The sequence below is a fragment of the Eretmochelys imbricata genome, chromosome 17 (assembly GCF_965152235.1).
Source record: "Eretmochelys imbricata isolate rEreImb1 chromosome 17, rEreImb1.hap1, whole genome shotgun sequence".
NCBI lineage: Eukaryota > Metazoa > Chordata > Testudines > Cheloniidae > Eretmochelys > Eretmochelys imbricata.
In genome coordinates, this window is record NC_135588.1 from 17,790,346 (window position 1) to 17,851,293 (window position 60,948).

At 42.9% G+C, this 60,948-nt stretch overlaps 3 protein-coding genes across 6 annotated transcripts; 2 read left to right on the plus strand and 1 right to left on the minus strand.

Moving 5' to 3' along the window:
* Positions 1–11,257: 11,257 nt before the first annotated feature.
* MIS12 (MIS12 kinetochore complex component) lies at positions 11,258–15,103 on the minus strand. Its single transcript, XM_077836828.1, has 2 exons — positions 15,022–15,103; positions 11,258–13,861 (listed from the first exon to the last, which is right to left on the minus strand). The coding sequence occupies exon 2, from the start codon at positions 13,821–13,823 to the stop codon at positions 13,188–13,190; it is 636 nt and encodes a 211-aa protein (XP_077692954.1). The 5' UTR covers positions 13,824–13,861; positions 15,022–15,103; the 3' UTR covers positions 11,258–13,187.
* A 287-nt stretch (positions 15,104–15,390) lies between these two features.
* DERL2 (derlin 2) lies at positions 15,391–31,536 on the plus strand. 4 transcript variants are annotated; one of them, XM_077836347.1, is made up of 9 exons: positions 15,391–15,514; positions 17,939–18,004; positions 18,127–18,150; positions 20,655–20,728; positions 21,267–21,360; positions 22,444–22,639; positions 24,170–24,260; positions 29,190–29,251; positions 30,528–30,651. In XM_077836347.1, exons 1-8 carry the CDS (start codon positions 15,422–15,424, stop codon positions 29,212–29,214), a joined length of 663 nt encoding a protein of 220 aa, XP_077692473.1. In that variant the 5' UTR covers positions 15,391–15,421; the 3' UTR covers positions 29,215–29,251; positions 30,528–30,651. The 4 variants fall into 4 exon arrangements, with proteins under 4 accessions (XP_077692473.1, XP_077692470.1, XP_077692471.1 ...); XM_077836344.1 differs by lacking the exon at positions 29,190–29,251 and having other exon boundaries at positions 30,528–31,536; XM_077836345.1 differs by lacking the exons at positions 18,127–18,150; positions 29,190–29,251 and having other exon boundaries at positions 30,528–31,536.
* Positions 31,537–37,189: 5,653 nt separating this feature from the next.
* DHX33 (DEAH-box helicase 33) lies at positions 37,190–60,226 on the plus strand. Its single transcript, XM_077836953.1, has 12 exons — positions 37,190–37,404; positions 44,457–44,617; positions 46,158–46,385; positions 47,196–47,366; positions 48,618–48,803; positions 49,847–49,958; positions 50,707–50,866; positions 51,802–51,890; positions 52,518–52,645; positions 54,881–55,084; positions 55,920–56,006; positions 56,671–60,226. Exons 1-12 carry the CDS (start codon positions 37,197–37,199, stop codon positions 56,977–56,979), a joined length of 2,043 nt encoding a protein of 680 aa, XP_077693079.1. The 5' UTR covers positions 37,190–37,196; the 3' UTR covers positions 56,980–60,226.
* Positions 60,227–60,948: the final 722 nt, after the last annotated feature.

Genomic DNA, 60,948 nt, shown 5'->3' on the forward strand with positions numbered 1-60,948 from the left:
GCAAGATTGAAAAAATTGGGTTTGTTTAGTCTGGAGAAGAGAAGACTGAGGGGGGACATAACAAGTAAATAAAAGGTTGTTGCAAGGAGGAGGGAGAAAAAAATTTCTCATTAATCTCTCAAGATAGGCCAAGAAGCAATGGGATTAAATTTCAGGAAGGGCAGTTTAGGTTGGACATTAGGAAAAACTTCCTAATTGTCAGGGTAATTAAGCACTGGAATAAATTGCCTAGGGAGGTTGTAAAATATCCATCTTTGGAGATTTTTAAGAGCAGGTTAGACAAACACCTGTAATCCTGCCTTAAGTGCAGGGGACTGGACTAGAAGACCTCTCAAGGTCTCTTCCTGATTAGGATTCCATGAAAGTGTTTCCTTCTGTTATAATATGGTATATAGTGTGATATTCTGTACCTTGGGGGAACATCCTGTAATCCCCATATCCCTCATTTATATATAATTGTGATATGGCATATAAAGCAGGTCATATTAGGTATCATTGGAAAGGTTATGATCTGCTGAAAGTCACTGTTCTATCTAAATATGTATATCATTAATACATATGAAGTTATGAGAATTGTGTTGTATGGCTGACACTAAAATATGCTGTGGGTTTGGGAAGTGCCCAAATACTAGCTCTCCAGAGACAATGCAGAGGAAAGTAACCAATGCCCAGGTGGGTGTCAAACAACTATTAACAGCCATTGTCCAGCAAGGGAGCTACAATTCAATGACTCACCTGCATAAGGCCCCACCAGGGGAATTGCTCAACCTTGCCTGGGGACTCAGCAATTCCCACCAGACATGCCTGGACTTATGTTCTCCAAGCACATGGGACTGAGGATATAAAACAGAACACAGGGGCCCCAAGCTTGGCCTTTCTCCTGCCCCGACCTATGCTGCAAGCAACAAAGACATTCAGAAAACTGAAGGCTCCAACAGAGGAGACTGGCCTACGCTTAAGGGACAAACCTGTATATTAAAGACTGCAATATCCAGTGGGGTGAGAAAAACTGCTTAAGTTAGATGTTGCCCAGTCTAATAGGGTTGAGAGTTTAGACTGCATGCTTATATTTTATTCCATTTTGGTAACGAACTCTGACTTTTTGCTTATCACTTATAATCATTTAAAATATATCTTTTATAGTCAATACATTTATTTAACTGTTTATCTTTACCAGTCAGTTTGCCTGAAGTGCCTGGTGAATCTGCTCAGGTTTGCAAAGGCTGGTGTATATCCACTTTCTATTGATGAAGTGGGGAACCAATTAATAAATTTGTACTGCTCATCTTGAGCAGTGCAAGATGGTATATTCCTGAGGTATGAGGCTGGGAGCATTTGGCCGGTGCCTTTCTCTGTGTGTTTCATGAGTGGCTCTGGGGGCATTCATGCAATCTAGCCGGGTGTGAGGCTCCACGTGAGGTTGTGCTGAGTGATAACAGCGCCCGGAGGGGCTTGCTGCTTGTCAGTAGAAAAGCACTGCGAGAGACTGGAGAGTTAAGGGGGCACAGTGGTCCCACAGTCCCAGGCTGCACCCCAGGGATCCCATCACATATAGTTCAACTCTTGTCCTGATAATCCCATGTTTGTTTTATGCACGCCTCACCTGTAGGCACTCAGCTAGTGGTGGATCCCATAGAAAATAGGTAGGAGCTAAAGGGTTAACCTTATTTAATAAAGCCCAAGTATTGAATACCAATTACCATGGTAACAACAGCTGTTGAGGTTTAGAAGTGCAGTTTCCCCAAGGCTCTCATTTACACAGAGGTCTTATTTGACTGAATATATTAGTATCAGCTGAAGCATGGTGATGAAATCATATTTTTGAAGGTATTGCTTTATAATTGGTCTCAACAAAGTGCTTCAGCAACTCAAAAGTTGGAGCTGGGGGTCTGAATTGAACTTGGGATTGTGAGTCACTTACTGGCCTGCCACTTGCCCCAATATACAGTGACTTAATTGTGTCACCGATAGAGACTGGGTCTCTTTTCTTGATTCACTGTTATCGTGACAACTGGGTTATGTGATCTGAATGGAAAAGAAACTTCCCATGATCACCACGAACCTCAAGGATACAAGAATTTGTGATCTATGATTTGGTTTCTTATAGCTGAGCTGACAGAGCAATCCTAAATAAAGATACTTTAAAAAAAATTGTATTTAGCTCTGGAGAAAGCATCCTCTGGCAACCACTCTTTTCCTCCTACTCCACACTGAACCCCATTTTCTTCAAGACAGGCCCTCAGTACCTTGCACCAAGGATACTGCTCTGCAGTGTTATTGGAACCATAGTTACTGAGTGTACTATGCAGATCAAATATGATATACTTTTTGAGTTGCTCTTCTGTCCATCAGTGATGTTCCAGATAGGGGTCAGAGGTCAATCTCTCCTAAGAGACGACAGATATTGTAACTGGAGGTTGTGGAACCTGCTTCTGGTGAATCCTAGAACAGATCATACAAATGAGTGATGTTCCCTTAACATTTATTGCCTCCATCAGTAAAACTAATAAAGGGGGATTCAGATAATCCACAGATGTTCACTTTGGTGCTGACATAACTGCATTAGTTGACAAAACATACCAGAGCAATATTCTTTCTGCAAACCTTCTCTGAATTGTTTTGCTGCCATTGGTTAAACTTTCATTTTAATCTTAACCTCTTGGTCTCAGCCTTTTGCTCTTCTAACTTACATCCCAGCTCCTACATGATCACTTTGAGGAGCTAAGCTTTTAAAATGAAGGTTAGATCACTGATGGATTCTCCCTTCCATTCCTTTAAAGCCATATACAATTCAAAGTGAGGGCCAATCCTGCTCCCATTGAAGTCTGGAGCAAATCTACCATTCCATTCACTGGAAGCCAGAATGGGGCCTCACACTTTGAAATGCATTGTATTAAGAAGAGACACTACATTTGTTCAAACCCTTTACTGTTATTTATACAAATACCATAGACATGCATGATGCTTTTGCAGGCAAATAAGGCAACAAGGTCCCTGACCCCAACAATCTTGGAGTCTGAATTATCACATAGCAAGAGACGAGAAAACACCGTTTGGTGGGAGGAAGTAACTAAGATGGCAATAGAAACAAGCTTAAAGCTAACCTGAGGATTTTTCTTCATTGTATTTGGCTGGTATAGGAACTCTTGCAATCCTGATTCAGGAATGTGTTGCACTTTGTGTAGCACAGGAGGACAGGACAGGACAGGCTGCTTAATTGCAGGCTAGGAGGTAGAAGATTATTCTTTTTTTCATTTTCTTTTTCTTTTAGTTTTGACACAGGAAAGACCTGGCACATAACCATAGCATTTCGGAAAACTAGTCAGTTATACTTAAAGGTTTTGTTGCTAAAAGAGACAAACTGGACACACGTGTCTTGGTGTTAGCTGGAAGCCTTAGTTAGTATAATTTCAGTATACAGACTTTTGGAAAGGGGCTGAGCTTTATATATATTGCTCCATTACTTCTGATTTAAGTTAGCTGATGGTTGACAGCATCTCTGGCATTTACTATAGTTTGCTAAACCTTCTTTATATAGGTGCCCAGTAAAGTCTGTTTAATATTTTGTTCTGGAGTAGTCAAAGACCATTAATTGGATTGTACCATTTGAGATATGGATGTACATTTTCAGAAAGGAAGGCTTTCATATGGAAGAAACTTTCTGGCATAGTTCTTAAGGAACAGCTGTTTAATTATATAGAGTTTTGGCCTTTTAAAGAGAGAAAGATTCTATTTCTGCGGTAGACTTTGGGGCAAGTGGCACAAACCACTCTCATACATTCCAGTTAAGATGCAGATAAGTTAGGAAAAATCACCTACTTCTGGGCTCATTTTGTCAGTGAATAGGTCACAGCATTTAACAGACCTACTACAGACCTGGAATAGCTGTGTAAATTGCATTCGTAAGGATGTGCTTAATACATCCTTTTGGGCAGGTCACAGTTGCAAAACTTTAATTCAGCTGAGGGGTTCTGATAATGTAATCAGATATTACTGCAAAGTTTCAGTGGAGTGGTTATGTTCTCAGAACTCTGAGAATGAATTACATTTTAGAAGCCTATGTGTTAAATATAATATACCCGACCTAATCTAGGTAGCAGAGAATGGGTTCTTATGAGTAGTTTCAATAATTGAAGAACAGGTATCAAAGTAAATCAGTCTTAATAGTCTCTAGTTGTCATAACAAGCTTTTCCCCAGGGGATTCTTTCCACAACTAGGCAAGTGAGAGGTGACTTCTTTCCAGAGGAACACTGCTCTGCCTTTTACTTGTAAGATGCATGCAAACATCATTTCAAATCTTTCTAACTCTGTCTAAAGATTAGAGTAAGCAAGTTTTGGAATCCATGTAAATGCGCTTTTCCCCACCCCCTGTAAAGCTTTTTCAACCTTTTTGGTGACCTGTGACCAATACAATTGTTCTCTTAAGGCAGAAACATATTGGGGTCAGTTTGTATAAGCTGTTAGGTTCTTGTCCAATAGACCTCTAGCAACAGAATTTGATAGCTATGCCAATTTACACCAGCTGGGGATCTGGGCCAATATGTTTATATTTTCAAATACAAACATCTTGGTCACAAGAGGATGAAATAATATAAAAAGGCATTCCCATGGCCTCCAAAATTTGTCGATGCCAAGGGGTCTGCATCTAGCTGGCAGATTAATTTCTTTGTGTTTATCAGCCACATAGGCTTCAGAGAAGTTAAATTTGAGATTAGCTAGTCAAAACCCCATATAGAAGCCCTACGAGTCTTGACTTAGGTTACAACTAGCAAGAAACACCACTGATTTAAGACGGACTTCGTTATTGTGATTAGAAGCAGCGCTATTCACCACCTGGAAATGATCCACAGGCCCCAGTTTGAAAACCACATCTCAAATGGTAGAATTTCAACCATAGCTTAGAAACAGATTTTAGTTGAACCTAAAATAGCAGCTATCTTAGATGACAGCTGTGATACTAGCAGGATGTCCTGATTTGATAGCTATAGAAGAAAAAGTTAAATATAGATTTTACTTTTTTATTTTTGTATTCCCTATATTAAAATCTCAGATGGTTTGGTGACACTAGGGATTTGCAGGACACAACCCAGTTTGATCCCTGGCAAGAGAACACTTTTAGAAGTTGAAAGTTTCCTTTTAGTCTTTTGTAAACAAATTAATCTATCCTGCTGTTAACTCCTTCAATTATAAGAGTTTTAAGAAACCAATTTACTTGCAGCTATTTACATTCTGCTGCCTTTTAAAATTTCTCTGCTCAAACAATGCAACTTGTAGTATTTCCCTTTGATTTTATGAAGTTTTTTTGGCAGCGATACAGTGTTTGGGTTTCAAACACTGCTAGGCAATGTTTTGTTTTAAAAAAAAAAAATCTTTTAAATTAAAAATAAGTGTGTGGAAACATGGCTATTGATCTTTAAAATTTTATAAAAGCTTGTATTTATAAAATAATTGAGCCACCTATGATTTGGCACATCCTTTTAGGGCAAAAGGAGTATTTTATACACTTTTAGAATAATTTGCACACTACCAACCTTAATAAAGAACTGGCATGTGCACATAGAAGTCAAGTGGACATTTCATTACCTGCTTCTTAATTAGGAGAGGCCGTTACAAAAGGGGTCATACTCAATAGGCTCCTGGTAATAGCTTGCTACAAGGTCTGGGGCAGCTGAAGAGTGTCCACCTCCCAGGATTTGCTGAATAGGTGATAATGGTGTGGGAGCTGATTGTTGGAAGGTATAGCTCAGCATTCCATTGCAAGTGGATGACTGCCATGCTGCAACCACCTGTCTTGTGGTGCAACTGAATGCAAGGAGAAGTCACAGAATCATTCTTTACACACAAATAGTCTCAAGAAGCTAGTTTGCCATCAGTACTTAATGATCAAAGTTTTTTTACTTTAAGAACCAATAGGCTTTTTCAGACAGGAAAGCCCCTACCGGTATGTCTGTCAGAGACAATAGGGTACCATCCCAGTTCCTCCTTTCCTGCAGTCATTCTTCAGTACTGAGAGAAAGATGATTCCCCAGGCACTACCCTTTCCCAATATGCCCTCCTAAAAGGAAATTAAGAGATGACATTCCCAAACCTTCCCGTGAGACAGGTCTGTTTGTTCCATTGCCTGAAGCTATCTCTGAGAGACACTTTTAGGGCCTATGTCCTTGTTTTTCCTGACAGAAAAGTCAGGTAATGTTGAAGGGGGATGGGGGAAACTGCGGATGTCTTCTTTCTCTCTGCTCCCACAGTCCTTTCCTCTGAGCTCTAGCCTTTACTATATTTGAGAAGAATAAGTACTGCTTCTTAGAGTACGGGTGTTTCCCCCCTCAATAAAAATTTACTCCGTCAGAGTCCTTTGCCTACTTTAATAAGGTAAACCAGAGATTCCCAAATAGAGGTCCACACAGCATTTCTGTTGGGGAGTGGAGAGTTGGGTGGCCATGTCAATACCTGTGACTCATTTCCAACTGCTTAATAGTATTAAAAGCAACTAACACATCAACTATGTTCTTAATGCTAATTTTCCATGTAAGCAATTACTGTAGCTGCCACCAACATGTTATATGATTGTGGATGGGACAATAGGTGCCCATGAGATGAACTCTGTGTGATGTCCATGCTGTGAAAAAGTTTAAGAGCTCCTGCGAGAAGCCTCCCACCACCTATGAATTGGGTGTTTATTGTCCTTGTTTTACAAATAGGGAAACTGAGGGAGCAGAGGGTTAAGTAACATTCCCAAAGTGCTACCATGAATCAGTCAGTGCCAGAACTGGAACTAGAACCCAGGTGTCTGTGCTCCTAGACCCATGCTGCAAGAACTACACCACACACTCTAGTGTGCACCTGAGTTGTTCAGTTAGACTAATGTGTATTCTGAGCACAAGTCCTGGGGTTCAAAAATAGCACTTTGAATGATTAAGTTAATGTTGTCAACCTTTTCCTAGCATTTTATGTAGTGAGACCACTCAGCCAGAGGCCAGCAAATGGAACGTTGCAGCATGCCCATGCCTGAGAAGAATGCTACACCATATTGTCTCATAATAGCTCCAGAGGAAGAGCTCTGATGGCTCCAGTTACATTATTCTCTCTTGCTCTCTCTTTCATAGATTGCTGAAATTAAATAAAGGAAGAAAAACTATATTGTTAAGGATTTAAATTGACAGAAATACAAAACTGTGAAAAGCTAAATATTCCATCTTTTTAGCACAAGTTATTCTTTTAGCCTCACCATGTGTTTGTAGAAGGTCAAATAAATGAGGCTTCATGCTTATTGTTCATGTACATAATGATGTAGACTGTACAAATACCAGATCACTACCCCTAAGGGCTTACAGTCTAAAAGCCCATCTATTATTTATATTGTATATAGAATCAGAAATGTGTATGGTATTTTATAGACACATTAAAGACCCAAAGAATTTAAAAGCTGGTCCTTCAAAGGGATCCACAGGGATGGAGCCTTATGCCCAACACAGATTTCCCCCTTGATTACAAGAGAACTCTATGCAGGCATAAGAGTCTGCCCATGTATATCCCTTTACCGGATTTGGACTTAGCTTACACTTTGTAGGATAAGTGGTTAATATATGTTGTTGGTGGATGGAGAATGAAGGGCAAGAGTAGCAGCAATAAGATCACGCAGGAGTTTTATTTGGTGATGCATTTGCCATGTGACAATGGTAAAGAATAATTTTCTTCTAATGTTGAACAAAGAACTTTATTAAGGTATGGGCAACATTTACCCCCTACAGCTACTATCTCATTGTGTACTTTACTGCAGAGTTTCCGTGTGGTACTTTTCCTCAGCTGTTCCTCCTGCCTGGGTCCCTGCTGCACAGAAACCATGTACACATCCTCAGAGCACATGTTGTAGGTGTTATATTTGTTTTTATTACACAGAAATACTGTGTCTATATGAAATGGGAAGACTAAGGTTTGTAGATATAATGAAGAAAGGGTGTTTTTCAGAAGTGGTACATGGTAGGTCATGCCAAAAAGTAGTTAATGTGTAATTACATGCAAGTGTGAGGTTTTGGTACATGCACATTTTAGCTGTGGTGATGCTACTTAGAAAACTTGGCCCAAAATAGGTTTTGCAAGAAACTTACTCCACACAAGTGATGGAGAATCACTTAGCACTTCAAAAGATAATGAAAAGCTACATCATGGTTTGGGCAGAAATGAGTCAAAAGTGGAACCATTTTTCATAAAGAAAGAAAATGCACTATAAGGCTTATACACAGTGCACTTGTTGATCAGTCTACTGCATTCCTGGACATTTTCTCATTACATACAGTAAAACCTCAGAGATATGAACACCTCAGGAATGGAAGTTGTTCATAACTCTGAACAAAGTGCTATGGTTCTTTCAAAAGTTTACAACTGGAAATTGACTTAATACACCTTTGAAACTTTCTATGCAGAAGAGAAATGCTTTTAACCATCTTAATTTAAATGAAACAAGCACAGAAAAAGTTTCCTTGTCAAATCTTTTTTTTTAAATTCCCTTTTCTTTAATAGTTTGTGTTTAACACAGTACTGTACTGTACTGCCTTTTTTGTGCATGTCTCTGCTGCTGCCTGGTTGCGTACTTTCAGTTCCAAACGAGGTGTGTTGTTGACTGGTCAGTTCGTAACTCTGGTGTTTGTAACTCTGGGGTTCTACTGTAGATTTCTGCTTAAAAAGCCCATACAGCCAAAGGAAAATATTCATCTACTGATTACAAAAGAACTGATTTGTCTTGGGAGATATTCAGCAATTCTTGGTGTATATGAAAACAAATTAAATACTCAGCCTGTGGATGTCAAAATACCATCAAAGTCCCTTGATGCCCTCTACTGGCCAAAATGCTGTATAAATGAAAGAACAGGTGTAGTGGTTTGTTGTGCTTCTTGTTCTGCAGGCCAGGCAAAAGGGAACCATCCCAGTTTGTCCCCCTCTTCAATGACTAGACACAATTATAACTGCACATTACTGGTCTAATGTGACAATAGCAGCATATTAAACCCACATTCCATTGATTCACACCACATATTAGATAAACTGTAGTTTAGAACATGGCAATTTAGCAGGGAAAATTCCAAAAAAGGACGTGATGGTTTTGAAAGAATGTATAGTACTCTGCTTGAAATGACAGCCAAAAATCCTAGCACCCTATCTTAGTGCAGAACAGTGCAAAACCAAGGTAATTAGCATGCCCTGATCCCCATTAGTTACCTCTGTTAACTCACCCAAGGACATAACAGTTGCATAAAACAGCTTGACCGCAAATGGACATTACTTATCCTATATCAAAACTTCTCCTGAACATACATTTGGCTCCCAAGAATAGTCTTATAAAAATAGCTTTTTTAAAAGTGTGTTTTAATAATTTACTGATGCACACAAAAACATTAATTGTTCCTGTATTATTTTTCCACTGAGAATATTACTAAAATATGAAGGCACCCCACAAAGGGATTAATCACTTCTTCGAAAGGGATTAGCCTTGGCAAGTGCTGCCAGAAAATATTCAACCCCTCACAGATAAATGCTTCTATCCTTAAAATTGATTTAATAAAGAAAAATGTAGACAAGAAATCAGGTTATATAATTTAATAGCAGTTGAATCTAAGGAGCTGACAGCTCCAGGGGGCTTATGGCAGAAGTTACTTTTTGTTTCGTAGGTAAGACCACCTCCATATGCCATTCAGTTGTGCTAACAATTTGTGTCAGCAGCCAGCAGTCATCTAATCACAATTAGACAGTGAGAAGCCTAAACAAAGGAAAAATTTCTCAGTGTATTGAACCTCTTGGTGGTTGTGAGAACCCTACCAGTTCAAAATGGCTGTTTATCCTTGTCCAAGCTAGTGAATTATTAATGCAAAAAAGAAATACAATTTGTCTATCGTGTAATATCATACAAGACTTACCTCTATACAAGGAACCTATATCAACCCAATTTTATTAATAATGGCAATAAAGCTGTAGGCTTTGATGCATTTGGTGAGCATACGATGGTCCTCGGTACTTTGCATATTGATGCCTACATGTACAACACTCCTTCTGCATACTGTGCCTATTGTAGTCTGAGAATCCACATTGCCTATTACAACTGATACTAAGTAGTGAAGTGTTTCAAATGTATCTTTATTGCTGAGAAAGGTAAAATATATACAGTCTGCATAAGGGTGCATGTAGAAATGTGTCTCCTGCAAACTTCCCAAAAGCTGGAACATTCTGCCTGGGTTTTTTAACATTGTTTCACTTAAAATAAGAGAATATTCTATATCCTTATAAAATAGATGGACAACAAACTTCTCGGGTCTATCTGAGGACACAACCATATATTAGTAAGGAGTTTGGATGACCCAGTAAACCAACCACCTTTAGCAGGGTTAAACCCAATGATTTTTTTTTAAAAAAAATCTATTTGAATCTGTGTTTGTGCCCAAAATTCAAAGTACCCGTTGTTCGTGATCTTAAAATCATAGTAAAGTGCAGTTAAAATGAGAGTGTTTTGCTTTTGTTATCCAGCTTGGAGAATATGTATGTGGTGAATAGATTTAAAATCCACCATTATAGAGTCTACACAGGTACCCATTTTATCCCAAGCCAGTCCCTATCCTCAGCACTATTCATCATCATTATAATATTATTCAAAACATCATCCTTTTTTGTTGTTTTAAAAGTAATCCCTCCTTAGTCCATGGGATATTTAAGGAAGGATCCACTCCTTGGGGAAATGCTGACATCACTAGCAATGAATGATAAACACTATCAGTATCATCGGGGGAGGGGGTGTGTCTTCACCTACCACTCCCTGTCCCCACATGGAGTTTCTTTTTATTGTTTACTATAAAAAAATCAACATAATTCCTGTGCTATAGCTCTTTTTTTATTGACCTATTTAAATAAGAACACAGTAGATTTGTAAGGCTCAGACAGGAGCTCTTAATTGTACTCTGAAGAAAAGATGGTATCTGTATTCTTCATCTCCTGCCTTGCCAAATGTCTGTATTACTGAACTCTTACTATTGACATCCAAATGTTTACTTCATTTTACATTTAAATTACCAATTTAATTTTTTTGTCCTGAGGTAGATTTCCAATTAATATTCCCTGTTGTTCAGAATGAAAACTAAACTCCCTTGTGGCTGTCTGACAAAACAATATCCACAGACTTGTTGTTGTCATATTGCAGAAAAAAATCGCATTAGCAATGAAGATTTTTGAATGAGATTTTTCTAGCGCAGTAACCGAAAAATGCATCACACTATCTTACACGTTACTGGAATGTTTATTTACTTTTCACTTAAATCACACTCTTAATAGAAGAATATGGTAAAAGGATGCAAGTTCTACAAAGTGACAGACAAATGACTTTTCATAAAAGTGTTTAGTTCAAAGTATGGGCAACAGCCTTTGCGATTTGGGGGATGAAAAAGTTAAACACAACTATTTATTTATAAAAGACAGGCTAAGCTGCATCTTAAAAATTAATCTTCTTATTCAGCATCTGTTCCTAATCCTCTAACTATAGTTTTAGCTGGAGCCATACAGTAGCACAGAAGCTTACTAAATATAAGAATGAGTGGTGGGGAAATAAACACTTAGATTTTACTGATCAAAAAATGTAGAAAAATAAACACTGTTTTAAGTGATACATACAAAATGAGTCTCTAAATAATACTTCAGAATGATTTCCATTAGAAAATCTTTAGGCATTATTAAATGCATGTTAGTTCACGCAAAGACTAGTGTTAAACATTAAAAATTAACGTCTTTGGCCAAACTTTCAGATGTGGACACTGACTTCGGGTGCCCAAGGTGAGTCACAAAATGTCACACTAGGCACCCAAAATCAGTGGACACTTGAAATTTGTTGACCTGTTCTTTGAGCATATTGAGCTGATCCAGAATCTTCAGGTATTTGACAAATTTCATAGAACGTATAGTTTCAGAATGCATTGAAAAAATAATTTTGTCACTTTATGTATCATTTTTATTTAAGTGGTTCTCAAGTTATACAGAAGTTTAACATCTTTCAAGCAAGTATCTTTTAAAAAGTAAGGAAGTTTTGCCCCTGTAAAAGTTAAGCTTCTTTTTACTATACTAATATGGACATAAGGGCTGATCCAAAAGCCACTGAAGTCAATGGAAAGATTCATATTTACTTTGATGGATTGTGGAACAAGTCCATATAAAGTAAGCTTAATTCAAGGACCTCAAAGGACTTCATAAATATTAATCAGTCCTCACAACACCCATGTAAGGTTGGTGAATACACCCATTGTATACATGGGCAAATTAAGTTTTTTGCTTTTAGCAAGAGTTGCACAATGTATAATGCTGTGCTGACACTACGATATATACTATGGTGCAAGAAAACTTTCAAAGCAGTCCAGAGTCTGAGTTATTCCACTGTAGCTCATATCTGTCCCTTATCACACACAGCACTGTACAGTGTGTGCCTCTTGCTCAAAGCAAAACTAACTCTATCCATTTGCAAACTTGGTATGACTACTGATTAATATTTGTGAAATGCTCCCACTAGAAACAGAAAAGATCCAGGCCCTCTGTCCTATCTTTGTTAACGCCTTCAGAATATCAAACTTTTTCTTTTTTTTTAAATACTGGAAGTAATAACTTACCCCTCCGTTTTAGAAACCACTCACCGTTGTCTAGATTAATTCCAACTCCAAAATTTATTAAATATATTTCTCCTCAAGGCTTAAGTTTTACTATGATGTCACATTCTTACATTTCTAAATGGAATATTTCAATACTGACAAGTCTTGACTTCCAAAAAAATAGTTTAATGTTAGAAGCATCTTACCCTTAAAGAAAAAGCTTCCTATCTACTAAGGTAGCTTAAATGAATTATGCAGAGAACTGAAGTCTTCATTACAATACACTTATTTTGCGTCTGCACTTCTACCATTTAGACAACTCATTTAGACACTCTTGGGGGGTATGTTTATCTATTTAAAGAAATGTCTAAGCAGTATATATAGAATTCAGGAGGGGAAAATGATGGTTTGCCAGAATATTGCACTCACCAGCTTTCAGTCAAAAACTGGTATGGCAAGGAAGAGGGGGCAACCCCCCCAAAACCTTATATACAAATGCTTCTGGAGAGATCTCAAAAAATGTATTGTAACACAAGTACTGTCTTATTGGTTTCTCTGCTGCCCTTTCAGTACTTCCTTTACACTACATGGAGATTACTTTTTTGCAATCTTTTGTTTTTCTTTTCAACTTCCTTTAGTATATCTTGCAGTTTCTTAGAAGTTTGTGTCAAGAATGCAAAGCTTTCTTTTAAATTGCTAGTCCCGTGCTCTCTGCATATGTTCTCAAGCCCATCAAACCACTGGAGGGTCTTCTCAAGCTCTGCCTGAACCATTTTCTGTTCTTCTAATTCTGCTAAAAGGGCCCGTCCAGCAGACACTTCAACCTTGTATTGTTTCTGTAGCTGATCAATTTCACCTTGAAGAGTTTGAAATTGTTCCTTACTATAGGGGTACTGCTCGTGGACCTTGTCTTCAGGAAGTAAAACATTTTTAGGGATGTTTAACACCAACTGCAAAAGCATTTGTTCCATTTTGCTGAAGAGGTGATCAAAGCGCTCCTTCATGAAGAGAAGAAATTTCTCTGTGCTCTTACGGATTTGGAATGGACTGATCTTAGAGTCAGGAAAGCCTTCTAGTTTCTTCAGAATGACTCTTTCCACAACCAGCATCATTTCAAACAAGTAGTCTTGAAATGCAATGTAGACCCTAAGCATACATGTTTGAGGGGTAAAACCAAAGAACTGGGCTTCATATGCCATAGGATTCACTGACATCTTGGCTAAAAGAAACCAACCATAGACAGCGTGGAAATCTGTAAAGGAAAAAAGGAACATAAGTACAAATCTGTATTTTGGAAAGGGTGAGTTGTATTAGCAGTATATTACAGCATTAACCTCACTTATGAAGAACAAAGTTCAAGTTTCAAATTTAGGGGAATTTAAAGAATTTGGTTTTTAATCTAGTCCTGTCTCTGCCCAGCATGACATAATTTGCCAGTCTTTGGCTCAGAGGAAACTACATCCTATTCTATTACTAGTGCTAACCATGACTAGAACCTTACATTAAAATCAAAATTCTATCATTGGCTGTGAGGAGGGATTCTGTAGAATGTAAATGGAAGCTCCTTTTGTAGTGTTTGAATGCACAAGTGATGTGTTGTGTCAACAGCTGTAGACCTCTCTGAACATATTACATTGTGCTATAGATAAATATGTCAGTATCGGAACTGTTTGGAAAAGCCCTGCAGACATGATTGTCAATACAACTGTCACACTGTATATAAAAGCTGTTTCCCTGTCACACTGGAGGTGAAGGCTTTGTGCTGTAAGTGTTCCAACAGAAGTCTTCTCAGGCATTTGTGTTGACAGGACCAAGACCCCAGTTAGTCCATTATAATAGGATGAGCTCTGCCTTTAAGCAGTGTACCAGCCTCTATCCCACTAACAGTCACAGACCCCTACTGTCCACAAGCCTTTTCAAATCAGACCAAGGACCAGACCGACACCTTGGGAAGGTTTTTAAGTGCCTGACATCGGTCATACTTAAGGGGGAGGGGAGATTCCCCCCTAGATAATTAGCCACAGCATTAGGCTCTCAGAAAATTCAATACAGGGCAAGAGAAGACAGCAGCAGGCAGCTCTCATAGAGAGCTTTTCCTCAGCAGATCTCGAAGCGCTTTACAAAGCAGGTCAGGATCTCTAGCCCCCTTGTACACATGGGGAAACTGAGGCACGGGGAAGGGGAATGACGTGCCCTAGATCCCAGTCGAAACAGCACCAAGCCCCCTCTGGTGCTCTATCCCCACGGCCCGACCACTCCCCAGGCCCAAGGGGTGAGGGCTGCTTGGGCCCTCAGGCCGCGGCAGGAACCGTCGCTTGATCCCCGGCTCCCGAGCCCTTTGGCTCGGCTCCCAAGCGAGAGGGGGCCGCAGGCGTGGGGAAGCCTCCCCGTCCGCGCCCCCTGGCCTCTCACCGGGCGGACGGCGGCTCTCGAGCTACCCCAGGACCCGCGCAGACCCCGCGATCCCAGCCGCCGCTTCCCGCCTCATTCGAAGCCCCGCCCCCGGGAGGAGCGCCACCACTCAGCGCCTCCAGCCGCGCCCGCGCTCTCGACTCCCACCTCCCAAACCAATCGGAGCGCTGGGGGTGGGGAGAAAATATCCCGCCCAATCACAAAGCACGTCTGACAAGGGACGCGGGAGCATCCGTGAAGAAGCGCTTTTTCCGCTTCAAAATCGCTGAGATAAAAGAAAGCGAAGGATTGGCTGGCTTTGGATGCCGGTCGGCAGCGCCGATTGGTTGTGTAGCGTGCGGGGCGGGGCGGGAAATGAGGTGAGCCGTCGCGCAGGCGGAAGCGGAAGCGGAGCCGTAAGATGGCGTACCAGACCTTCCGGCAGGAGTACCTGCAGGTGCCGCCCGTTACCCGGGCCTACACCACCGCCTGCGTCCTCACCACCGCCGCCGTGGTGAGCCAGGAGGGTGCGGGACGGCGGGGTGGGCCCGAGGGCAGGGCCGGCAGCCTCATTCTTCCCCCTTCGCTGTCTATGAGCTGGAGCGCCCGCCCCTGGGGGGAGGGATGAGGGCTACGTCCTGGTTCGCCCGCGCTTGTGAGGCGTGGCCGAGCGGAGCAAGGGGCAGGCTCGGTTCCGGTTTGGTCTCCGAGTCTGGCCTCGCTCTCCCCTGACCCTCCCGCCCTATCGCGTTTCTGCCGGTTCTGAATCCGGGCGGCTGGGTCGGTCCATTGCGGAGACGCCGAACAGCGATCCTGGTTGAAACGACCCTGCAGACTGGGCGTTACGTTGCCTACTGGATTGGGACCGGGTGGTTCTGTCACTCCCTTATCCCAGAGGACCGTGGTGCTCCACCTTTCCAGACTGTTGTACTCCTTTCCGTACTCTGATTTGTCTTGCATACCTCCAAGTTTCTCTTCACTTAAACTACTTGCTTACAAAATCAGACATAAAAATACAAAAATGTCACTGCACGCTACCACAGAAAAAAGGCTGACTTTCTCATGTTGTCTTTATGACATTTACTTTGTACTACTTCTATTGTACTTTTTATGTAGCCTGGTGTAAAACTAGGCAAATACCTAGATGAATTGATGTACCCCCTGGAAGATCTCTGCATACCCCCCAGGGGTACATATGCCCCTAATTGAGAACCACTTTTGTAGGAGTCTCCGGAGGTGTACATGGAGCCTGTGCTGAATGCACAAACAAAATCAAACCCACCAGCACTGAAATGGGTGAGGGTAGCAAGACATTTAACAGTTACACCACAGATAAGGACAGGGACTGAAAAGGAATCAGGTACCCACATGAGATACTGTGTATGTGGTTTTTTTGAGGGGGGGTCCTGGATTAGACCGTTCTCCGAGACTCATTCTCTGGTAGCTATAATACAGAGCCACTGTACTGTGAGGTGTAGAGTGTTTCACTATTGTTCTGTGCCTCTGCAGAATCGTTAAGCACCCAGCACAATGGTGTCCCATCCATTCCTGGCATTTTGCTAGAGTTATAAAATTTCTTATTAATGAAGTCGCTGGAGAAGTGTGGAAAATATGACAGAGCCCTTTCATAAAATGGTTATTATAGTAATGGCAGCTGCTAAAGTGATGCCCAAGCAAATACATGAAAAATTGGTTGCTGGTTGCTAATGTTTCCCACATTCATTGAATCCTAAAAATATCAGGGTTGGAAGGGACCTCAGGAGGTCATCTAGTCCAACCGCCTGCTCAAAGCAGGACCGGTCCCCAACTAAATCAAATTCAACATTCAAGTGACTGGACACAAATAATCTAAAAACATGCTCATTTAAGATTAACATGTCAGTTAAAAAAATATAATGTAATATCACTTTTTGAAGCCACCTGAGCTCTTGGGGTACATAAAAGTAGATAAATTCATGGAGGATAGGGCCATCGATGGCTATTAGCCAAGATGGCAGGGATGGTGTCCCTAGCCTCTGTTTGCCAGAAGCTGGGAATGGGCGACAGGGGTGGGATCACTTGATGATTACCTGTTCTGCTCATTCCTTCTGAGGCACCTGCTGTTGGCCACTGAAGACAGGAGACTGGGCTAGATGGACCCTTGGTTAGACCCAGTGTGGCCGTTCTTATGTTCTAGACACATATGCATAATGTGCAGCATAAACATATCATTAGTGGCACCGTACATATATGTTGGATGTAGTCTTTGAAGAAGTTTTTGTGTCCTGGGAAGGCTGTGAAACAGCTATTATTTTGAAAGGAGTGTTGAGAAGGAAAAACTTTGCCAAGAAATTCTTCTGAAAACTCAGTGGTTTTCGGTGAAACTAGGGTGAGCGTCCAGTAGTTATTTCTCAGAGTAAAGGGGGGAATATGCTTTTATACGGTGGAAAAAATATAAGATGTTGACATTCCTTAAAGCAGAAAGATTATTAATTTTTGCCTTATATAATGAATAATGATATAGTCATAGTAGTGCTCAGAGGCCCCATCCAGACTATTCTGTTTCATGACTCTGCAGAGCCCTGCATACGAAATGAAACTTTTTCAGATGTGAAATGAGCCAAATCCAGATCTCTGGACCAAAGCCTCGCTGTCTTTTGTACTTTACAAACATAAAATGGAAGATAGCCACTAAACCAAAGAGCTTGAAATCTAAACAGGACTAAGATGTGATAGGTAGGCACAGGACAAAATGGGGGAGGCAGAGGAAGAGGGCAGGCATGACTGTAAAAGGAACATAGGGTTGTATATGTTGGCTGAATTTAGGCTTTGCACATAATTTTTAAAATAAGAGAACATGAGATATTAATGTACCAATGACAGGTTATTTGTATCTCTACAGTAAATGAAGTGGACTTTAATGGATTGATCCTGTCACATATTTTCTCTTGTATTTCAGCAATTAGAACTAATCACACCATTTCAACTGTATTTTAACCCTGAATTAATATTTAAACACTTTCAAGTAAGTATTTTTTCTGAATGTTAAATGTGTCATCCTTGTAAGAAAATTATTAAGCTTGCAACACATTTGTTTTTCACAACTGCACATTGAGTATATTGGAATATCTTTTTTTCCTCTGCAAGGTTTCTAATAACATTCAGGTGAAGGTAAGTAGTGGTAAAAACTCATTGCTTTGATAGTTCACATTGTTCGAACAGTAGCTAAGAAACTGTATTTGCTTACACACACATTTGTGGAGCTATCTTTTACTCCTGAGGTCATTCTCCTCCAAAAAAATTAAAATTCTGCACTCAATATTTTAAAATTCTGCAAATTTTATTTGTGAAATAAATATGAAGGCTCCTGCATGGCATTGGGGAGCACAGGCCACTGGGTTGCGCAGAGGTGGGAGATCACTGTGCAGCTCCCTGCTGGGACACGGACTCATTGGTGAGGCTGCACCCAGCAATGACACAGCACAAGGACCCAGCCTGCCCCCAGAAATACCTTAGGGCCTTGCCCCTCGTTGTGGGCAGGCAGGCTCAGCAAGGCAGGATCCAAGTGGGGAAGGATCCAGGTGTGGGTTGAGAAGGTTCTGTGTGGGGCAATCTCGGTGCGGGCAGCTCAGTGGGAGATCCGGGCGTGGAGGGGATCTGGATGCACAAGGGCTTGTTGGGGGGCTCTGGGTACAATAGTAATGGGACTCTGCAGGGGGGTCCAGGTGAAGGTGGTTGGGGATCAACAGTGGGGGGTCTGGGTGTGGGGGGATAGAGGTCGTCGGGGGTCTAGATGTGGGGGGTAAGTGGGGAGCTCAGATGGTGGGGGAGTGGGGCTCAGTGGGATGGGGATTCAGGTGTAGGTGGTTGGGGCTTGGTGGGTGGGGATCCTGGTTGCATGTGGGTCATCTTGGTGGTCCAAGTGCAGTGGGAGTGGGGCTCATTGAGGGGAGGGGTTCAGAGTGCAGGGGGGCGAGTGAGACTTGGCGGGAGGGTCTGGGTATGAGGGGGTCTGGATGCACTGGGGTTGGGTGGTGGGGGGAGCAGCTCCCTGTACAGGAATCCCTCCCCCTGCAGCTGAGGAACAATGGGTGCAGAAAGTGTCTGTGTCGGGAGTTTGCAGAGCTTCCTACAGCCAGGGGAGAAATCTGGGGGTTGGTCTGACCCGGCCCCGGATGCCGTGCTGGGGGAGAGGAAGTCCTGTCCTACCCAACCCAGCCGGGACTAGCAGCTGAGCCTGGCGCAGGATTGGAGCCACCAACCAGGTTTTCCCCAGTCCTGCCTCCTGCCCCACAGTGATTTACTTCTCTGCTGGCTGCCCTGGGCACCTGAAACGTACTGTTGGGGAGGGTCGCATGACCGCTCTTGTGGCTTCCCTTTGCTTCCCTGTCAGAAAGTCATTTTACTGCAGGGAAGCAAAGAAATCTGCAGGGGACATCAATTCTGCGCATGTGCAGTGGTGCAGAATTTCCCCAGGAGTAATCTTTCTTTTTACATATTTTCAGTCTAACTTGCAGAGTAATTTCCTTCCGTTTTGCAGTGTGTATGTTTTGGGTGATGGTGCTCTGCTGTCTTGTTTTGGGGACATAATTTCAGATGCAGTACTCTAGGTAGTATTGTCATATTACACAGAGTGCTCACACTAAAGCAGTGTTAAAAGTCAAATAAACTTGATAAAATTTTGGGCAGTCTTCACATGGATTAAAAATTAGATTGCCAAGTGCTTAGTCACTCTTTCTGCCTGCCAGCTCTTCTCAAGTGAGCAGGCATCCGAAGGAGCAACACCTCGTATCACACTAAGGATTCTTCTGAAAGATTGTTTCAGGGTGCCAGGATGTGTCTGACTGATTCAGCTCAGCTGTTAACACAATAACGAAGCTAAAAAATTGCTTACAATGAAAGCTTGTTGGTTCTGAAATACAGCTGAATTGTCAAACTGACAAGCTGTCCTTACTCCTACTTCATGCAGAATTATGTTTCTAAGTGATCATACTGACCTCTGACAGATTAATTTTTTTGAATTCTATCTGAGCACACATTTTACTTTGGGTAATGAAACATTGCTTTAGCTTTCCTAAAGATGAACTAATCTTGCTTCAATCCAAGTCTGTATTTCATTGTGGAGAGGAATTTTGATATGGTAGAACTGAAGATGCATCACTGACCTATTCTGCAAACCCAGTAATTATACAAAATTTAGTGTTTCAATTTTCTTCTCTGCAAAGAATTGTTTGCAAAAGGAAGCGCTGTCATGAAGTTTTATAAGACCAAGACTTTCCTATTTTTATAAAATATGTTACCGTATATTTACTAATATACTATTAAGTATTGCATATAATTAAAACTAAACTGCTGCCAGGATGAACAAAATATATTTGTTATAGTATACTTTGCTTTTAAATATGCCGTTGTTTACTTGGAAAATTTGGGTATAGCAATGTATTTCCAAGTCTTTAATGCAAAGTAATAAGGTTTACTGAATTTTAGAGTCTTAGACTATTGAAAAAGATCATTATATTCGCTATTACAATGTTCAAAAACCATGTTCATAAAGTTCTTTTAGCTTATGTGGATTAAACAGAAACTTCTTTCTGTATTCTCTGTGTAGAGAAATACTTGAGATGGCTACCATTTATATTTAAGTTGTCTTATCTGTTTTCGTCTTATTCTGACAGGTATGGAGGTTGATTACAAATTACTTATTCTTTGGGCCAGTTGGATTTAATTTTTTATTTAATATGATTTTTTTGTATCCTTTATAAAAAGTGTATCTCACCTCTTTGGAATGCAAAACTTTGCTGTGTGTCAGTGTCCACACTGAATGAGGGTCCAGTTCTGCACCACATTCTGAACTCAGTGGGAGTTCTGCGCCACTGACTTCAGTAGAGCCAGGATTTCACCCTAAATATCTAATTCAGTAATTCTTTTTCAGTGAGCTTTCATTGTTTCAATCTTGATTTGGAATGAACAGTACTAGGAGTGAGAATTCATTCTGTAGTACCGGACTTTTCTATTAAAATAGCCAATAAGACTGCTAATCGGGCAGGTATTTTTTCTGTGGTGTGAATATTTGTCCATTAACTCAGAACTGGACTGAGACCATCAAATTCACTTCATTCAATTTCAATACTTGCTTGATAATCTACTATAAAAATCCTTCGATTGTGAAGGATGTTGGGGAATTCTACATATAAAACCTATATGAAGATATGTAAAAAGCTGTTTGATTTTTTTCATCTTTCTGCTGAATGTGCTTAGTATCAGACTTTCCTGACCTACACCTTCAGATATCGTTACTGCCGAATGCTTGAGGAGGGGTCTTTCCGAGGTCGGACAGCAGACTTCGTATTTATGTTCCTTTTTGGTGGACTGTTAATGACTGTATCCTTTTTTACTGTTTTAATACAGCTACCATTAACACGGAGAACACAAACCCTGTGCTTTGAAAGTACAGTGAGGTCAGAATGACTCTATTTTAAGTGGGCTTCAAAACTTTCCAGATCTTGTGGTTACTATTGTCAAAGTTTGACTCAGACTCACAATTTATCAGACCGCTCTGTTTTATTAGCAAAGCTGCTCTGCTAATACATTTAGAAGTGAGCCCCCCGAGTGGGGCTTGTGTCTTTTAATTTATACAGTTTTTTGGAGAACAAGTTACAGAGAAGTTACAGACAAAAGAAGAAAAAGATTTTAGTCACCACCCTTCGAGATCCCTGAGACCAGTCACGTATCTTCAATTACCTGCCACCCTTAACAATCTCCTTTAACAGCTTCCAGTTAACTTAACTAATTGCCTTTCACACCTTCCATTCTGATGCCTGCTTCTTAGACGTGCTGGCTCTATCTTAATTGCTTCTCCATTCAAAAACTAACTGTCCCTACGTGTGCTCCCTCAGATACTTTGTAACATGTTTTGGCATGCCCTCTCGTATACAATGTATCCAGCATGTCCCCTTATACAAGGTTATACTTATACAATGTTATACTTCCACACTATTAAATGTGGAATTGATCTTTTGCACTTTAATATTTGAGTTAAGGCTATAAAGATGAGATCCTAGATTGAAAGATGCTATTTAACTGTACAAGTATTATCGTGAGGATTGAAGGGAATGTTGTTCTCCTGGTGAATTTACCCCTCCACCCCCTCCCCACACAATATAGATGCTGTGTGTAAAATAGCTTCTGTAATAATAAACCCCTCATGGTGTATTTGCAGCATGGAGTATTTAAGGGGGATTAAACTATAGGTGTCTGGTTTGACTGAGGAAATATTTAAGTTTGTTTGGAAAACCATAGAATCAAAGGTCAGGTATGTCTGTTTTTGTTGATGCCATGAGTGGCCTCCAAAATGATTTTTTTCTGCAGCCCATAGGTTCCTCTCGCCCCAGTATTCATATTTTAATTTTCAACAAGTTGATATTTTATACGTGCACTGATATTTTCTTTAACTATTTGTGTCAGCTTTTTGGCTTGTTTGTGAACTTGGTTTTCTTGGGTCAGGCCTTTACAATAATGCTCGTGTATGTGTGGAGCCGCAGGAATCCCTACGTCCGTATGAACTTTTTTGGTCTTCTCATCTTCCAGGCCCCATTTCTACCCTGGGTGCTCATGGGCTTTTCATTGCTATTGGGGAACTCCATCATTGTGGATCTTTTGGGTAAGAAGCTATTAAAAATGAAATCCTTAGACTTTTTGGGCACTCCGTCATAAACTACTGGTAGGTAAAGTCTCTTCTCCACCTGCTTAGTACCTCTTCCTGCAAAGAGAAAGGGATTATCAGGCCATGTTGGCTCTTTATGGCCATATCAGTGCTTTAATGCACTACTAGAGAGGTAAGTAGATATCCATAAGTTTCCAGTGACAGGGTTGGTTATGGTTTCAGGATTAGCCTGGATGGTGTAGGTGATGGATCTCTCAAACTTTTCTGTCTCATGAGCAGTTCCCTCTCTATGCTGCTCCTCTGAGAGTCACTTCTTCTAATCAGGTGTGTGCATTGGGAATCTTTAGTTTCCACACACATCAATAATTCTTTGTACTGGCCTCACTGGTATTTCAAAAGAAAGTGCTGTGATTGCCAGGACAAGGATTTTTGGAATTACCTCAGATCCAGAAGTGCTCACTGAACACAGCTGAGCAGAAAGCAGGCCACCCTTTTAGAGAAGAAACTGGGTTGGGGAAGTCTTCAGAGCTGGAGCAATGGTCTGGGATTGACTTATTTCATGAGTGATTGTAACAGATCCAATACTCTTTGTGGGATCTGAGAGGTCTTACTGCATAACCCTGTTCCAAAGGCCACCTCTACCTGTCTTGCTCAGTTTATCTTGGTACACATCTGACAAGTATTTGTAACTTTGGTATTTCTGATATTTCAGCTTTTTTTTAAAAGACTTGTTTTCCAAAGTGCTTTGAACAACTTATTATCTGATACATTCTTTATTTCTTTTGGAAGAGGAAACAGTGTTCTACATTAAAGACTTCTGAAAAAGTTTTTTGTTCTGAAATGGGACCTTAGCTAAATAGTGAGTTTTATACTCTGAGGGATTAAGGCGACAAACCTTTAACTAAAGGAGTCATCTTATTCCACTGATAGTGTTTCTATTAACCTTTTTCATATAGGGGGAAAAAAATGTAAAAGCAGCAAGGAGGCCACTTGATTATTTTTTGTTGTGACCTAATTGTTTACATGGTCTGATGTACAGGGTACTGTGTTCTACCAGTTTTCATTGTTCTTGTACATGGTGGCGTACTCTTGTGTTGTAATGTCTCCAAGTAGTGCAGTGTTTTGCTTCTGCATTACTTGGAGAGAGTCAGATATACATGGCTGACTGTGGGCGTGAGACTTAATTGTGTAAGGCAGCTTGTATTCTGACATTTTTGTCAGTACAAATGAAACCATACCATGAAATTGTTTAGACGGTTGTGACAGACTTTTTCTTATATTTATATGACTCATGATGCTATAGATCTCTTCTAGTATGGCCCTTAATTCTAGTGTTTTATACTGCAGTATATAGTAACATGCTACTTCAGTTCCTTTTAACATCATGCTATTTATAAAGGGCATCAAACACACAGTTTGTCTTTTTTTTTATTTTATGAAAAATCTATTGAAACATTTTAAAGGTGGTATAATGGCAATATTGAAAGTCACCAGTTCAATTTCAGCTTTCTTTTTTATTGATTCTAGGGATCGCAGTTGGACACATATATTTTTTCTTAGAGGATATCTTTCCTAATCAGCCTGGTGGTGGACGGCTTCTGAAAACACCATCTCTTTTGTAAGTGTTACCTTCCAGTTTGTAGCACATGGACAAATGTGTTTGTACACAATGTTTTTTTTAAACTAATTCAAATACAAGTGAATTTGGAAATTTGAGATAAATAGCACTGAATTCATCATACTGTTCCATTTAATCAGTTGCTGTAGTTGTCATATGGGTGTTACAGTTGCCAGAAGGGGAGAGGATCCAAGAGACACTCTTAAGACCTGGTCTAACTTCTGAAAAGATCCAAGAACTCCTATGCTAACTATGCACCAAATATATCTGAATCTGTTAAAAGAAACCCATTTTAGGACAGGGTGTCAGTATGAGTTCAGAGTGTAAAATACACAAAATGAGTGAGAAGCTTAACGTGGCTAATATTTTACACTTGGGTAGATACCCCCTTCCCTCCCCACCATCCAAAAGAGTCTATCATGTGTTTTGTGATCATGTGCTGTTCACACAGTGCCATTCATATTCTTTCACCTCTTAGGCAGAGAATAGTAACCAACTGGAACACTGCACACTAGAATGGATACGGGGAACTTTCCTGAAGGTCGGGCTAAACATCTTGAAAATTCTCTGTGTAGAGCAGACAAGACCTCAGTTTTTAAAACCTCAAACTGCCTGGCATTCTTGCCTTCAGAATGTTGTAGTGCTGAGATGATCCTGTCTAGATTTGATTTCCGGGGAGTCAGGATATTCTAAGCCTGATATTTTAAACAAGTAAGGCCTTGTGTACATGGGAAAATTGACTGGCATAGCTGTTGAGAATAAGTCCCCCATGTGGACACGCTTCTGGAATAAAAGCGATTTTTATTCTGGAATAATTACTTTGCTTTGATAGCTGAGTAATTATTTTGGAATAAAATCACTTATTCCAGAATAGATGCTCTCACAAAGGAGTTATTGCAGGATAAACCATACTGGAATAGCTATAATGGAATAGTTATTCTGCAATAGTTATAGCTATGCTGGTCAATTCCCCCGCATACAGATGGGGTCTTAACTGTCAGCTGTTGGGAGGTTCCCTTTGGCTCACCTGGTAGAGTGGATGCCTGTGGACCAAGTGAGGGACAGTTCTTGTTCTATGATTTTATCCACAGGGCTTCACTTAAGGTCCAGTCTAGTATCTGATCACCAATATTTTGGGACTACTTGAGTTTCTTTCGTTGTCGCTTTGTTCAGAAGACTGGTTATGAATCCTGTCATGTCCTGAATTTGTGAATGTTCAGACATAGCAATCTTCTTAAATGTGTCTGCTGTAGTCTTGTCTTCAACTCGGTATTTTCCATGCTCCCTTTTGAAAATATTTCTGAGTGTCCTGTCATTCCTTTTGTGAACATATAATCATATAATTCCTTTAGCTATTTTAGTGTCAGCCAGTGTTTGCCTTACATAACAGCACAAACTTTTATACTACTGCCAAAGACTGAAAGCTAAATTTACTCTCACTTTCTTTGCTCAAGTTTTGATCTTGGGTATAATTTTTTATATCCAGTCTAATTCTTTGTTTGTAAATTACTTGGTAGATTTTGGGCACTTGGTAAACAGATATGCACAGAGGTGAAATCTCTTAAACTGGTTTGATTGGCAGCATAATCTACAGGATTAAGTATGATTTCGGGAATTGGGAAATCCTGAATTGTAATTCTGACTAAGCTACAGACTTTTCTGTTGATTTTTAACAAGTCAACCTCTCTGTACCTTAGCCTTTCAACTGTGAAATGGAGTCACTTGTCTATCTCTGATATATTATGAAGATCAGCTAATGTTTGCACAGCTCTCCATAGATATGAAGAAATATTTACTACTACAGTGACCTATTATTTCTTCTCCAAATACTGCTTTTTAAATGTTAGCTGTAAGAAATTCATCCTTACATCTTTTAATAAAGCTAATTGGAAGCTATAATTATTCTATCCCATCATTCTTCATTTACATGCACTACAACTTCCCTGCTTCCAAGTAGTCTATAGTGCCACCCTACAGTAATTTAATTCTAAATAATAAGAGACATGTATGGCTGGAAGGGATCTCAAGAGGTCCTCTAGTCCATCCCTCTGCGCTGACTCAGGACCAGGTATACCTAGGCCATCTCTGACAGGTGTTTGTGTAAGCTGTTCTTAAAAACCTCCAGTGATGGGGATTCTACAACTTCCCTTGGTAATCTATTCCAGTGTTTAGCTGTTTTTCTAGTTAGAAAGTTTTTCTTGATATCTACCCTAAATCTCCCTTCCTGCAGATTGAGCCCATTACTTCTTGTCGTACCTTCAGTGACTATGGAGGACAATTAATCATCCTCTTTATAACAGACCTTAACATATTTGAAGACTGTTATCAGGCCCCTCATCATTATCTTTTCTGAAGACTAAACATGCCCAGTTTTTTAACCTTTCCTCATATGTCAGGTTTTCTTAACTTTTTATCGTTTTTGTTGTTCTTCTCTTGACTTTCTCCAGTTTGTCCACATCTTTCTTAAAATGTGGCACCCAGAACTGGACACAGTACTCCAGCTGAGGCCTCACCAGTGCTGAGTAGAGTGGAACAATTACTTCCCTTGTCTTACGTATGATACTCCTGTTAATATGCCCCAGAATTATATTAGTTTTTTTGCAACTGCATCACTTTGGCTTAGTTCAATTTGTGATCCACTATAACCCCCAGATCTTTTTTAGCAGTACCTACTGCCTAGTCTGTTGTTTCCTGTTTTGTATTCAAAAAAGGAAATTAGGTTATTCTGGCATAATTTGTTCTTGACAACTTCATGTGGCCTATTGCTTATAATTTATTCGTGTTTCAGTTGAACCCGTGAAATTGAAATCCCTTCATTCTCTATATATTTTTGTCTGATTTTCTATGTTTGTATACTTCTCCCAAAGGACTTCCTCTAACCGTAGGATGTTGATAAATTGTATAGTTAATTGTTTGACCACACTTTGGTTTGTTATGAAATATATGCAAGAGACCAAATAAGCTATATCCGTCAGATTTATTGCCGTAATCCCATAATAATATAGTAAAGGGAAAAGGTTCAACACAATACCAATCTCTGGGAAGCCATCTTATGCAGCATTGTTACATTCAGCTTACACAAGATGCGCTTCCAAAGTTACACTCCTAAAGCTATATTTTTATACCCACCTGTTTATAAGTAATAGGTATTGAGTACATAATCTGAAACTAGATTTAACCAATCATCTTTGTATTTTATTTTTCTGGTACCATGGTGTGTCCCTTGTCATTGTTCTGAACATGTGCATTTCACGTCACAAGGGGCATGAAGGCACCTAGGTTGGTATCAGGCTTGAACAATCATATATCTTATCCTTTTCCTTTGGGACATTCCAGTAATGGCTTGTGAAGAATAACTCCCTACCTGTTTCTGTGGTAACACACTCATGTCCTGATACTGACATTTTTCCTATTTACTTAAGCCAAAGTTTACTTCAGCTAATGCAAGGTGTTATGGGATACTTGACATGGGTGAACAGAATTGTGAGGAGAGTATAATATACAGTTCACATAACTTCCCAACACTTAGTAATAATACTCTGCCCAACATATGTTTTGGCTAACGGGGGGGTTTTGTCCTGTTTTTCCTATGGCTAGTTTGAATTCTCTTCATGTTTTTCTTCTTTTCCTCCATGTCCTCTTGTTTCATTGCTCAGTACTGTTCAATCATCTGTTTCCATGCAGCTGACTGATGTGAAGACTCCTTTTCTTTGGCTGCCACTTCCTGTTCACTAGTTCCCCCTCAGACCAACAAGTACAGTATGCCCCTTTGTGCTTAGCTGTAGCTTAGATTAATTTGGAGCCTATTTTTGCCCTTGTTCCCTGAGCTGCCTGTTCTTGGTTTAGAGTAGGGTGCCTCTGAAATTTGAAACTGTTTTTAAGGTTAGCTCATATGAAAAATACAACGTTTCTCCTTACCTGTCTTGAGTCTTGTTGCTTCAACCACTGAGCATGACAGTTTCAGATTCATGCATATATCTTTACTTCAAATTCCTTCAATCCGGTTGTGTTGTTTATATAATTTTCAGTAGTGAGAATTAACTGTGGCTTTGGCTGACGTGGCTTTGGCTGACTTGGTCAGCATGAAACTAGGTGGCAAGGAAGACAGTTTTTAAATGACAAGAAATTCATAATTAGCTGTTACTTCAAGAGACTCTCTGCTGTATTTCACATAGGAACACCAGAGGTTGACATAAATGTGGCTTTTTTTCTGGTAGCCCCCTCAGAACCAGGAAACAACGGTGGTTCTTAGAATATGGTGTTCATGTAGATCCCACTCTAAGTGCATGTGTGTGTTAAATTAGAATATTTTGAATAGCAGTGTCCATTGGTTTGTGTTTATACCATGCATGCCCTTTTGTCCACACCCAAAGAAGCCACAACCATCCTTCAGTTCCATTGCTAACTCAGAATCCCAGATAAAGAGAACGGCAAAAAAACAGGGTTGCAGGGTGGGTTGTGGAATCCATATAGGCAACAACAGTAACTCAGAACCATAGTTACTAAAGGTAAGTAACCACTCCATTTTGGTAGTAATGTAAATGATAACTGTAAAATTGTTAGTTGACCAAACTAAAATGTGTGGAAGGCTGAGATGCTTTTATCTCAGGAGTATAAAGAGCTACTACACATAAACCTGTTCCCTCGGCAACTGATTTAACACCTGGCACAGAGTGAACTAGGAGTTCCTGTCTTCCAGTTGTTAGGGCAATAACATTTTGTAATAGTGAATCATGTCTGGAAATCAGACCTGAAAGTCAGGCTCTTTCCTCCAATCAACATGCTTACTGCTCCCTTCCTCACAATTATTCGTCGTCCATCTTTTCATTTGACAGCATAGCACCCATGCTGACTAGCAAGTTAAATAATTTAATTGTACTCAAACCTTCTTGTTTGCCTAGATTAATACTTACTCTCCTTCCTATCCAGCATGGAAACCAGCAAGCAGCCTTAGAGCTTCAAGTTGATTCCAAGCACCAATCAAAAAGAAGGCATGTTGGGATTGCTTTAAAATCTTTCTGCCTGGTGACCTGAATCCTAGGGCATGTCTACACTATAAACTTAAATTGACCTATGTTAGGTCGACTTACAACCACTGCAGTTCATGTCCACGCTACCTTCCTTCTGTTGGTGATGCACGTCCTCATGAGGAGCACTTCCACTGACATCAGAGGGTCAGTGTGGAGGGCTGTGATCCCGGGCTCTCCGCTCCACACACAGCTCCCCGCCTGGCACCCCCTCCTCACCCCCTGGGCTCTTGGCTCCCCGCCGTCGAGAGCCTGGCTGCCCCCCAAGGCTCTGCGTCCAGAGTCCAAGCGGCTCCAGGCAAGGGAGCCAGGAGCCTCAGGGCAGCCAGTGGGGGCCGAGAAATTGACAAGAATGCCAGCTAACAGCCAATCATAGTAATGCAGTGTCTACAGGGATACTGCATTGCCCTAACTACACCGACACAGGCCCTTCACCTCTCATGGAGGTGGAGTTATGTCAGTGTAATAGGGTACTTACATAGGTGGGAGCAAGGCTGTAGCGTGTACACTGACATAATTAGGTTGATGTAAGCTGCCTTGCGTTGACCTTACTCTGTAATGTAGACCAAGCCTTAGACTCATTAGTCAGAAAATTTTACATTTTTTCTTTATAGGATTCTTGCCAAAAGATGATAATATGGCTCAGTGACTAGAATTGCTGTGGCTGAACTGTGCTGTTAGCTAGGTTACCAAACTATATTTATAGAGGCTGTTAGTGAAAGGATACTGAAGGTTTTTTGAGGTAAATCAAAGACTTGGCTAATTATTCCAGCTTCATTGGTAGTCTTTAAAATACTTCACCCAATATCTTGGTCCCACCTAGTCTGTAGCATGTTCCTGTAAATTGGTTTAAGTTGGGTCATGTCTCTGCCGGCTAAGAAAACTGTTAATGCTGTTCTTTTAAGTATGTTTAGATATATTTTGCTGGAGATGTGCTAACGTGGCTTCTGTAGCTGCTGTAGACAAGGCCATCGATTCAACTTCACTAACCCTGTTGTTAGAAGTAAGGCATATTTGAACTTGAGTCTTTTATGATCATCTTATTTAAACTTTTAATTTTGAAGGGCTTGCACCATAGGATCTGCCCCAAATGAGCTGATTGGATTTCAACTGGAGGACAAATGTGACTTGGATTTAGATGACTGACACTGTTGCATACTGTATCTTGTAGTGAGAATGTTACATTGACTGCTTGCCTCAAGTGTAAACTGTGTATTTACATATAACTTCTGCTTTTTAGGAAAGCAATGTTTGATACACCAGAAGATGATCCCAATTACAATCCACTGCCCGAAGAGCGACCAGGAGGATTTGCATGGGGTGAAGGTCAGCGCCTCGGAGGCTAATAAATGGCCAATACCCAGACATAACTGGAAGGAACTAAACTGAAGTACCATATTGGGAATTCTCTTACTCCTTGTTGCAGAAAGGACACTTTATAGCTTTATGGTTCTGAAGACAAGAAGCACTTTATGATGTGGCAGTCTAACTAGTCCAAGACATTTCCAGGAGACTACCAGTGTCTCTCTACACCAGGGGTTTTGTTGCATTGGTACTGAAAGCATAATCTAGTGGAGCCCAAAAAAACCAACCAACCCAACTGGAAACCATTTCCTGTTAACTTCAGTTAACAAGACCATGTGTACTCTTTTTTAAAAATGTTTCTAAGGCATTTTTTTCCAAGTTATTTGATACAGGAAACTGTATGGGAAACTTTGAGGGACAAAATAAAACTTTGGCTTTTACTTTTTTTCTCATTGGATAAAAAGCAGATGAGTGAGATCTTTTAAAGTGATTCCCTATTCTCGTTGTTGAAGGCTGATATGAAGCAAAATACACTAAATTTCCAAGCCTGTTTTCTTTTGAGTCAGACAGGATTTTAATTTTGGATGGTGCAAATTTTACCTTGCTAATTCTATGAAAGTAGATTGCTGTAGTTCCAGTACGAGCCCTATTATGAACCTACCTTGCAGGCTGAGAATACATCTTGATCCAGATTATTTTGAACTACATGTGTGCAAATGGCCAGGTATGAATCTCACTGACATGCTTTACATGCAGTAGCAAATGCAAATATGCATGGATAGTTCTGAAAAATCTAGCTCTTTTTTTTTCAAAGTGGTCAGCAAATTATTCAGACTGCTGTGAAAATTTCCCCATATAATTTACACTAGTAGCTCTTAGACTGGGATACGCATAGCTTTGAGATAGTGAGTGAATAAAATAAAATGTCTTGTGACTGCTTGTTACCTTCTTGCATAATCTGTTGATTTGAGGGAAATGGTAGAAAAGAAGAGAAGGCTAGAGAAAGTTTAACAGATGCCTGCTGCAAACATGAAAGGTCCTTGTTGTGTGTTTTGGTGTTAATAAAAGGTGCCAGTGACAACCTCGGAGACATGGCAACAATTCTAGGTTTCCTCACCAACATGCCTCAGCCACGACCTGTAGAGAAGAGGGTTATTAATGCTGTGTGCTAAGTACAGTCCCTGAACTCTGCAGAGACTGCCAATGAGAGGGCTGTGAGTGATATGGACATCTAGCCAACAAGAATTGGAGTGACATCAACTCATTTCACATAGGCCGCTGAACAGCTGTCACAGAATGGACCAGCTTACCTGGATTGGATTTGATCTACTGACTTGTCTGAGAGATTTCGTATCCCACTTCTGATCACTGAAGGTATCCATCCATAGTAATCATGAATTTCAAAAATTGAGTGCGGTGTGTGTACTCTGATGTTTTGGTGGGGGCTGATGGTGGGTTGTAGACCTCAAATATCTCAACCAAGTGATTCTCCATGGTCTTCCATGAGCCAGTAACTGCCAGTAAAGCTTCATCTCAATATAACAGGAAACTGGTACAGATGGCAGGGTATCACTAAAAATAAGAATTTGAGTCTTGCAGAAATCTCTTGGTCTAGAAAATGGCTTGGCCTGTGTTTTAAATCCTACTTTTATCCTTTTGAGAGGTAAGAACGTATTGGGGTCTAACTAGGGGGGTTGGGGAGGCGCAATTTGATTAGAGTCATTTTCCTTTTTTTTTAATAGAGACTCTTGTTAATCTGAAGATGGACTGTTAGCAGGCAGGGGTTGGTGCTAAAGGACAATTCTGTAGCGAGGACCGAAATCTGGCTGTTAAAGGGAGGTCTGTTTCTCCCCTCTGTAACAAGAAGCATATGCATGCATTCATAAGGATCAGACCCAGGCTAGTCTGTTGAAACTGCTTGCTGCTTTTTCCAGTTATTGACTGTAAATTTGTACTCAAAGTCAAGTTTTAAAGAGCATATTAATAGAAGTGTGGTGCTAGAGGCATCATCAAAAAATAAGATGAGGGAATGACATATAGGCTATCCTGAAATACCTCATGATGTAGCTGTCTTCAGATGCTGTCTAATCTTTATGCCTTGCATTTTCCCATATTTTAATACTTTCAGAAACTTGGACTGTTTGCAATTGAAGCCACTTATGTTGCTGGGGAGCAAAACCAGTTCCTTAATCTCCAGACCATAGATTTTTATGCAGCTGATGACATTTCAGGGCAGTGAGTTCCATCTTTTGCCACCCAGACCCCTGCCTTCACTTAACATAAAGGGGAGGCAGGCTTGTCAGGCTAAGTACCAGCAAGCTGCAGGCCAGATCAGTGGCTGATGGGCCTACTGCTCCATTAAAGAAGATGTTGAAGTAAATCTGCTTGGGGTATATTGAGATGTGCCTATCATAAAGAAATAGGAAGTATAGGAGGAGACTGCTTGCCTGAGTTATGCGGCTAGAGAGACAGCTGCTGGCTTATTATAGTATAAAATGGCTTTTCATTGCCTGTTGCTTCCTAGCTCTGTTTACTTGTTGTGGTCTTTTCTGGCATTTCTTTTAAATCTCTTTAAGCTTTTTTACATCCATGTGAGGGAAGACATAGATTATATGCTGCTCTCCTTCCCAGAATTTGTCCTGGATGGGTGGGGGGGTAAGGAAGCCATGCCCCATCCCACTCTACGCTACAAGGCTTCTGGTCCTGGTTTCTTCCCGACACTATTATTCTGGGACCACCTGTTTCTTCCAGCCTCTGCCTCTGCTGTTCCCTCGGCCTTTGTCTGCTCTGGGACTCCTGGAACAGGGTAGCCTGGCTTCCCAAACTTCCCTCTCTGGCTTCAAATGGTCAGTGTTCCCCGTTGTAGTCATATAATAACCATATACTTTAGAGAGAGACAAATCATGTGTTGAACTAAAAATAGGAAGAAGCCCCCTTTTTTGTGTCTGTCTTAGGTACTTACATGGCTTGAAACGACTGCTAGTCTTTTAAATTTCCCCAAAGGCTGAATTACCTCTACCACTTCCATCGGTTCTAGCCGCTAATAATAGTGATGAGAAACTGTAAACAACAGTTTATGACAGGACATACAACCACTTTCAGAGGCAGTAAAATTTTATGAAGATGGAATGCAGTTATCCAAACATATAATAACCTTACTCTTGTAGGAAAATGCCAAGCGGTCTTTAATGACTGTAAGTGAACACTGCTTCCCCAAACACCATCCTGTACTATTGGTGAGAGTGCTGTGTGTCAAATGGCCAACAGCACTTTCTACAGCATTCTTCTTTCCTTGAAGATCATTCAAGGAGGGTGGGTGGCTATAGGTGATGAGACAGATTGCATGTTCATAAGACATTTTATAGGCCAGCTAAGTGTTTAACAAATGTGTGAAGAATTTTGGTCATAGTCTAAAAACAAAGCTGCTCATCCTCTGAATCTCTTGTCAAAGTTTAAATGAAGAAAATTATTGTACTTCATAAATTGCATGCATAAAATATTTAATAGTAGCAAGAACCACTACAGAAAACACTTGCTTAGCCAAATTAGATTCCCAATGCATGATAGTGATTGTTCCACATCAGAGCCTTTGTATTATACTTTAGTTTGGAAAGCTGTCTCTTAAGCTTCATCTCTTTGAAACCTCAGGCACTCACACTTTATTGAAGTAAATATTCATTACACAAATGGTGTAGGAGATGGTGTGGTGGCTACTGATAAGGAACCAGCCATAGTTATTTTCAGGTGTTTCATTTGTGATTCTAAAATGGTAGCTTTGGTTGAGACTCTCCCACCTTCAGATTCCAAAGTCAGCATTATCCCAAACTGAAGTTGGAGTATTTTTCTAAAACAGCTTGTTATTTTTGTATTCTTTCAGTGCAGCTAGGTAAGCTTATTTGCTGCGGTTTGTTGGGAAGCATGGTAGCAAGCAAGTAAGCAAGACACAGGAAGTAATTCTTCTGTTCTACGCCACGCTGATTAGGCCTCAACTGGAGTATTGTGTTCAGTTCTGGGTGCCACATTTCAGGAAAGATGTGGACAAATTGGAGAAATTTGTTTTGCTCTTCTGTGGACTGATTCGAGGGTTAGAAAACATGACCTATGAGGGAAGATTGAAAAAACTGAGTTTGTTTAGTCTGGAGGAGAGAAGACTTTGGGGGGACATGATAACATAAGTACGTAGAAGGTTTTTGCAAGGAAGAGAGAGAAAAATTGTTCTCATTAATCTCTCAGGCTAGGCCAAGAAGCAATGGACTCAAATTGCAGGAAGGGTGCTTTAGGGTGGGCATTAGGAAAAGCTTCCTACCTATTAGGGTAGTTAAGCACTGGAATAAATTGCCTAGGGACGTTGTGGATTCTCTGTCACTGTAGATTTTTAAGAGCGGGTCAGACAAACACCTGTCAGGGATGGTCTAAATAACACTTAGTCCTACCTTGAGTGCAGGGGACTGGATTAGAAGACTTCTCGAATTCCCTTCCAGTGCTGTAATTCTATGGTGACTGCCCAATACTGGTGAAATAATGGAGAGAGGGGACACGTAATTTGCCCATATGTCATGTTATATTTGGGCCTAAAACTCAGAAATAGGACTCCAGAATTCTTATGCTTTAGCTGCTGCTTGTACACTTTTAAAAATAAAAATAAACTGCCCATTCCCCCATGCCGTGTGACACTATTCTTTAAGAAAGTAATTAGTCAATTTGAAGGGGAAGTGAACTGCAGAAGATGATACTGCTAGTATTGAGATATTTAACAGGGCGACCTTATTTCCATTAGGCTAGGTGACTCTGTCCTCGCCGTTAAATTCACTGTCTTTTGCCTTCTTCCCTCTCTGGAGAAAGGAGATAGAAATTTCCACATTTCAGTTGGACTTTCCATCAGAACAGAAAAAAGAAGTGTTAGCCCTGGGCCCGGTCTCCCATGAGGACTTCTGATAGAAATGTTCCCAAAGAATGGTACTGTAGCCACTGAGTTTGAAAAGCGGCAAGTCAAATTTCAGGGCCCTGGGGATGTTCCAGTTGGAAGCAGAAATTGATAAGAGTCTGCCATTTTCTTTGCGGTCTTGTTTATTTATCAGGAAAGGTACAAAGTCTTGCTGCTCCAAATGCAGGAGCAATCAAAACCAAAAAGGGGCAGTTTCTTAGCTTACAGCTTGGAGCCTCTTTAGCCAGCACCAGACCCAAAAGCTCTCTCTAGCTTTTTCCATGGTCTCATTGTGCTCACAAGCTACTGCTTGGCTTCCTCACTTTTTGCCTCTGCCTCTCTGTTCTGTTCTACCCCACCCCCTGAGAAAAAACAAATAATAGCCAAAAAAAACCCTTCACCCACACAATCCAAAACCCTTGTGTGGGTTCATAACCCTTCCTTTGTCTTGGGGAGAGGGGATGCTGGGGGTGTTGATCAACTCATCCTGACTAATACGTTAATTGCAGGGTACATTCATACCCAGTTTCAAAGAGGTTTGTGATTGCTACCAGTATCTCTCAGCATAACAGTGGGTAGCATAAAAGGGCAGAAACAGTATTTAAAAAGGACATTTAAAGCCTATTTCTTTGGTAAATGTTTGTGTGTTTGATCCACTTTTCAGTGTATTTTTGAATGTGGTGACCATGGACTGTCAAATGCCCTCTGTGGAGGGACACCAGCAGAAACTCTAGGCCTGAGAGCCATTTGGAACTGCTTGGCACATTTCTTTCATCTGTATATCCCTCTTCTGTTTTCTTTTCTAATCCAAGATTTCAGATCGTCTTCATTTTGACTCCTAAGCTTAGATCTTTGTCCTCTTTCCACCTACCCCCCCTCTTTCTTTTGTGCTGGAAAGCTCTGATTTCCCCAGTGCCCCCTGTTGTCCCCTTTTCCATCATCCCTTGTATGGTTAAAGGCTTGAGCACACACTCCCCAGTGCTCGGTCTCCATGCACTTTTCCTTCTTGCGCTCCTCAGGTGGTTGAAGACAAGATGCTGAACACCACCTGAATATGCCTGTGGGTGTGGCAACAGGCTGGGTAAGTGGATGTCCTATTATGGGTTATGTTAGAAGCCTTAAAACCATCCATAGGCATAGGTTTTTATCAGTATAAAGTTGAGATAGCAAAGGTGCGGTGCACACAGGTGAATCTTTACCTGTGTCTGTGTGTTCTTCACACACATTCTCACACTTTTATTAACAAGTAGCTGGCAGCCTGGTGGGAAGAGAGGGTAGAGTAAGGGGTTGTCCATAAATTACATTTTCGGTGATTTTTTTCAAGACCTACCCACTCCTTGTAAGAGTGACACAACTACCACAATTAAGGATCCACCCCCTAATACCTTATGTAACGTATGGACAGCCCCTAACCAGCGGAGCCAGCGTAAGGTCCCCGGGCCAGGCCCACCGTACAGCATGCTCCACTTGTGGGCTGTGGGGACTACAGCTCCCAGCCTGCCCCGCTCTGGGCTAGTGGGGCGCAGGCCGCGGGAGCGGGGCAGGCTGGGAGTTGTAGTCCCGGGGGGGTGTCGCGGAGCCGGGCGGTAATCCCTGTGCGCGGCCTGCAGCGGTAGCACGTGGGCGAGGGGCGGGGCGGCCGCATGTCCTCCGGTGCGAGCTGATCCCGGCCCGGGGGCGATGCCTCAGGGCGGCGAGCTGCCCCCGGCCAAGAGAGTGAAGCTGGCGCCCCCTCCCCGCAGAGCCATGCTGCTGGCGCCGCCCGGAGCCAAGCGCCCGCCGCTGGCTCCCAGCGCCGGGGAGACGCAGCGCAGGAGCCTCCCCATCTTCCAGGCACGGGGGCCGCTGCTCAGCCAGCTCCGGAGCCTGGAGAGCGCCATCCTCATCGGTGAGCGCGGGCCGGGAGCGACCTCTTCCCTGGGGGCAGGACTGGGCGAGACCCGCTGCCCCCTGCGTCCCACGGGCGGGGAGACACCCCCCCCCCTCGGCCCGGGGCTGGGAGTGCCCCGTTCTCCGCTCCACCATGGAGCCCCCCGCAGTCCCCACTCGACCAGGGGGTTCTGCCTACTTCCTCGTCCGCTGGGCTTTCCCTACCCCCCGGCTGTCTCCCAGGGCGCACTCAGCATCCCATTCCCCTGGCAGGAGGAGCCCTTCGTGCCACCCTCGCCTGCCAGGAACGCTCGTGGGCCAGCGAGCCCCATGGAGTAGCCCTATCTCTCGCTCTCCCATCACACCGCCGCCACACACACACAGGGGCAGACAGTTCTCTTCCTCCCAGGACAGATAAGTAACTTGTTCCTCCTCCGCCGGGGAGTCTGGTCCCACAGCTATCGCTGAGACATTGGGTGAGTGAAAAGGGGTGTGGGGGACTCGAGATTGGCCCATAGTTTAGCTTTGTGTAGCAGAGCAGGACAGTAGTGAGGGCACTAGCCTAGGACTTGAGAGTTCTGGGTTCAATTTCCCAGCTCTGTTTCCTATGTGACCTGGGGCTAATCGCTTACTTCCTCCGTGCCTCAGTTTCCCCTATGTAAAAATGGAGTAAATAGCAATGCCCAGCATCACAGGAATGCTTCAAGGATAAACACACTGGAGATTGTGAGATGTTCAGATACTGTGGTGATGTGGGTCATATTAGTACTTTAGAAAGATATAATTAAGTATTTACAAAGTCTATGTGGATTCTTTCTTCAATTCCAAAAGAAACTGCTGTGTCCAAACAAACATTTCCCTACAGTGTTCATAACCCAAACTTTCTGTGCTGGGAAGTGAAGCTGATTGTGTCATGGGAATGCCCAGAGGCCCCACTAGATATGAAGCCCCATTGTAATGGACAGAGTAAAAGACAGTCCTTTTCCCAGAGAGTTTACAGTCTTATTCATTTTTCAGATGGAGAACCACATGAATGTATGACATATAGTGAAAAGCTTTAATCTAAAGTGTTGTTAGTAATTAGGTACAATGTGTCCTTAGTAGTTTGTTCAAACAGATTGTTTGTTCATAATATATGGTGTCTGACTTTGAGTGTTTTTTTTTTTTAATTGAAGTGAAGATATATTTACCATTGAAATAAACTGATATTGGAGGCCAGGGCATAGGCAGTTGTGAGCCAGATCTGATGCTGTAGCCGCCAGCATGAATGCTGGACACAAACCCCAGGAAAGGCACAGCACGAACAAGTCCAGGGCAGTTCTCCCTACTTTTCATGAGGCTTGGAACAGCCAAGCACCCAAGATTCTCAGTTAAGACTTGCAGTGACTTAATTGTATGGGGAAAGCCAGGAATTTTATTGCTGCTTTCTATCCCTCCCTTAATCCCTTTCGTACTACTCAAAGAGTAGTTATAATGGTTCACAGTCAAGCTGGAAGGGCATATTGGGTGGACAGGGATCTGTCCTAGGTCTGGTTCTATTCAGTATCTTCATAAATGATTTGGACAGTGGCATAGAGATGACACTTAAAAAGTTTGCGGACAGTACCAAGCTGGAAGGGGTTGCAAGTGCTTTGGACCACAGGATTAGAATTCAAAATGATGTTAACAAACTGGAGAAATAGTCTAAAATAAACAGGATGAAATTTCAATAAGGAGAAATGCAAAGTACTACACGTAGGAATAATCAGCTGCACAAATACACAATGGGAAATGACTGCCTGGGAAGGAATACTGCAGAAAAAGGGTGTGGGAGCTATAGTGGGTCACACACTAAATATGAATCAACAATGTAATACTGTTGCAAAAACAAAAGCAAACATCATTCTGGGATGTATTAGCAAAGGGGTGGGCAAACTTTTTGGCCCAAGGGCCACATTGGGGTTGCAAAACTGTATGGAGGGCCGGGTAGGGAAGGCTGTGCCTCCCCAAACAGCCTGGCCCCCGCCCCCTATCTGACCCCTCCCACTTCCTGCCGCCTAGCTGCCCTCCTCAGAACCCCTGACCCATCCAACCCCCCCTGCTCCTTGTCCCCTGACTGCCCCCTCCCGGCACTCTCCGCCTCTAACTGCCCCCCAGGGCCCCATCCCCTACTCCTTGTCCCCTATCCACACTCCCGCCCCTGACAGGCTCCCAGGGACTCCCACGCTTATCCAACCCCCTGGCCATTCCGCGTCCCCTGACCACGCCCCCCCCCCCAAACCTCTGCCCCATCCAACCGCCCCTTGCTCCCAGTCCCCTGACTGCCCCCCGGAACTCCCTGCCCCTTATCCAGCCCCCCAGCCCCCTTACCATGCTGCTCAGAGCAGCATGTCTGGCCAGAGCCAGACAAGCTGCCGCGCTGTCCTGCAGGAGTGCGCAACCCCGCCGCCAGAGCGCTGCCCTCGTGGCTGCAGAGGAGGGGAGACAGCGGAGGAGGGGCTGGGGGTAGCCTCCCCTGGGAGTTGCTGAAAGGCTGGGCAGGACAGGCCTGCGGGCTGTACTTTGCCCACCTCTGTATTAGCAGGAATGTTGATAAGAAGCAGTTCTTCTATTCTATTCCGCACTGATAAGATCTCAACTGGAGTAGTGTGTCCAGTTCTGGGCACCATACTTAGGGAAAGATATGGACAAACTGGAGAAAGTCCAGAGGGGAGCAACAAAAATGATTAAAGGTCTAGAAAACATGACCTGTGAGGAAAGATTGAAAAAATTGGGTTTGTTTAGTCTGGAGAAGAGAAGACTGAGAGGGGACCTAATAAGCCTTCAAGTATGTAAAGGGTTGTTATACAGAAGAGCATAATAAATTGTTCTCCTTAACCACTGAGGACTGGACAAGAAGTAATAGGTTTAAATTGCAGCCAAGTAGATCTTTAATTAGACATTAGGGAAAACTTCGTAACTGTAAAGGTAGTTAAACACTGGAACAGATTACCTAGGGAGGCTGTGGAATCTCTGTCACTGGAGGATTTTAAGAATGGGTTAAACAAACACCTGTCAGGATGGTCTAGATAATACTTAATCCTACCTCAGTGCAGGGAACTGACCTAGGTGGCCTCATGAGGTTCCTTCCAGTCCTGCATTTCTATGATCCTATCGTTCCACCCCATCCCGCCCCGGCCAAAAAAATCCAAAAATGTAAAAACCATCTGTTCCCTAGGTAAAAGCACCTTCTTGGTTGAATTTTCAGAAGTGTTCACTAATGATTCCTCTGTTTTTATAAGCCCAGCTTGAGACACCTTATGTGTGACTTTTAAGAGCTGAAGAGTCGCAGATCCCATTGACTCCAGCTGGAAATATGGGGGCTCAGCACTTGTTAAAATTAGGCATGAAGTGCCTCGAATTTCACACATGCAATCAGCGAACACTTCAAAAAAGTGTTGACCACAATAATTTTCTAGTCAAGGAATGCACAGTACTTTTCTCATTTCCCTTCAGTAGTTGTATGGTTTGCATTATCACTTGCTAAATATGTATTACAATATGCCACTTGAAGGTTCTGCAGCTGAGGAGTGTGGTAAATAGTTGCTCCCTCTGCCCCAGTCTGTAGCTGGGCAGCTTACATTTGGCTTTCTACTTCCCATCCGTCTAGGAATCACAATCGTATCACACAATCATGTTACTTCTGAACTTCTTGTCATTCTTCTGATTCCTTCTTCCTTTCCTCCGCTCCCACATTGCCCTCACCCTGCTGACTTCTGAGCCCTGTTGCATGTGTCAAAGTGTAACCATGAAAAAGAAAATAGAGGACATATCTCTGCAGAAATGTGGTTTTAGTGCAGAATACACATGATGCGAGCCCCTCAATATGTGCATTTCTAGTCACCGCTCTTCGTGAAGAATTACATTGCAAAAGAGTTTTCTCTGGCAGCGCGGCATCATATTCTTTATGGCCACTAATTACATAGTTAGTGGATGTGGGCTTTTCATGTCAACCAGCCTTCCTTAGGATAGTAATACTGCTGCAGTAGCATGGCTGAACAAAAATGATCTCTTAATGGTGACTTTGATTGAAGTGAGAGCATCCTCCTCCATGAGTAACTTGGGAAAGGGGCAGGAGGTGGAAGTCATTAGTTAGTTGGAAGTTCTTTGGGGCAAGGACCATCTCTGTTCAGTGTGTGTTTGTACAGTGCCTAGCACAGTGGGATCCTGGACCATGACTGGGGTTCCTGGGTGCTACTGCAATACAAATAATAATCAGAATGTCAGGGGCAAGTAGTAAATATTTGAAAATTTGTTTTTAAAAAGCCATTTTGGTGGTTCTGTCATCTTAGATAGATGTCCTTGCAAAATCATCACAAAAATTTACACAGCATAGGCACAGTCTACTCTCTTATCTCACCAGGTGATACAAGCTTGTACATAGTCTGTGAAACAAGTTTATTAATTACAGAAAACTAAATGTCAGAACTGGTTACAAGAAAAAAAAAAGTAAAAGTAAAACACAACTAATGCCTAACTTAATAAGCTAAGTGAATTCAAAACAAAGGTCTTTCTCACCACAGTCTTATTGGCTGAATTTCTTTCAGTCAGGGTCTCTCCCCAAGTACAATGTTTCTTCCTTTGTTCTTGAGGTGATGTGGATAGAGAGAAAGAAGAGAGAACATGGGACATCTACTCTGCTTTCTTGCAGTTCTTCTCTTCTTTGTGAGTCATCTCCAGCTAAGGTTCAGGAGACAGAAAGTCTGTGTGGATGGAAAGAAACCCCAAGATATATCTTTGTCAGGATGTAGATTATTTTTCCCCACGCCCTCTTTCATGCCAAGGAATGACCACTTAACCAGGTGATGGCTTATGTGAACTTGTTGACACCTGGCTGAGGTATTGGCTAGTCTTTTGTTTCTGGAGAACTAGTTTGACTGCTCTCCAGGTGTTGAATCTCTCTTAGGCTTTGTCCACTACACAGCTTTTAGTGACACAGCCGTGTTGCTAAAAGTTGGGCAGTGTAAACGCTGTTTGTTGGCACTTTTGCCAACAAAATACTTCCACCCACTACAGCGGAGTTTGCATTGTTGACAGGAGAGCGCTCCTGCTGATAACGAGCCATTTACACTGCAACTTGCTGCTGCAAAACTTTTGTCTTTCGGGGGGGAGGAGGGGAGGCTTTCTTAAGCACTGTTGTTCAATTGGCAGTGTAGACAAAGCCCCAGTAACATCATACAGTAGAATCTTGTAACTTTACATACAATGTTGCCACACATATTTTATCAGGACAATAATGATCAGTAAATTATCAGTTTTCAAATGACATCTCACAAGACATACTTTTATACGAAATTTATCATAGTCTTGTAAAAGGGGTGAACATAGGGGTACAGCACAAGCTAGCACTGTGTGCTGGTTGAAACCATACCAGACTCAACAGCGGCCAAGACCTAATAGGTGAGGAGGCTGCAGAGCTGGGGGTGTCTCCTCCAGTTTTTTCCGCTCCCTAAAGAAGGGATATATTTGGTTCAGGCCCTGGTGTATTTGAAGCTACTTGGTTCTCGTGAAAGGTGTCCTATTCTCTACTGTCAGTGTTTTACAAGAGTCAAGAAGAATACGCCCCTCCCTCCCCATGCACCTGTAACATGTTCAGAGTCCTTTGTGAGGAGGAATCCCTGTTGGTGGCCACTAGAAAGCTGAAGCGCTACGAATTACCTTATTGTTCTTTGTTTGAATTTAAAAGTATTTTTCCCCAAATAAAGGTACTAAAAACAGACTCATAAGAACCAATAAAATTGCAGGGGAATGAAATTGGCATTAATGTTAGTTTCCTGCTCTTTGTTGCTCCTGAGACTTGAAATAGTTCCAAATTCATGTTCTCTGAAGCATTGTGCCTGGTTCCAACTTGTATCTGTCCCAGCAATGAAAGCATTTTGTCGTCAGTGCTGTAATAGGTACAAGCAGATCCAGTAACTCAGTGCTAGTACAAAGCCCTGTTTTTATCACTGTCCTATGTTTCTGGTTCATAAGACTGATTGTGCCCTATGTAGTAAGCGATGGTTGCCACTTTCATTACAGCTGACTGTGTAGTGGCAGAATTGGGAGCGTGGGTGGGTTAAAGGGATGGCATTTTTGGGTAACCCTCTGTGTGGTGCTGAAAGAACAGCTCCTGTCTGTGTGTCTCAGTTTCTTGGCCCAGTGTTCTTGTTTGCTAAATATGAATTGCAAGTAAAACAAAAATCCATCTACTTCAGAAGTACTTGCCCAGCAACGATTAAGTTGGGGCATAAGCCAATGGAGAGGAATTATTTGGTGTGGTAGGTGGACATATAACTAGAAATAGTGGGAAGAAATTAAGACAGGAAATTCCTAGGCTGAATATGAGAGAAAACTGACAGTTCCAGCTGCGAATAGTCACCCCTGGCAGATTGTGGAAGCTCTATTACCTGGAATTTTTAAGACTAAACTGCACAAAACACTAAGAAGCCTATTGTAGGAGCCAGTCCTGCAGTGGCAGGGAGTTGGACTGGATGACTGAATGGGTCTCTTCAGTCTCTTGCTCCCAGGATTTTATGGGAGCATAACTTCAAAAGCTTTGAAACGCAGGCCATATACTAGTGCCATATATACTGAAAAGAAACTACTTATCTGAGCCTCACGAGCCAGCTCCATGCTCCGGCAGGGGCTTCCTAGGAAGGTGTGATCCATCTAGGGGTCTGAGTGCCGTGTGATGCTGGGGGAACCTAAAAAGGAATAATTGTAGGCTTTGTGCTGTGCTGAGTGTTCTTGGGAGCTCTTCTGTAGCGTACAGAACTCTGCTTCTATTTACTTGTGGTTTGCCTTTAAAATTCTGTACCAGGGACCGACCATGGGGAATGAGATGAGCGTTATCAAGTGAAGTGGTGTATCTAGTGGTTAGAGCGGGGGTACTTGGGTTCTGTTCCCATAGGCTAAATCACCCTAATTCTTTCTTCCTCAGCTTTCCCATTGGCAGAATGGGAACAACACCTGCCTCACGGAGGGATGAGACTTAATTAACAAATGTTTGCAAAATGGCTTGAGAGCCTCTCATTAGAGATGCAAATGTCTGTTCCATTTGTTGCTCTATAGGGGAAACAGGCTCAGGGAAGACGACTCAGATCCCACAATACCTCTATGAAGCAGGAATCGGCCGCCAAGGCATCATTGCGGTGACCCAGCCTCGTAGAGTAGCTGCTATATCCTTAGCTACTAGAGTTTCGGATGAGAAGAAAACAGAGCTGGGGAAACTGGTACGTAAGGTGGCCTCAAATAAAGCGGTTGAGATGCATGGTCGTGTTGGGTAGGTGAGGACAGCAGGTGGTCAGAGCAGTTGCATGGATCCTAGAACCACAAGGGATAAAGTGCTGTCTACATTTAATAGGATACAATAATAAAAACACTGTCTCTTGCATCCAGCTGAGTGGCTGAGCCATTGCGTGGCTTTTCTCTCGCCAGGTAGGGGCCAGCTATGTTGCTTTTATTTAAAAAGATGCTGGCTAATGAATAAAAAATCAGCTTGCCATATCCCCCCGTTCCAGCACTGATTATAGGTGATAGCAACAAGCTAGGGCATGCGCAGAGCTGTGACTCTTGGGAACTTGCTGCAGTTGCTATGAGGGAGAATGGAAAAATATATATACAAGATCGGCCCTTTAACGAAGTGTTTCAGGAATAGGCAGTGGCTTCCAGCAAGGATGGTAGTGTCTTTTGTTTACTGAACGTTTAAACACGCACAGAAGTGTATTCACGGCCTTTTCGGTATTCTGAGGGCCAAATGTTGGGGTTTTGGGTGGCTTTTTAGAACTGATCAAATCCTTTTGGTTTCTCTCATAGGATGCACTTAGGGTTGGAGTGTATCATCTTGTTCGGTATTTTAAAAATTAAGTCTGCATCTAAATGGATTATTCCTCTCTCCTCCCACCCTTTCCACAACTTTGTTTTAAAGCACAGCTTGGCTTTTGTTGCTGCTGCCTTTTTCCAGTTACGACCCATCTTGTTAGGGAGCATGTGACCCTTGGCTTTTTGCATTGGTGACAGAGAAGCCCTGCACAAACCTGGCAGCCTTTACCCTTCGTAGGACTAGGCACCTCTGCAATATGCTCTCCTGCCTTTGGGTATGAGGGCTCCAAACTGCTAATTCACTGTTAATTTGAGAGTAGCCGTTTATAATAATCCACATGTAGCCCTTTGGATGAGGTGTTCCTGGACAGGAAAATCATTGTGCATGGTGTCTGCCGGAGCCTCTGCATCAGCCGCATCTGCTGTGTCCTCTAGAACTGGTTTTAGTTTGGGTTAGGCTCATGACACCTGTGAGATGTACAAATGGCCACATCCAGCACTTAATCCATGGTGAAACTGGAGTTGATGTTGATGGGAGTTGTGCATGTAAATTGTGGGCAGTGTATGACCTTCACTTGACTTTAATTTCTTGTGATCCAGTTCACTGGCTTCTGGGAAAGGGGGTTATATCTTGTGTGTTTATTAAATTTTACAGTGAATTCCTCAGGTTTTTTTCGGGGTGAACTTCCTCTGTCAGTGCCAGAAAATAGTGATTATGCTAAGATTTTGGCAGCTCTCTTTGGGGTAGGTTAGAATCTTGGGGCCTGTGACCCACAGAATGTAAATACATGCAGCCTCCTTAAATTGCACTTGCAGTTCTAACTGGATATGGGTGAAGGGATGCCTGTAAGGATAGTCTGGATGCTTTGGGATCCTTTAGTGTGAATCACAGCTGTTATAAATATACGTGATTTGGTGTCTGTGCCTTGTCCTGCATGACTGTTTCCTTAGGTCGGCTACACAGTGCGCTTTGAAGATTTCACCTCAGAAGAGACGCGAATCAAGTTCCTAACGGATGGGATGCTTCTCCGCGAAGCCATTGGCGATCCCCTGCTGCGCAAATACAGTGTCGTCCTTCTAGACGAAGCTCACGAGAGGACAATACACACAGATGTGCTCTTTGGGGTGGTGAAAGCAGCGCTAAAGAAACGGAAGGATTTGGGCAGATTCCCCCTCAAAGTGAGTGCAGATTCTCCACCTGGCCCCCAAGCAGAATGCAATATGTTGATGGAGAGTGGAGGTTCTTCCACGCCTCTAAGGGCAGTTCTACACTGAAATGGTTAGCTTCAGTTAGATACACTCCAGTTAGTGCACTAGAGAGAGCCTAGCTCCAGTAACTTCAGAAGAACACTGGAGTGACGCAGAGTGATTTGGTTAGCAACAGAGTAATTGGACTTGCTGCTGATGTGTTCTGCTTCCAGCTGCTGCATCCCCGCTGCATTACTAGCTGCAGCTTCAACAGCACTCGAGCGTCAGCCCACCCCCACCAGCTAGTTTAAAGCATCACTTAATGCGAGCTAGAGATTTTTTTGTGTGTGGACAGGAGTTGAGTTTGGAGTAACACACAAGCTAACTGTGCTATGAAGACCCACCCTAAGGATGGGGTCCTCGGCATGTTTGACTTTTCTAGCTTGAACACATTCCCTTTCTTGAAAGCCATCTCTTAAGTCTGAATGTTCTAACCAGGCATAGTTGTTTTTAGTAAATGTCTGGAAACCGTTAAGCTCACTTCTCCACTCACTCTGTAGTGTATGGGACGATATGTGTATAACACATGTTGGGGTGTCACATAGTGGGAGTGGATGGCTGTAGACATGAAGGCCCGGAAGAAAAAAACGTAGCTCTCTTCTGCACTAAATGCCTTTCTAACCTTTTGCTGGTTTGGGTGTTCATCCTAGCAGTCTAAGGAGGCTGGGTTTTGTAGGCCTGTTGGCAAACGTCTCACACTTGAGTCCCATTGATAGCACCTGCCTTGCTCCCATTTTGTAGGTGGTGATCATGTCAGCTACTATGGATGTAGACCAGTTCTCTCAGTACTTCAACAGAGCCCCAGTCCTCTATCTAGAAGGTCGGCAACATCCAATCCAGATCTTTTACACCAAACAGCCTCAGAGTGATTACCTCCAAGCAGCTCTGGTGTCGGTCTTCCAAATCCATCAGGTACCATGGGTGTGTTGGGAGCAAGCATTGCTCCTGCGATGCGATGGATATTTCATCTGTTACCGTTCTGCCTGTTCAGATCCAAGTGCTAGTTTCCCTGTCATGCTACAAGCATTGAGGATTCTTTTAGTGTCACCCCTGAAGTCTGAATGAGCTATAGTAATGTAAGACTTTGGCTAGATTCATGATCTCAAATATCCCATGGCCTGAAATTGCAGCTTGTATCGTTAGTAAAACTCTGAGATTGTTCTGTATGCTGTTACATTCTCATCTCTAGCTTTCATACTTCACTGTGGGCCAGCTGGCCCTGTATTCTTAAAATCTGCTTCTCGGGTAGATGATGCTAATGGTGTGACTGAGTTAGATGAGGGCTCCCATTACTGAAAATATTGCACTCTAGGGAATAATTTATTTGCACCCCATTACTTACAGAATTGTGGAATCCACAAAGAGCACCAAAATGAAAAAAATGCCAATCTTCGATTATCATTAAGATCATGTCCCTAATGTAGTTGCTAAGATAAACTATAGAGAAAATGGAAATCTAATGAATTAAAAGCTCATCAATACTTTATGACTAGCACTAAGTGTTTCAACGAGAAACTGCCAAATGGTTAGTCCTGAGTTTTTGAAGGAGGTGCCTGCGGTGCCCGTCTTTGGAAATATATCCAGCGTGTCTCCTCTGCATTGGAGCACACAGTGACACGGTGCTTTTGGAGCTGTATGTATTCAGTGGCTTTTAAGGAGAGTGATTGGTGGAAAGCTGTTAAATAAACCAGTAATGTCCTGGCTCTGCCGCTATGAAAATACTTATTGTTGCTGTGTTTGTAGGAATTGAACTCTAGTCTGGAGATGAAAGGAGACTGCTAAGGAAAGTATGCAGCCTCGCTTTCCTAACTATTCTTCTTCGGGTTTTCATGTGATTTCTGGCCAGCTGTACTGGAAAGTTGCTGAACAAAGTAGAAACATCTGTTTCTCTAGGGTTTTTTTTTTTCCCCATCTTGGTGACAAACTGAGTCCTACAAAGTGCTGAGCCCCCTTCCGGCTCAGTGAATCCAGTGGGAGCTGGGGGTGCTCAGCACCTTGCTCCGTATGCACACATTCAGCTTTGCTCCCCAGCTGCTCCATCTCTTCTGCTGTTGCTAGGAGAGCTCAGAAGATTTGCTGCCACTGATAACTGCTGTTTTATTTCTGCTTGAGTCTTCTTCCCCCCACTAGCTTACACTCGTTTCTAATTCCCCAACCCCCAAGGAAGCACCTTCTTCTCAGGACATCCTGGTGTTTCTAACTGGTCAGGAAGAGATCGAAGCGATGAGCAAAACTTGCCGAGACATCGCCAAGCACCTTCCCGATGGCTGCCCCCAGATGGTGGTGATGCCCCTCTATGCTTCGCTGCCATACTCGCAGCAGCTCCGAGTCTTTCAGGCCGCACCAAAGGTAAACCAGGCTGGGGGACACCTGGGGGAGCTGATGCATCCACATCACTGTCTGTTTCCCTGCACAGGTGCACAGGAAGGGCTGCACGTCTCGTGGGTTAAAAGCAATCCTCATTTATAACCATGGCTGACTACTGCCTGGAGACAGGAGGGTACATGTTTTCAGTGCAATACGTGGGGTGTAACCTCTATGAGTCTCTCCTCAACATTAGCACCAGTAGAGGAATAATTGCCCTGGATACAGAAAAGGTAGCGGAATGAGGGCCCAAAGGCTTGGTAATGAGATGCAGAGCTTTTGGAATGTGCTCTGTAAGGATCCTTGTGGACTAAGAGCCTCGTCACAGAAAGCACCATTCCAGGTGGCCAGCCTCACTGGGCAGTCTCCAGGTCATACTGAAATTCCAAGAAGATTAATCTCGAGGGCGTAGCAGACTTGGCAGCGCTGCGTGTATGTGGACAGAGGAACTTACATTGCTTCAGCCTGTGGTGTTCCTAGTCAGTGGATAAATAGGAACTCAGGTCGTCAGGAATCCTAATCTCATGCCTTGCACCAGAAGCAAAACTAAAAAGGTTTAAAGGCTACACTGCAAACAGCCTTTTGGGGGTCTTGTATTTGATTTGACTAATTGTTTTTGATTGCAACGTTCCTTTCTTTTAGAAATGTGCCCAGTAGCTAGAGTTTTAATTTCGCCATACAAGCTGGTCATACTGACACAGTACTCTAAAGTGTAACCAAGTCAAAGCACATCAATATGGATGTGTGAATCTTGGGACACTGAGGTGGGAAAGTGGGAGCTGGGTCTCCTGCAAGTGGGCCCTACTGGATACAGCCCTGGACTGGCACTTGGGAGATCCTGAGTTCTATTCCTGACTCTGTCACTGGCCTGCTGGGTGACCTTGGGCAAAGTCACCGCTGCCTCAGTTTCCCCATCTGTAAAATGGGGATAATGATACTGACCTCCTTTGTAAAGCTCTTTGAGATGTACCGCTGCAAAGCATTAGATAAGAGCTAGATGGTATTCTTTTGTTTGCTCTTCTTCCTAGGGCTATCGCAAAGTGATCCTTTCAACCAACATTGCGGAAACCTCCATCACCATTGCAGGAATAAAATACGTTGTGGACACAGGCATGGTTAAAGCAAAGAAGTTCAGCCCTGGTGAGGAGTTGAGATGAGTGACATGGAAATAATTTTTAATTCTTGATAAGTACGTTGAGGCACTAAACCCTGGCAGCAGCTGATTTAAAATACCCCTCTGCCCCAGTCTCTAACACATCAAATTTCAGGCGTTTTTTGTGTGTGTGTGTTTGTGTTCTTCCCGTCAGCTGAATGTGCTTTCTTCCCCAGTGCTCATCTGATCCTGGGATAAGGTGTATACAGGGCTATCCATTTGTGGGGAGAGTCAGCTAAGTGTGGAATTCTACCGGGCCTCCCGGGGTATGTCTACACCACAGTTAAAAACCGGTGGCTGGCCCCTGCCAGCTGACTCAGGCTGCTGGGCTGTTTATCGCAGTGTAAATGTCTAGGTAACGTGGAAGGGTCCCAGAGTTCAGGCTGCAGCCTGTGCCAGAACATCTACACCCTAAATAGCCTCTTAGCCCGAGTCAGTTGGTATGGGCCAGCGGTGGGTGTCTATGTGCAGTGTAAACATACCCCTGGAGCTGTGAAATGTCACCAGGTGGATGCAGCACCATGTAGCTGTCTTCAGGTCTTGTATGCTAAGCAAGAATAGGCCTGGTTTGTGTTTTGATGGGAGACTGCCTTTAAGTGGTATTGTTTCAGTCGGTGGTGCTCTCTTTCTTCCCCCAGGATCAGTACTCAGCCACTGTGTGAATTTGCACTAGCTGCATTTCCAAAGCCCCGCATGTGTGAATATTCACTAATGTGGACTCTTTTCCTTTCCCAGAGAGTGGACTGGAGGTGTTGGCTGTGCAACGGGTGTCAAAGGCCCAGGCATGGCAGCGAACAGGGCGAGCGGGACGAGAGGATAGTGGAATCTGTTACCGGCTCTACACAGAGGATGAGTTTCAGAAGTTTGATAAAATGACGATACCTGAGATACAGAGGTGAGAACAGAATCCACTTCCCCTAACACACAGCCTTGCCCTCCCTTAGCCAGACCTTGTTACATAGCCGGAATCTGTGACTCTGAAGGCAGGCCTGTGAGCACTGTGAATGGATATGGAGCCCCATGAACAGCCTTGGCTGAGGAAGGGCATTCAGAGTCTGGGACAGAACTGTGTCTCTCCTGGCTTCCTGTTGTGGTTAATTCCGTTTTCACAGCTTGGGTGTGTTTTGGGGCCCCGGGGGGGAAAGGGGCCTGGAGCTGTCAGAACTCAGGCTTTTGCTCTATCTCCACCAGCAGCCCCATTACCAGGAGGAAAGTATCAGAAACAGGAAGAACAGGGTATTTTATTCCCCCTCCTCCATCAGTCTGGACTCATAGCTTTTTTTCCCCATCCCTTTTAAGTTTGTACTCTCCCATCTCACGTGACATAATTGGCAGCAGGCTAATGAGGCTACAAGGGATAGCTGAAGCGACGGGTTTACCCATTGTGTCCTTGCCCAGCCCTCAGAGAGGGGGCTCCAGCGGGATCTCAGAATCCAAGAAGTTCTGTGCCAAATATCATCAGCTGAGGGTGAGGTTCTGGGGAGCATCCAGCTTCCACCTTGGTCATTGCTCTTTGATCTCCACCCTTTGTATTATACTCCTTTCCCTTATTATGCTTCTCCCCATTCCTGACAAAAATGAGTGTGTAAAGGTCCCTCTGCTGCTGTTGCTGCTCGTTCCTCATCTCTGCTGTGTGACTGGAGGTGCTGCTGGAAGAAGTAGCCACTCTGCAGGAGTGCTGAGGCCAGGGGAGAGTGGAGGCCACTCTTGGGCTGGTCTTCCTCAGTGTGCAGGATTTCAGAGGTGTTAGTCGGGCAGGTCTGCCTGACTCGCCTCAACGGAGGCAGGTGATTGAGGTTGTTCTTATTTTTTTTTCCTCTCCCTTTGCAGGTGTAACCTGGCCAGTGTGATGCTACAGCTCCTGGCTCTGAGAATTCCCAACGTTCTCACCTTCGATTTTATGTCCAAACCATCCCCAGGTAAGTGGGTGTGAAGGCAGCATTGGAAGGAATGGGTAACAGGTCACTGAGAATTTGTCTGAAAATAAAATTTTTGGCTGAACCGATAATGGAGAGCGGGGGGGAGTCTGTACCATAAGGAGCGTAACACTTCCTGTATTGTTGCAACCTCCCCCAATGGGTCTAGCTGACAAGTGAACTAATCGAAATCTTCTGCCATCTGGGTGGACCGGATTCCCTTAAGTGCTCACTGACCGTGGTGTGACCGTGGCTGTGAAATCAGGTGTACTGGTGGCAGGAGCTGGGGAATTCAACTTCTCAACAGAGTGAGGAGCAGCATGGGATAAAAGTAGGCTGGAGGTGCAAAGAATCTGAAGAAATCTTGGGGGGAGGCTTCTAGAGAAGGAGAGCAGCCTGCAGGGGCTTTGCATGGCAACCTTGGCTTTGCTTCTATTTAAAATATAATTTGTGAGTGTTATGTCACTGGATTGTGCCTGGTGGACAGCCCCGGAGGTTCGAGCAGTTTAATCATAACAGGCACAGCGTTGTCCTTCACTCTGACCCAGAGACACTGCCTCTGAGTCCTCCTCACCTCTGCTGATATTGCCAACAATGAAGCCAACTGGCTGTACCATTCTGTCTTGATAGATGCCATTCAGGCAGCCATTGAGCAACTGGATCTGCTGGGGGCTGTGGACCGGAAGGAGGATCAGGTTACTCTGACTCCACTGGGAAGGAAGATGGCAGCATTTCCTCTGGAGCCCAAATTCTCTAAAGTACAAATGATAGGCAATAAGCTTTTTATTTTTATCTGGATATATTTTTCCATAGTTATCAGTCTCTTATTCTCAAGCTCCTTAAACGACTTTCTTTGGATTTGATAATGAGTTAAGAGGTTTGTTTTGACTGAATATCCCACATTTACCTCCTGATTCCATGTAGGATTTCCACATGAGGTGGAATGACAAAGGTGCTCTTACCATGATACATCCCTAAAAATACACGTTACTCCTGGGGGAATTCTGCGCTACTGCCAATGCGCAGAATTTATGTCCCCCGCAAATTTCTTTGCTTCTGTGCAGAAAAATGACTTTCTGACGGGAAAGCAAAGGGAAGCCACAAGAATGGTCATGTGATTCTCCCCAGCAGCATGTTTTGAGTGCCCAAGGCAGCCGGCGGCAAAGTAAATCACTGTGGGGCGGAGGGTGGGCCTGGGGAGGAACCGGCTGGTGGCTCCTACCCTGTGCCGGGCTCAGTTGCTAGTCCCGGCTGGGCTGGGGAGGACAGGACTTTCTCTTCCCCTGCCTGGCATCCAGACCCACTCTCAGATTTCTCCCCTGGCTGTAGGAAGCTGTGTAACTGCTCTCCCCTACCCCCCACTTGTGCTTCTTGCACCCATCGCTCCTCAGCTGCAGGGGGAGGGATCCCTGTACAGGGAGCTACTCCCCCATCTGCCCAACTCACGTGCATCCAAACCTCCTCATTCCCAGACTCTCCTGCTGAGCCTCACCCCCCCGCACCCAAACCCCGCTCGACGAGCCCCACTCCCCCTTTACCTAGATCACCGCAACGGGCCACCTGCACCTGGATCCCCAGCATCTGGACCCTTCCCTCCCACTGAGCTTCCCACACACAGACCCCACTGTCAAGCTCTATCCACCCCATACCCAGACCCGCCCTGCTGAGTCCCAACCACCTTCACCTGGACCCCCCTAACAGAGTCCCATTATTGTTGCATCCAGAACCCCACAACAAGCCCCTGTGCATCAAGCTCCACCCCACACCTGGATCCCCCACTGAGCCGCTCGTACCCAGATTGCCCCATACAGAGCCCTCTCAACCCACACCTGGACCCCCCACACTAAGCCCCTCCACACGTGGATCCTGCCTTGCTGAGCCTGCTTGCTCGCACCTGGCATGGAGGGACAGGGCCCTGGGGTGTTTCTGGGGTTGGGTGCAGCCTCACTGCTGAGTCTGTGCCCTGTGGGGGAGCTGCACAGTGATCTCCCACCTCTGTGCAGCCAGCGGCCTCTGCTTCCATGCTGGAGCTTCCACATTTTTTTGACAAATACACTTTTCAGAATTTTGCAGAATTTGTAATTATTTGGCGCAGAATGCCCCTCAGGAGTAACATGTGAGGAGAATGAGTGCCTGATGGGGGCACTGATTCTGCAGTTTTTGCTGACCAGCAGCTCCTATTAATGTCCGTGAGCGCTGCTGCTATGCGGTAGATGTGGAACTTGGCCCTGAGTAGCTGCAGCCTTGCATGCGCTGAAAGTCCTAGTAGACTAGAGAGGCACAGTTTTCCTTTAGAGAAACTGTACCCGTTTGTCCCTGTCATATTCTGCTCATCTAGTGGATGCTTTATAATCCTGTTTACTTCAGCCATTTCCTCTGGTACTGAAGTGAGGCTCACTGGTTTGGAGTTCACCTTTAGTGCCTCTTGTTGATAGGTATGACATTTGTTCCCCTCCTTTCCTCTAGCACTAGTTGATTTTAATGAGGCAAGTTAGAGTTGAAACCAAAGTTTCCAAAAGAGCTGCCTTTGTCTTGCTTACAGATTTCATATGGATGAGCACGTTATGTTGAAACTTCCTTAAAATAATCAGCTGTCCCCCAGTAATGTGCACGTATGTGTATGTCTGTGTGCCTAAATAGCAGAAGTGTGTAATTCAAGGTTTGTGAGTAGTTTAGCTCATTCAGATGAGGACGACTTAAAGAATAATCCTTAATGATCATTATTACCACTGCCTCCATGATACTGCATTGGCATGAGGATGGACAAGCTATGTCCCCTAGTGTGTCTCTTCCCTCTGTCTTCTGTGATTTTAAGAATAAACCAGAGTTCCCCTGTCTTTTATGTCTGATCCCATTGAGCCAGGAATTAGTTTAACACAGAGAAGGTATCTTCTAAAGTTTACATTACTCACCCAGATTACTGTGCTGTTGAAATCTGCCAGCTTTCTAGCTGGTGAAACCCTTGAAAGCAGCTCTTTCTCTGTGCTTTGCAGACTATCCTCATGTCCCCCAAGTTCCACTGCACGGAGGAGATCCTGACCATTGTGTCCCTGCTCTCGGTGGACAGCATCCTCTACAACCCCCCATCCCGGCGGGATGAAGTGCAGTCTGTCCGCAAAAAGTTCATTTCCAGTGAGGGGGATCACCTCACCCTGCTCAACGTATACAGAGCCTTTAAAAATGTCAGCGGCAATAAGGTAGGTGGGGCTTGCGGCACACCAGCTTCTGGAGATGGTACAATAATTCGTCTGTTGGGATCTGACCTCTCTCCATGTATCTGCATTTCGCTTTGCATCTGAGTGCTTCCTAATCAATGTATTTATTCTCACTATGCTTCTGTGAGATGGGAAAGGGCTAACCTCCTTTTACAGGCTGAATAAGTGACTTCATGAAGGTCACACAGGAACTCTGCAGCAGAGCGGGGAACTGAACCCATCCTTCGAGTCCCAAGCTAGCACTTTAACCTCGAGGTCATCTTTCCTCCTTGTATTGTTCCAGTTGGGTAGGATTGTGTTTCAGCCTATCACCAGGAAATGCCTGGCAATACTCTTCAGCATTTCAGAACTCATGACAAAGAGATTGGGCCTTTCTGCAAGTTTTGTAAATGGGATTTGGATTTAATCCACAAATCAAACTCTCCAATCTGATATCTAAATACGTAGAGTAGCAGCGTAGTAGTGTGCCTTTCCTCCTCAGGGCTCCCAGTGTGATTTACAAACTGGATGCTTCTAGGAATCACTTTCACCATCTCTGGGGAAGAAGCGCAGAAGCTGTTTCATGGCACATGGCAAACCCACAGAACAATTTAGGACAGTGGGTGAGGAATGCTGTGTCTAATTGGAACTGTAGGAGGGAATTGTAGTTAGGTCAAGTGTAACTATCCATATTGTGAATCAGGCCAGAAGGGTAGCAGCGCTCTTTTGAATGGGTATGTGATTTAGGGATCCTGTTTTACATCTTATCCAAAGACAATGTCCCTAACATCCTTGATAAAGAAGTGAATTGTTTTAGCTTCCACTTGCTCTCCTGCAGGAATGGTGCAAAGAGAACTTTGTGAACAACAGGAACATGACGCTGGTGTCAGACGTCAGAGCTCAGCTCAGGGACATTTGCCTAAAGGTAACTAGTTGCTGTAAAATTCTTCAGTTGTCTTGTCATTGTTTTACTCCCCTCTACCCCCGAATGGCTTCCTTTTACCAGATCCTAGCAGAGGGAAACACTGTGTCTTCAGTTCCCGGTTTGAATATGGTAGGACTGAAACTAACTCCTCTAACGGACAGCTTGGACCCATCTCTGGGCAGCGTCCTGCAAATTCACAACGGCAGCTGTCCAAGCTTGAATTGGAATTCCCATTCCTTTTGAGCTTTTGGTCGTACCATATTTGCTTTTCAAACGTGTGCACGCACAGTTATCGGAAGGGATGCCAGAAAGCGATAGGTGATGTGGGCTTTTGTGTTGCGCTAGAAGCCACCTAATTCCAGTCTCACTCCCACCGTGAGACTCTTCCAGGCTTGTTTTATGAGATTTAATGTTAGTAGGAACAACGAGGAGTCTTTGTGGCACCTTTAGAAACTAACAAATTTCTTTGGGCATAAGCTTTCGTGGGCTAGAACCCACTTCATCAGATGCATGGAGTGGAAAATACAGGAGCTGGTATAAATACATGAAAAGATGTGAATTGCCTTACCAAGTGTGAGGTTAGTAGGGTATCTGATCCTGAGCTGCAGGGCACAACACACAAGGGATTGCCATCTCTCTCGCTCTCTCTCTCGTTACTAACCAGCTATCATTACCGATTGAGTCCTCCCGATCGGACACGGGGAATATCCGCCGCTGCCTGGCTCACAGCCTCTTCATGAACACTGCAGAGTTGCAGCCGGATGGCACCTATGCCACCGTAGACTCCCACCAGCTGGTGGCAATCCATCCCTCCTCAGTCCTCTTCCACTGCAAGCCAGCCTGCGTAACGTACAACGAGCTGCTTCACACCAACAAGTGCTACATGAGGGACTTGTGCGTGGTGGATGCAGATTGGCTGTGTGATGCTGCACCCGACTACTTCCGTAGGAAGCTAAGAGCAGCCAAGAACTGACCCACCCTTGGTGCCACGGAGCTAACTGTGGGGGATTCCTAGGGTCACGGGATCAGATTTTTGTAACGAATGTACAGGAACAGTAGAGCTTTGCCTCGCCAATCCGGTAGGACTGTACAGGAAATGGCTTCTCTGCAAGAGCCATACCTCATGCACTGTTGCTGCACTGGCTTAGAACAATCATCTTTTATGACAGTTAATAGATAAAAGGGGAACATTATACATGTATATAGTATGTTTGTGAATATATATATGTATATATTTGGGGGTGGGGGTGATGGTCTTGGATTCCAATTTTTAAAACAGAGGTATAATGGGGTTGTGTATGAAGCAATGAGAGCCCCAAGGGGACTCTTCTGAGCAGACCTGGGATTTTTTGACAATTGCCCTTGTATCCTTCGCAGGTTTTATCATCAGAAAGTTTTAAATCTCTATGTATAATTATATTAACAGGACAAAAATACCTTTTTTAAATGTACATTTTTCGGAGGGAGGTGCTAATGTATTTTACCTCATCGGACATCTTTCTGCCTGATGTCACTTTCACCACCTTGTTTGACCCATCTGAAAGCCAGTACAGAGTTATCTGAATAGACAGCTCTTCATCACCTGTGCCTGTTTGTTAGACAAACCTTGCGGGGCTGATAGAGGTGAAGTGCCACTAAGAGAGGATGATCAGTAACCCATATGGTCTGCTAGCAGAGAGACTGCTGGCATGTCTTTCAAATGCTTTGTTAGTTTCTCATTGCTGCATCACCAGCCTAGCTGTGTCTTTTTAAACAAAATTAGTCTCCATCATCCAGTTCGCTTTCATGTAGCTATGTAACGAACTGGGTGCCATGCAAGTAAAACACTTCTGCGGCTGCCCCCATATGGCCACACCAAAGTGCCAATAGTTAAATCTAAAGAGAGGATCAGCCGCTGCAGAGCTCTTATAGGTAGTATGTATAGTTAAAGAAGTTGGGTAACATTTCCCCTATGAGTTGGATGTTTCTGCTACTTCGCAACGAGCTATCGTGAAATCTAAGTCTTGCTTGGGCAGGCATGGCTAGTTATATTTTTCTAGCAATTTATAACTGTGTAATCCATAGAAGAGTCATAAAACCGCACATGGTAAAACAGATATTTACAACTGAGATGGTGAAAGAAGTTAAGTATAAAGATCCCAGGCTCTTTACATGGCAGACGGTCTAACGAATCATCAATATCTTCCATACTTGCTTTTCAGCATTCCCACAAAGCACAGATCTTTAAAGAAATCTTTGCTTCTTACTTAGGAAGCCAATCAGACTGTTAACTGATGTTGAGTTTGGCAATGGTCTATTATGCATCTCCTCTCTCCAAATGCCACTTGACTTTATAACCAGCTGTCTTCTGAGTACAGTTTTTTCCTCTGCTTTGCTATTGAGACATTATTATTCCTCAGTATGTGCGTGAGTGTGGGGGGTTGAATTTGGACTGTTAACTTCTGTATATTGCCATCTGAAATTTTTGTGCCAGTGTTTGCCTGAAGAGATTTTCTTTGTTATGGCAGCCAAAGATTTCAAAGCAGAAACAAAGACTTTGTTCCAGACTGAACCCAGAACTCTGGCAGCAGAGAAATTGCCCTCCACCATGCCTGTCCCCACACACCTTTTGTTCATCCTTCCTTCCTTGGCCACGTTAAAACTTCCAAGTTCGCTGCTTGGAGATAGCAGATCACAATAAGTCTTATCCTTCGCAATAGCTCATCTGGTTATTTTGTGGCAAACTTTCCAGAAAAAAAATATGAAGATGTTATTTGCAGTCAGACTTCCTTCAAAAGCTCTTTAATCATCAGATATTTATTTCCCCCATTACAGTTTTACACCAGTATTTTTCTGCTTTTCTTGATTATTTTTGTCCTTCATTAGACATTTGTAGCATGTCAACATTGATTAGGATGCTACATCTGTCTTCGGTATTTTGGGCTTCATCCAGCATCATAGCATCTAGTGGCCAGATTCTACACTGAAGGAAAATGGCAATAAGAACCAATCTTATTTTTTAATCCTGTGTTTTATACAGGGACTAAGGCAGGTTCAGCCAGTCTAATTACTTGATTGTCCAAATATTACTTGCCCAGTAATGTCTTGAACGAGTGGAATGGACTGTTCTATTATGACTGAATGGGGACTTAGAAAAGTTGTAAGAATTTTTTAAATTATATCCTTACGAGTACTTCTAGAATAACTTCTCTGGGAGAGCAACTTCTAGTTTCAGCAGAAATCTCTTTGCACAGTTTGAGTTGTTCAGTTTTAGGATGAGAAGAATTAAAACAGATTAGATTTGTAAAAGGGGAAGATGGGAAACTTTTATTAATGAATGTGATTAGGTAACATGAGCTGCTCTGGGATATCCCAGTTTGACTAAAATGGTGTAGTCTACTCTTGTATTTTTCAAACATCAATTTTACTTTTTATTTTAAATGTTTCAATGGTGCTGCTCAGGGATAGAATCATATTGGAAAACCCATTAAACTTGTGAACAGATAAGCTGTTGACTTCACTGTGTGATCTACAGGGAGAAGTTATGCTTTCTATCTTGAACTTTTTTTTTCTGGTTAAATTCTTCACAATTACACAGTATGTTGCAATATGCCTTCTCGCCAGGCTACTATTATTCTGACTACCTTGGTCCTCACCAGTGAAATCTATGACAAATACCTCTCTTTAAAACCTGAATTACACTCCGAAATATCTGCAAATCACTGGTTCCTAAGAGCAGCATTACTGTAAATAGGTGCACTCCATTTACACAGTATGCCTAAAATATCTTCCCCTCTGCTTCCAGGAATAGTGAAGTGTATCAATCTATTTCCAGACAGGGTGATACTGAATTTTTACAGGGGTCTAGAGAAAATGTATAAATGTATCCCTTGGTTGTGCCTCTCACTGTATCCTTGCTGGTAAGAAACATGCTGAGGGGCTGGGGGCAAAGTTGCCACCTTTCTATGTATGACCAGCTGCAATTCTGGATGGCATTTCAACAGTATGCTGCTACTTCAGTTGTTGTAACTCGTACAAACCGCAGGGAATTATCAAGCACTGTATATAATTATTCCTGTGTTTATACAGAAACTCTGCATCTGTAGGGGAAAGTGGAATAAAAGCACACTTTATTTGGACAGCCTATTAACAATATGTTTGGGGATTGGGTGGGGGATGGGAGATCCATTCAGAAATAACTAATTTGTACATTTGACTTTCCCATAATAAAGAGATGGCTAAACTCCAAGTTCAAGAAGCTGTTGTCCTATGTTCTATACATAGCTCAGGCTTTGAAGTGAGGAAGCTAAGTGGCTATTAAAAGTACCTCATGGTATGTTTAGGTACAAATTATAATTTTATATAGTGATTTTCTTTTTTTGTACTTTGGATTCTTGTAATATGATGTTTTATTCTAAGCATCGCTTTGCTGTCGTGACCTAAAGTCCTTTTGTAAATGTGTTTTCCTGGAGCTTTTTTTTTTTTTTTTTTTTTTGAGAGCTGGTCATTAGAGGGTAACATCACTAACATACAAAAAGTCAGCGTGTTATGCCAGGGTGTATGTCCCCTGGTCAGTCCTTCTTTTAAAATTAATATTAGTATATTAGAACTAGGTTATTTTTTTGACTTATTTCTATTTTCAAATAAATTTAAGGGGACTTGCAAAAATGAATGAAAAGTTGAAGAGTCATGATTGTAGATGACCAGCTTGAAGTGCATTAAAGGGTTGTAATTTTCAGTGGCTGTTCAACTGCCTGAAGCCTTTAAGGCAGAGATACTCGATAGGTAGACCGTGGGCCAAATCCAGCCTGCCAGATGCTTTTAAGTGGACCCTTACATCTTTTTATTTATCTTCATTATTTTCTCTGGAGTCTGGACTTTGACCAAGAAATGTGGACCTTGACCATCTATACTTGAAGGTTTCAGAGTAGCAGCCATGTTAGTTTGTATCCGCAAAAAGGAC

What these genes read in the sequence shown, in the direction of transcription:
- MIS12 (XM_077836828.1), bottom strand. Translation starts at nt 13,823, where the DNA reads ATGTCAGTGAATCCTATGGCATATGAAGCCCAGTTCTTTGGTTTTACC.
- DERL2 (XM_077836344.1), top strand. Translation starts at nt 15,422, where the DNA reads ATGGCGTACCAGACCTTCCGGCAGGAGTACCTGCAGGTGCCGCCCGTT. An exon ending in TCCTCACCACCGCCGCCGTG is followed by an intron (nt 15,515 to 17,938) that starts GTGAGCCAGGAG and finishes CTTGTATTTCAG; the next exon opens with CAATTAGAACTAATCACACC. An exon ending in TTATTTAATATGATTTTTTT is followed by an intron (nt 20,729 to 21,266) that starts GTATCCTTTATA and finishes CTACACCTTCAG; the next exon opens with ATATCGTTACTGCCGAATGC.
- DHX33 (XM_077836953.1), top strand. Translation starts at nt 37,197, where the DNA reads ATGCCTCAGGGCGGCGAGCTGCCCCCGGCCAAGAGAGTGAAGCTGGCG. An exon ending in GGAGAGCGCCATCCTCATCG is followed by an intron (nt 37,405 to 44,456) that starts GTGAGCGCGGGC and finishes GTTGCTCTATAG; the next exon opens with GGGAAACAGGCTCAGGGAAG. An exon ending in ACGATACCTGAGATACAGAG is followed by an intron (nt 50,867 to 51,801) that starts GTGAGAACAGAA and finishes CTCCCTTTGCAG; the next exon opens with GTGTAACCTGGCCAGTGTGA.